General features: G+C 43.1%; 1 protein-coding gene across 1 annotated transcript; it reads right to left on the bottom strand.

Annotated features, from left to right (window-relative positions):
• Positions 1–15,389: 15,389 nt before the first annotated feature.
• On the bottom strand, positions 15,390–42,495 carry SLC40A1 (solute carrier family 40 member 1). Its single transcript, XM_084815775.1, has 8 exons — positions 42,103–42,495; positions 40,343–40,401; positions 32,294–32,453; positions 29,890–30,005; positions 28,167–28,293; positions 21,896–22,141; positions 20,205–20,855; positions 15,390–18,624 (listed from the first exon to the last, which is right to left on the bottom strand). Exons 1-8 carry the CDS (start codon positions 42,146–42,148, stop codon positions 18,305–18,307), a joined length of 1,725 nt encoding a protein of 574 aa, XP_084671901.1. The 5' UTR covers positions 42,149–42,495; the 3' UTR covers positions 15,390–18,304.
• Positions 42,496–72,089: the final 29,594 nt, after the last annotated feature.

The raw sequence follows: 72,089 nt of genomic DNA on the forward strand, positions 1-72,089 counted from the left end.
AGTAAAAGCTTTGTCTGGAAGCACCCTCATGTGCTTCTTCCTTTTTATTTTGTAAAATGTGCTCATGCTGCTTTTTCTTCCAAAGGTGTATAATAGCACCTCTAAATATAGTGTTCTTAAACCACTTGTGTTGGCCACTCAAATCCACTGGGGATTCCTTAGCTAATTTCTGCATTGAAATTTGATGTGCTGTGCTGTATCGGAACATTAGATTTCTCCTTCAGCTTATAGGTGGTGTCTTGTCCCAGTTTCCTTATCTGTAGAAGCAGTGATTTCCTTGTTTGCTCAGTTCAAATATCCCTAGGCAAGAAAGGTCCACTTACATACCCCACTAAAATAGAGCAATCTCCTTTCCAGATAACTCCTTTCCCAAGAGAGATGAACATTAAGATGACTTTTCAATTTCCCTCCATTTTTGCATTTTGATTAAAACTGCTCTGAGGGACTCAAACCTCCAGATAATCCATTCTTTACATCTTTGGCTTCTCAAAGGTACTTCCAGACCAGGCTTTTATTGTGCAATCACCCTGCCTCATTTACAGAATTTTGTAGGGAGCAGGCAATGTTGTCTTCCACTTGCAACCCTCACCTGTTTTTTCCATCATTTCTTCCATCTTTTCCAAGACTTGACTTATAGACCATCTCTACACCAGCCACAAACCTCGCATTTAAAATGGGGCTTTCTGCTTCTGTTTTAAATGCCGGATCATGATGGACTCCTTTACATGCACTTCCTTCCCCCCTTTCCCCCCTTATCTGAGTCTTAAATATGTTTCATTATACAGCCTGTAGATGGCGCTGTGGTCTAGCGCCTCTTATTGCGGGTTTTCCTTTTTCATGAGAGAATTCAAGCAGAACTCAAGTGTTGTAATTTGAAAGCTCATTATCTCCAATCTTTTTAAAAATGGGACAAAGGTCCTTTAGTGCAGGAGACACCCTGGAGTGATGATTGACAACATCATCTAAATGACCCGCAAACTTCCATGAGCAAGCCCGTAGTCTTCTCTTTGGCTTGTGCCAACTGGAAATCCATGCTCAAACTGGGAGCGTGTTTGTTTTTTCTCTCTCCCTAGAATATTGTAATATTTGAAACTGAGAATTTTAGAATATATTGTTATGTGTGGGGGTTTTTTGGTTTTGTTATTTTTTGTTTGCTTGCTTGCTTGTTTTGTTTTGTTAAAACTCACAATAAAAACATTGCAGGGGGGACTGGGAGTGGGACAGAAACTTGTGCAGACTGTGAAGGCTGGAACTTTTTGTGTGTCTTTTCAGGCTAAAAATTATTTAGCCATTTAAGGATAGGATGACTTTGCCAAGGGAGTCAGTAACATAGCTACAAGGTACAAGTCTCATCTTTTTTTTCTGTTGCCTTCTTGCTATGACTAGTCATCTTCATTCTGCATTTATGGGTTGATTTATATGGAGTAGAGTCATCAGGTCCTCTAGCTCTATGCTGTGGGATATATTGGGATTTGCTGAGCAGCCGCTTGGTATTAATGAGGCAAAAAAAACTATTCAGAGGTCAATTTTGCCTTGTATTTTGCCTATTCAGAGGTCAATTCTGCTTATTTGATTTTGCCTATTTTGCCTATTCAGAGGTCAATTTTGCCTATTTTGTCAGTTTTGCCTATTTTGTCAGTTTTGCCTATTCAGGGGTCAATTTTGCCTTGTATTTCTCAAGAAAACCCTACGTCAGCTGAGCTCATGTTGCTTAAAAATGCTCTTAGAAGCCTTGCTCTGTGCAAAGCCTTGGACTAACTTAGGATGCAATTATACACATGCTCAGAGAGAGAAAAAAGTCCTACAACTCCCAGCACTTCCAAGCCACCTGGTTGGGGAATGCTGGGGGTTGTAGGACTTTTTTCTGTCTGAACATGCATAGGATTGATTGCACAATTAGAGGGAAGCTGCTTCACATGTGGAAAGGTTATGGAGAGAATTAACAGCAGGGTGAGGAAATAAAAATCGCATATGGTTGAGTAAGTGCTTTGTGGTGAAGCATCATTCTGTCCAGCAAGCAGTCTAGTAGCTCAGTCTATACCTATAGTGAAAGTCCTCATTCCACAGAGCTACAAGCTTCAGTCTCTGTTTGTGTGTGACCCTAGGCGTGGAGCTTCTCTAGAGCCCCTGATACGGTATAGGAACATAGGACGTCACCTTATACTGAGACAGACCATTGGTTCATCTAGCTAAGTACTGTCAACACTGAGGGCATCTCTATGCCAGCCTAAAATCCTGCATTTAAAATGGGGCTTTCTGCTTCCATTTTAAATGCAGGATCACAACAACTCCCTTTTTCACGTGCTTCCTTTCCCCCCTGCCTTTCCCCCTCCTTCTCCCCATATCTGAGTCTTCCATTCTCTTTCATTGATCTCGTTCCTCTTCTTGCCACTTTTTCTCTTTGCATGGAGGAAACTCAAGTGGAACACAAGCAGGGTAATTTGATAGCTCATTATCTACGATCTATTTAAAAACAGAACAAAGGGCATTTAGTGCAGGAGATGCCCTGGAGGATCACAGCGTCATGTAAAGAGCCTGCAAACTTCCATGAAGGGGCAATCTCAATCGCAGGATAAAAGCTCCCTGTGGAGAAAGCCTGAGCAGCAGCAGCTCTCCAGGGTTTCACAGGCAGGCGTTTTTCCACTTGCATTAAGTTCCAGATTTAGAAAGTAATCTTCTCATGCCTACTTGGAATAATGAGAAAAGGGCCCATACCATCTGCATAAAGAACCATTGCAATAAGAAGCACTTTTGATTACCAACTGAGGGGGAGAGAAAAAAGGAGGAGGAGGAGGAGGAAAGCTTCTGAACTATATCATTTTTGTAAAGATTAAACTAAAATGGTGCCAAGATACAGCCTTGTTTTACTCCCCTTACTGGAAGTATTGAATCTGAAAGGGAGCCAGCCAATCCAGTTCAAAATTTAATATCAGCGTACAAAACTGAAAGTACTATTTCAGCCCCTTTTCAGCATGCAACTCCTTTGCTGAGGGAACTGCACTGGCTGCCTATTTGCTACTGGGCCAGGTTTAAGGTTTTGGTACTAGCGTACAAAGCCCTAAACAACTTGGGACCAGGATACCTGAGAGACCACCTTCTCCCTTAAAAACCTACCCGATCACTGAGGTCATCAGAAGGCATGCTCCAGGTAGTTCCACATGGACTTATGGCCCGACTGAAGTCCACCTGGAGAAGAGCCTTCAGTGTGGTAGCTCCTGTCCTATGGAACTCCCTGCCTCTGGAGTCAGGCAGGTGCCAACACTGGGTTGTTTTCGGTGCCTCCTGAAAACAGCTCTTTTCCAGGAAGCCTTCCTTGATTATCTACCCTCGGTTTTACTGGCACTCTGTTTTGTTAAAGAATAATTTTAATATCATGTTTCTTCTTTTTATCTTTTGTTCATTTTATCTCTTGTTGTTCACTGCTCCGGAATCTGTTTAGATGTGGAATGGTATACAAAAGTTGTAAATAACAAATGAATAAATCACTATTGGAATGATGCCACTGCATAAGAAACAGCAGTCATTTATCTAATGAAGTGACTTCTAACTTCTACCATAAACTTTGTCAGTCTATGAAGTCAAAAGCAGATGAAAGATCATCAAATGCAACATACAGCTTTTTGGGTGGACCACTAAGATGCTTTTGAATAAGACAGTTCAAATCTAAAAACTGGTCAATTGTACTTTGCTCCTTGAAAAAGCCAGCTTGCATTGGAGACAAAACCAAATGTTCTTCAACACATTATTCTAATTCGAGGTCTCAAAAGTGGTGCCATTGGGCACCAATGTGCCCCCAGACACCTCTCTTGGAATCCACCAGGCTCCCCGCCTCCATTGTAATGTTATTTCTTTAGGTGTTTTTAAATTGTTACTATTTAACTGGGAGGCTGGAATGCTGCAAAGTAAAAGGCTGCCCTCCAGCAACATCTTTATTTGAGTTCAGAAGAGTGGTTTTCTGCTTTGGAGCTCAGACCTCACACCTGCCTTCTACTTAGGTTCTTGGGCAAAGTACTTTTAGTTTCACCAGTTTGCCTTCTAGGAAATGAGTGTTTTGTGGCTATAGCAGCCATTTTATGACTAGAGCTGTGTGTCATCAGTACACTAATGGCACACAGCTCTATCTCCCTGTGACATCTGAATCAGGAGAAGCTGTGCAATTTCTGGATCAGTGCCCAAACCCAGTAATGGACTGGATGAGGGCCAATAAACTGAAACTGTCTGGGAGATAGGCTGTTCTGGATGGGGTTGCTCTCCCTCTGAAAGTAGTTTGGGGGTACGCCTAGATCCATCATTGTCACTGGACGGCGGAGGCGCAAGTGGCCATGACAGCTCGGAGTGCCTTTTACCAGCTTCGGCTAGTTTGCCAACTACAGCCTCTCCTGGACAAGGATAGCTTGGCCAAAGTGGTACAGGTGCTAGTAACCTCAAGACTGGATTGCTGCAATGCACTCTATGCAGGGCTGCCCTTAAGGCTGCTCCAGAAGCTGGAGCTAGTGCAGAACGTAGCAGCTTGGCTGTTGTCGGGAGCTGCTCCTTTTCAGCTTGCAACTCCTTTGCTGAGGGCACTGCACTGGCTGCCTATTCGCTACCAGGCCAGGTTTAAGGTTTTGGTACTAGTGTACAAAGCCCTAAAAAAACTTGGGACCAGGATACCTGAGAGAGCGCTTTCTCCCTTACCAACCTGCCCAGTCACTGAGGTCATCGGAGGGCATGCTCCAGGTGGTTCCACATGGATCTATGGCCTGAATGGAGTTCACCCAGAGAACAGCCTTAATTGTGGTGGCCCCCTTTATTTGGAACTCCCGACCCCTGGAGGTCAGGCAGGCACCAACACTGTGCTGCTTCTGGCACCTCCTGAAAACAGCTCTATTCCAGGAAGCATTCCTTAACTGACCAGCCACGGCTTTTATTGGCATTCTGTTTTTAAAAAGAATAATTTTAATATGGTGTTGTAATCTTTTTATCTTTTTACTATTTTCCCTCTTATGTTCACCACTCCAGAATCTGATTTAGATATGAGACGGTATACAAATGTTGTAAATAAATCAACAAACAAATAAAATAGGCAAGCCCCTCCAAGACAGCCATTTTGTGAGAGTGCCCATCAGATACACAAAATGCCAAATGTGCCCACCGACCCAAAAAGATTGGGGACCGCTGTTCTAAATTATCTAGAAATTATTGGCATATATTTTGGCAGGAACATCTAAAAGGCTTATTGAGTGATAATTTTGAGGACCAGCCACCCTGATCACCTTTCTTAAAGATTGGGAGTAAAATACTAGATGATGTCCAGCCAACCAGCAATATTCCAGTTTAATTAATTGCTATAAACAAAGTTTCCAAAATCAGTGCTCACCACCGTGGATCTATATGAAACATTTCTGGTGGTAGAAAATTTCAAATGTCTCTCTCTGGGGCTTTGCCTAGGGTGGGTTCCCCAATAAGACATTTTACTTTTGTTTCATTAATATGAGGCCGCATTGGCAATATCTCTAGAGTTTGTATATCTACAGATTTGTGAGCCATAGCAAGCCCTGCATGGGCCTCATCAAGAGTGCCATTATACATATTTTCAAAATGCGAGACCCATTTTGATTTTTGACATTGGAATTTGGCCTCCATCACTGGTTTCCTTTGCCTAAGTCTGTGTGCTACAAGATCCAGAAATATTTTTCATTTTTGTTAGTGGCAGCTTTCCCAAGGCCGAAGTGCGATAGGCTTATGCTGGCCAGGGCAGAAGGGTGTGTGCGTGTGGGGGGGGACATATTTAGCTCTCCCCCCACCCTCCAGAAGCTTTTTCCTCGTTTCCCTCTGATTGACACCAGCGGGAAGGAAATGAACTACTCTGTTCCTGGCCGTTGTTTGAGGTGTGTCAGGAAAATGAGGAGACATTGGACCCTGTGGATCCATGGACTCTACCAACAGGCCCCCGACACCCCGCAGAATGTACCATTCCTGCCCCCACTGCTGTTGGAGCAGCAACAGCACAGCAGCAATGGTGGAGTTTTTCCCCACTGCACCAGAACTTTTACATTTAACTATGCTTTAAAGATGCATTTTAACCTAATTTCTCTCAAAATATGCAATTCCAATCATATTATCTCTCAAAATAACCACTTCAAAATGTATTTTCTTTCAAAATACAAATTTCTAAATGTATCTTCTCTCAAAATAGGCATTTGTATGTGTTTTGGGTTTTGATACATTTCTTTTTTGAGCCAAAAAATTGTACTGAAACATTCAGGAAATACCAAAGCCAGCAGATGACTCAGTTCTGACCCACACATTAGTGCAGGCGGGACAGTTGCAATCAGTATCCTTAACTGAAAAATCATCACCATTTATTATGTTTATTTTATAGTATATGTATTATATTTTGGAATTCTCATTATGGGCATGAAAGGTTGAACGGATATCTTTTGTATGTGAGTTGTGCTTGTATTTATTTAATTTAAAAAGTGTAAGTAAAGGAAAAAGGAGAGAGGAGCCACAACAAATCCTGATACTACAGGCAGGATAGACTAGAGCAGCCTTCCTGCAATCTGGTGCTCTCCAGATGTTTTGGACTACACCTCCCAGCATTCCTGACCATGGGGCATGCTGGCTGGGATTGATGGAAGGTGAAGTGCAAAACACCTGATTGGACAAAACTGGTCTAGCTTATGGGTTTCCTGTTCTCTGTGTGAAAGGGGAGTTTGTGTGGGACACCCCGGCCCCCAACACCTATGTATTCTGTTCTAGCAAAGTCATTCCATTCCACAAATTGCTTTAAGTTTCTGCTTTGCTTCTGACACAAAGACTGAGAGTTGTGTAACATGAGCACAGATAAGATAAAAGGGGCACCATATGCCAGTAATTATGCAGCAATAAATCATGTTAGTCTGAGGATAATACCTTCGCTCTTCAAACTTGTGCTGACTAGAAGACTACTATGAATTGCTGCGTCACATTTTGAGTTGTGTAAGAAACTTAGGCAAATTGCAATATATATTGTAGTCTAATTATTAACAGAAGGAAACAGAACATGGTTCAAAGCTATGCTGCAGATGCTATACAGGTAGTTCAACATTTTTCTGTTTTTGGTTTCTCTTTTGTTTGCATTGCCTTAAACCTTCCTTGCATTGGATTTGTATTGCATTTTGTAGTTTGTCATCAGCAACACTTTAATTTTAAAAATATAACAGGTTCGCAGGATTGAATAGCATTTTAGGTCTGAAAAAGGCCATCTCAGATTATGGGTACAGGTATAAAATCAGAAAACCTGGAGAGACTTTCTTGTGAATGTTCCTTAAATGGAGAGGTTTTGGAGATAAACTAGTTTCCTGTGTCTTTCCTCTCCACTTTTTCCTATGTCAACGGTGGGGAGTGGCCCTCCAGATGTTGTTTGACTCCAACTCCCATCACCCTGACTGTTAACCATGGTGTCTAGGGCTGATGGGAGTTGGAGTCCAACAGCATCTGGAGGGCCACAGGTTCCCTACCTCTCTATATAATCTGAGAGTATTAAGAACACAAGATAAAACATGCTGGATCCAACCAAAGACCTATCTAATCCAACATCCTCTTTCCTATATTGGCCAGGCAGATGCTCTGAGGAAAACTAGAAGCAGGGAATAGCTCAGGGATGGGGAACCTCATGTCTAAGGGCCAAATCTGGCCCTCCTAGGGTCCCAATCTGACCTTCTGGGGTTCCCCAGATGGCCCCAATCATTTGGTGGTTTCCTGACTTTTGCAGCTGTTCCCCCTGTCCCATTCTAAAAGGTTGGAGTGCCTCTCCTAAGGCTTAGTTACTGGCCATTAGAGCATTACGCCACAATATACTGATATTTCTGCCCCCACCCCCTCTGCCTTTGGTCCTGCCAACCACTGGAATGCCGCCCCCAGTGCTTCTCCAAAATCGAACTTGGCCCTCGAGCTGAAAGAGGTTCCCCATGCACTTACCTGAGAGTCAGCCCCACTGAACTCAACAGGACCTACTCCTGAACAGACAGGTATAGGACTGCACTGTAACTAAGTCACCATTGATAACCTTCTCCTCCATATATTTGTCTAAAACCCTTGTGAAGCCATTTAAGCAACTGGCCAATATTCTATCAGAAGAGAATGCTGGAGCTTTTATGGGACAGAAGGAATAAAAAGGGAACAAACAGCCTATCTTCTTGGCATGACAAATGCATTTAAGGCAGTGGTTTTTAAATGTCTTACTCTCAGGAATCCTTCCCACATTGACCTGCCTGCCAGGAATACGTCTTGCAGAGGACTCTGGGGTATGCTGAGCACAGTCAGACAAACGTAAGAAGATCAAACCAAAGGCCTATATAGTCCAACATCCCATTTCCTACAGTGGCCAACCAGCTGCCTGTGGGAAACCCATGTTCCTCAGCAACTGGTACATCGTCATACTGCTCTGATACTGGAGGTTGCATATAGCCATCAGGACTAGTAGCCACTTATAACCTTATCCTCTATGAATTTGTCTAATCCCCTTTTAAAGCCATCCAAATTTGTGGCCATCATTACATCTTGTGGTAGCAAAGTCCATAGTTTAACTATGTGCTATCTGGAGAAGTGCTTTCTTTTGTCTGTCCTGAATCGTCAAGCGTTCTGCTTCATTGAATGACCCCAGTTTCTAGTTTTATGGGGGAGAGAAAAAAGCTTCTTCCTATCCACTTTCTTCACGCCACACATATTTTTATACACCATTATCATGACCTGGGCCAGGCAGTGTCAAGGGTAAGCATTTTCCTTCATGAATGAAGAATGCACCCTCTAACATATCCCTAGATTCCTGCAGCTGCACATAGCAGGAGAACATTGACTTTGGTCAAGGCCGACGTCAAAGGTAAGCATGGTCAGGCACCTGCCGAGGGCCCGCACCCCAGCAGGGGCCCACTAATAAAAGCTCCCTGGAGTTGCTCTTCCCTTCACCATTGCAACCTGTTTGTTCCCCTGCCTCTTGCTCTGGCCCAGACAACAGTGGCAGTGAGCAGGAGGCACAGAAGATGCCACTGCCGACTTTCTCACTGGTTCTCTGCTTGTCAAGTAAGCAAGGGGTAGCAATGGTGAGAAAGAAGATGAGGAGCAGTAGAAGCTGGTGACAATGGGGGTGAGAAGGCAGACTCAGTGAGATGGGGGCCCATTAAGGGTGGCTTGCCTAAGGGCCTGCAATAGCCTGGAGCCAGCCCTGGCTCTGGTGAACAAGTTGTCCTTTGACCATCAAGGGAGATTTTCTGCCCTTACTTATCTTCTCTTCGAGAAATGCAAACTTCCACCCTAGGGTTCCCTGAAATCCAGTTCGGAAACCACATTTCCAAGATTAAAACAATGGCATCTGACAGATTTCAAAGGCATGCATTTCTTCTGCCACTTGATCTTTTGTCCAAATCCTGCCCAAACAGTGACTGTTGTCTCTTGCTATTGCTTCAGACTTCTGCAGGTAATGTGAGTCCAGGGCATTTTACGCTATAAATACTAACTGATTGGCTTCTCTCAGGACAACACAGCTGAGCAAACATTGCAAGCATTCGCTGTTTACCTCGCTCCTGCTTCTCAGCTGGAAGGACCAGCAGAGTTTTTCAGTCGCTTTGCATGCATACCTATGGTCGATGTATGTATTACTTAGTTCCTAGAAATGAACTAAGGGGAGGGGGTTGGGGGGGTGTTTTAAAGTCAAGGTTAAAATTTCACAAAACCAACTCAAAATTTTTAATTTCTTTAAAACCATGTTGCTTTAAAACTCACAAAAACTCTTTTTCTGACTGGATGTTGGACAAAGCCAGTGAGGTACAGTGGGTAGGGTGTTGGACTGGGGAGGCACGGGTTCATGTCCTCACTTGGCCATGAAGCTCACTGGGTGACTTTGAGCCAGTCACTGACGCTCAGCCTAACCTACCTCACTGGGTTGTTGCGAGGAAAAAATGGGGAGGAGGAGGCTCACATATGCCACCTTGGACTCCTTGGAGGAAATGGCAGGATAGAAATGTATCAAATAAATAAATCGAAAAAGCACAGAAGGGTGGGGAAGATATGTTTCTAAGCAAGATGTAAATGCCAGAGAGACACATGAGCAATAGTGGATCCCCTTTTGAAAATATAAATGCCAGCAGTTATTTGTCAGCATGCCATTACAATGAACTTGTCTGGTCCTACGAGTTTGAAACACAGATCTGAACCACCGCTTTTATATAACTTTTTATATTTCCAAAGGGAGTGTAGCCATTGTTTCTTGGTTTCTGTACAATTTGGTGCGATCAAATCTTCATTGCACCTGGTCCTGACACAGCATAACCTAATTAAGGCTGCAATCCTACACTCTTTACTTGGGAGTTCTGAGTAAGCATGCATAGGATTGTTCCTGTAACATATCCTCTACTCCATTTCAAGACTATTACAAATTGCAAATTCTGGGGCTTTCTGTCATACCCTGAAACAGTTTTCTGTCTATACCCTTCCCCTACAACAGTGATGGGCAACCTGTGGCCCTCCAGATATTTTGGCCTACAACTCCCAGTGGCTATGCTGGGTAGGGCTGATGGTGGTTATAGGCCAAAACATCTGGGGGGCCACAAGCCGCCCACCCCTGCCCTACTTTGTTGCTTCTTTTGTGTATGTGTGTGCTTACTATCTGGTTTTCAGTTGTCATATTTATTTATTCAATATATTAGCCTGTAGCTCTCAGGATGACATACATAAATACAAATAAAACCCAAATAAAATCCAGATACATAGGATAAAAAGCAAAAGCAACACAATGACCCGGTTCACATGTAGTGGCAAATTATGGGTTAATTAACCATGGGTTAATTGCTGGGTTGTTTAGCTCCTAAACAACCCAGTGCTTCTGGTTCGCATGACATGCTCAACAGCCTTTGACCCAGCAGAATGTAGGGGTTGATTAAAAGCAAAAGTGAGAAGTGTGCGGGAGGCAGTGCGCTCGCCCACTCCCACTCGTGCACAGAAAATCTTGGGTTAATTAACCCACGATTTGCCATTATGTGCGAACCAGCTTATATATATATCAGTCAGTTTAAAGCTGGGAGGGGATTAAATTTAGCAGGCAACAAACACTGAAAGATCTTTAAAAGGGTAGGTTCCAGGCGGACCTCTCTGGGAAGAGCATTCCATAACTTTAAAAATTCACGGGGGTAAACCCACTTCAAAATACAACCTGGCAGCAAGGATATACAGCAGTATTCAAAGGATATGTGAATATAAAGTTTTTTGCCTGATGCCAGCTGAACATGCTTAGGATCTTTCATGTGACTGGGAACCACAGTAAAGCCCCCTTCAGACCTCTGTGCTCTCCACACAAAGCTCTGGGGTTGCAGCTGGCAGGAAAGGGCACACTGGGGACAGGGACAGTGTGCACGGTTCCATTCCTTCTTCCATGCAGCCTGGCATAGGGTGGCCATGTGTCCTCTTTTACAAAAGGCAGTTCTCTATTTGAAGAGCTATTAGAGATCTATCCTCTATTTTGAAGACGTATTCTGTTTGGAGGGCTGCTCAATTCTAGTCCGATTTAAAGATCAAGAACCATAAAGAGGAAGAGCTGGTCCTTCAGGTTGCCCACCAGCAGCACCAGGACAGCAGACGAGCAAGGCAGGTCACCTGGTCACAGCGTTCCACATTATAGTGAGATATAAGGAGCGCCTCCAGCAGCACCAGACAGGCCGCTTAACAAGATCAGCCTCGGATGGCCTTCTCTCTGTCCCATCAGCCAGGACAGCTAGACTGGTGGGGACGAGGGAGAGGGCCTTTTCTATGGTGGCCCCCACTCTGTGGAACTCCCTCCCTAGGGAACTCCGTCATGCCCCCTCTTTAATGAGCTTCCGTCGTGCATTAAAAACGTTCTTGTTCAGGCAGGCATTTGGGGTGGGTTAGAGTATTTTAGAAAATGTTTTTATTGTAGAATTTTATTGTTTTAAACTGTTTTTATTGTATGTTGTACATCGCCCAGAGTGGCTGGGTGACCAGCCAGATGGGCGATTAATAAATTTAATAATAAATAAAAATAAATAAATATACTGTATTGCCATTTAAATGATAACAATGTCTATATTTGCATCTATGCATATAATTAACATGGGCAAATTTTATGCAAATCTGTGTCCTCTTCTGTCCTCTTTTTTGGTGATGCATTTCCTCCTTTGAGCAATTTGTAAGTGGACACCATGTTCCAACAATGTGTGAGGTGAATTATTGAAAAGGGCTCCTGTTGCCATATCCAGTATGTGTGGGAGTATCCTGCACCTGGGCAGTTCCAGATGTTTTGTCCTCCAACTCTCATCATCCTTCACCATTGGCTAGGAATAATGATAGTTGTGGGCCAAAACATCTGGAGGGCCACAAGTTGCCTACTCCTAGTCCACTTAAGCTACAGTCATATGTATTGCTGGAGCATGCATAATTCTGTTAGATTGTGAGCTTTGAGCCTATTGTGTTAATTTTATGTATTTGTTGATATCTTATTTATGGCTCCATATAGATGCAATTCCTGTTTTGTTTCCCTCGCTTCCCCACTCCTCCCTTACATCTAAACTATTTTTCCTGCTTACCCACTAAACTGAATGAAGTTCTATATAGTTTGGTGGATATTTTTTACACCCCAAAATAGGCTTGTATTTCAAGCTGCGTTGAATCTGTTACTCACATTTTGAAATAAATATTCCCTACACTCACCAGAGCTGTGGCTAGTTGTTTTTTGTACTGGAGGAAGGCCTTCTTGCAAATTATCTAGATATTTAAAAAGTTTATTTGAATTTTACTGAAAAGAATAAGTTGATCTACTTTAATGTGGAGTCATCTGTGCTTTTTCTGTTGCATCGTAACATTCCCTCTAAGAGCAAACAAATAGTTGAGTAGTTACCAGTCTGGAAGTGAAACAGAGCCACCTAAAAATTAGGTAGTGGTTTCTACAAAGTTGGGGTACTCTGTAGCATAAAAGTTTGCAGAGGGAAAAAAATATAAACCCCCCCAAATGGGCCATCAAGACCCTGTGAGCTTCCAAGACTTATGGTTCCTTGATGGGGCTTGAATATATAGAGATAGGAAATTTAGAGTTATTCCATTGTGTGGAGATGTAACTTCAGGTTCACACTGAAAGCTGTGAGGTTACAAAGAAAAAAATCCCTCCCCAACCTGCACTGTATGTGGAAGGAAGGAAGGAAGGAAGGAAGGAAGGAAGGAAGGAAGGAAGGGACAACTATTCTCTTTCCAGACCCAAACCTGAGCCCCTTAGCAGTATATAGCACAGCAGGGGAATACTGGGGGTGGGGGATATTTCATTGTTACCTTCCCTGCTCCTGAACCTCCCAAAATCCAGAGACGTGAACAACAAATACTACCATGTTCCTTTTCTAAACTGGCGATAGCCCTGAATAGGGGAATTCCTTTCGGAGCAGGGGGTATATATAGCAACATTTCATTTCAAGTCCCACTTGTTTATTCAGAGATGATTCTGTCAAGACCGCTGCCAGCTTCACTTCAGTCACTAAATGTAGTGGATTCCCTCTTCCTCTATCTTGTTTGTTTGTTAATTGGATTAATTATTGGGATTCTATAGTGCTGGATCACTTCTCTTAGTGCCCACCAGACTCTCTGCCCCTCCTGACTTTTATTTTTAAATATTTTTTTAAATTTAAAAACATTAACTGGGAGGTTTGCATGCCGCAAAGCAGAGTGTTAGCCTCTAGTGGCATCTTGATTTCCAGGAATGCCCTGGGTCCCACATCTCTGCATCTCAACTGTTTGCCTTCTATGAAGAGCAGAAAACTGGGTTCAAGAGTGGTTGTGTTTCGGAGTTCAGACAACATCTCTGCCTTGTACATAGGCTTTGGGCAAGCTATTTTACTTTTAGTCTCACCAGGTCCTGTCAGGGAAATGGGTGTTTTATGGCCAGCCATGGCAGCCATATTGGGAGAGTGCCCACAACACTTAATATTCCACATGTGCCCACTGCTTCAAAAAGGTTGGGTGATCCGATACAGTGCAACAGTATAGCTGTTATAGCTGTTATTAAGTTAGGACTCTTTCTGTCACAGGAAGCAAAACTTTAGATCTTATCTACTTTTATGGGGTGACGTGATCTGCATACTTCTCCCAGACTTCAGTACAATTACAGCTAGGGCCTTTTAACTCCTTTCCATTTAAAATTCCAGGTCAACGTGTCTCTGAGATACGGTTATGCACTTTATATCTGCATTTGGCATTGGATTGCTCTATGCACTTTGCTGTGTACTTTTCTTCTTGCAAAACGCAATAAAGGAAAATTTTAACTAGGAAGAAATATTGACTTATGCTAGGACAGCTTGAAGTATTTGGATAAAATAGCACCATACAGCCTGCACTTTGTCCCCATGCTTTGCTGGTCTTTCAGTAAACACACTTGTTCAGGTTCCTCAGTCCCATTCACATGAAAGACAAAGTCTGCTTAACATCCAAGAAAAAGAGGAGTAAATGTAAAGGAAACTGGTAAAAAAAAAAAAAAAAGTTGGGGGAGAAATGTAGGGGGGAAAGCAAATCTTGTAAAACATTTGATGGAGAAGCCTCTTTGTGAGTGGATACACGTGTCTGAAGCCAAATATATATATACACACACACACACACACACACACACACACACACATATATATATATATATATATATATATATATTAAAAAATACATAAAAATAATTTGGCAGTTTGGTTGCAGTTGGGGGGGATGTGGGAAAAGGCCTGCAGAATATTGGTAGTATTTTCAGGGGGTTAAAGTGTTTATTTTCAGAGGCTTAACCTTAGGATATGAGGCTGCAGAGGGCTTTCTTTTCCACGCTTTCTTTATACAGAAAAGTTTTGCCACAGCTTCAAGCAGTGGCAGAACTGCATGAGCAGCCTGTCAGTATCCTGTCCCTTACAGTGGACCAACAGGAATGGCCCTACATCATGGCATAGCATGGGTCCCAGGGGCATCCTTGTGTGCATGCGTGGGGAAGGGAAGTTGTCTGCTGCCCCAGTGCTACCTTTTGTATCTTTTAAGATTAGTTGTCATTCCTTTGAAGGTGGCCAGGAAGAACACTGAAGCAGGTGGAGAGGGAGATGTGCCTGAAAAATACAGACACCTTGGCCATGCACAGCTCCCCGAACAAGTATTTTTAGACACCTGTTTTCCTCCACACATTACAGTGATCACTGGAAATATGTGGTAAACAAACTAGAATCCGTCTTAGCGTTATAGCCAATGGTGCTACTCCACTGACGGAAGCAGCGGAACTGGGAGGGGGATTGATTGCCCCATACCCTTGGAAACTGTTCAAGCGGGCTGGGAAACCCTCAGGAGCAGATTTTCAGGTGGCACAGAGGACTGCAGCAGGGAGGAGAAAGACTGTCCCATTGCACTTGCTGACTTCCGCTAGCATGATGTTGGATTTAACCTTGTATACATGAAGCATTATGCATTCAGTACATATTCCAGAGCAGTACACAAATTGCTCAATATAAGGATACCTTCACAGAGCATCAGACTGCACACAAGGATCTAGTCTCTTTCTCTATTCCCATTTAACAGATACATACATATTGGGTCATCGAGGGGCTCTCCACCCCGCTCTGCAGCCACTGCCCAAATCTACAGAACTGGTCATACATTTGATAGGGTGTACATCCTGGGTTGATAGATAAGAGGCTCCCGTCCCTAGTCAGCACTGATTTTCACATAAATGAAGAAATCCAGAAGAGTGTTCATATGAACATATGGAGCTGCCCTATAATGGGTCAGACCATTTGTCAATCTACTGTCTGCTATCCACAGTGTCAGGCAGGTTTTTTCCCACCTGCTACTTGATCCTTTTTACTGGAGATGCCAGTGGTTGAACCGGTTACCTTCTGCAAACAAAGAAAGCATGTGTTCTACAACTGAGCTATGGTCCCTCCCCTAATATTTAGATGGGGGGGCGGAGGAGGGAGGAGGGGGAAAGAGAGGACTCTTTAGTGCATTTCTAACAGTGCAATCCTATGCACAGCTACTCAGCAGTAAATAACCCCCATTCAATGGGACTTACTCCCAGGTAATCTGTCTAGGACTGTAGCCTAAATATATTTTGGTCATGAAATTAACAACAGCTATGCATCATGTGGAATTTTTTTTAGTACGATAAAAAAAAACCCAGTGAAGAATAGCTCTGAATAGCCAACAAGAAAATTCAGTATAAGGAAAATCCTTGGTTTTGAGACATCTCATTTAATCCTGTTACATCATTCTATGACCCTTCCATAATTAATCATGCCAGGAATAATTCATAGTTCTGAGGAAAAGGCTAGAAGTAGCTCTACTATGTTGCCTGTTAAATTCAGGACTGGGATATTTGCTTACATCGGTGTGAGATGTTGGCCACATGTATGAGAAGCACACTGCTGCCACCACTGCCCCCCACTACCACAAAAATCAAGATCAAAATTTTGAAAAATAGTTTATATTTACGCAAATATTTTACAAATATGCATCAGAGATTTAAAATCACACCGTTATATCTTAAGAAAACTCCGGAGTACAGTAAAGAGGATTCAACTCTACCAGAAAGCAAAGTGCTTGTCGCGACGTTACTGAAATTTCCACAAAAGTGCACAAAACTGTTACTGTAAAAGCACTGCACCCATTCCTGTACAGAGTAAAAAGGACTAAAAAAGCATTTTAACACATTTTAACTGACATATATTGTCAGTCGCTACTGATCAAATGTTGCTTTTACAGGATCATACAATAACACTTTTTTAAAAATCAGATTTTAAAAATACAATTTTTTAGCAAGTTAAGATGTAAAAGATACTCAAAATACAAAACAAAATAGAGTGCATAAGGATATCAGCTTTATAGAACATTTAAAGCTGTCCAGATATGCCGCAACCCAGGAAATCTGTGAGCTGAAGCAGGCTTCTGTAGGCAAATATCTTTCTGAGTGCTATCCACAGGGCTGAAATGTGCTGCAGAAAGCAAAACTCCATGCTGAATGTGGAGATGTTCATGTGGTACTACTGCATCACATGTGTGCCACTGACAGATAGTAGGCACAGTCAGTTTTCACCAGAGTCCTGCCCCAACTTGAAATTGGTATTGTGAACACCAGCTTAGATTATGAATTTGTTATGTTCAGCATGTCTGATTTCCCCAAAGTATTGCCATCACTTTAAAAAACCTACAGAGACACAGACTCACTTTCGCTCACCCACCCACTCAAACAGAACCACAATCCACTCAGAATGACTCCTATGTAAGCCTAATGAAATGAATTCTCATTCATTTCAAGGGGAGAGGTGTTGTATAGAGAAGTTCCTGGTGGATTATTCCTTGGCTACAATTCCTAAATATTTTATTTCAGAGGAGTCTTCTTGACATCAGTGGGGCTACCCTAAAGTAAGTGGTTGAGACTGTCATCTTAAATATTTGTTAATATTTTGAACCATTTTGAAAAAAGGCTAATGTATCTCTGTCTCTCAGAGACAGACACACACACACACACACACACACACACACAGCCTAGTTCCCCCAATTCACATATCTGGCCTTTAACACTATGAATCCAAAGCTTAGTAAATATGGTCTTAACATGTTTACAGCACTATGCTTTACAAGGCTATATTATATTTATAGTCTGTGTGTATACCAGGCTATTATCAGTTCCTAGGAAGTGCTACATATATATTCTACAATATTGTGCACTATTTCTTATTCAAAGAATATACTAAAGCAACCAAGGTGTTTCTCTAAAGTTAAACCAGGAGAAACATAACAGAAAGGAGAGTTAGTTTCCCCTCAACCCAGGCATATAATAGAGTTCTGCTGACTGATGAAGCGCATAACCTTTTTTGTTCATTTGTGTAACGTTGTGGTCATGTTTCCAAACAATCAATTTCTTTTAAAAGGCAAAACATAGTACATCTATGTTACATAAAAAGCCAAACCACTAGTCATATTACACATAAAGCAATACTTTGTTTAGTTATTTTAATCACCCTCCCCAATCAACATGAAATTCTATGTCTGAAAAAGAATCAGAGCTCAGCTGTCATTTGTAGTTAATTTTTAACTCTTCAGGAGATCTCCCCTTAAATAAATAAGCTATGTCACTTCTAACTGGAGAAAACCCACACCTGGTCACCTGCCCAAGGGCAGAGGGAGCAGGAAGGCAAGACAGGTTGAGGACTTGCATGAGTGGGCAGAGCTTTGAGCCTTACCTCTTAAGGGGCACCATCTGCTTCTGACCCATAATAAAGCACGTCATACTACATGGACTGGAAAAATAGGAGTTGGCAGCAATAACCAAAACTCTCTAGGCATTTGATCCATCACAAGGTGCTGAGCTGTCAGGAACTGATTTTAGCTCAGGAGTACAGCAAAGAAAGGCCCTCCTCCCCATGGTTTTATGGGCATACCGGAAGTACATGATGTGACCCATTGCAACAAAAGAAACAGAAATGAGCACCAGCAGTCCAAAAGCTTCAGGGTTAGGAGCTAGGATGACCATGATAAAATGCAGCAGATCTAGAAGGTAGTTCATAGAGTTTTGGACACCATTTATAATACCTCTTTCTGACTCTATCACATTTTCCTGGATTAACTGCGTGACTGTCAGGTCAAAAGACCACAGGCCTGTAAAAACAAATCAAAGGAAAAACAGTTTAATTCCTGTTGGGGAAAGACATCAGAGATCTCACACTTTTAAAAAGGTGCAACACTAAAAGAAAATGGGTCTCTAAAAGGTAGAACTACCTTTTTTCTCTGCTGTTGACAGAGAGACTCACCCTCCCATTTTGCAAATATCCATTTGGGACAATCTCCATGTCTTAATGAAATTAACCAAAGAAAGAACTAATCTTAAATGTTAGCCTTTAATTGGAAGTTTTCCTTCCACATCTAAGTAAAGATCCCTAACTCATTCACCTCTTGAAAAATATGTAGATTACCTATTATTTGACAGCTCAATGCTATTCATGTTTACTTGGAAGTAAGATCCATTGTGTCAAGTGTGTTTAGGATTGCAGCCTTAAGTCTTCAAGCTCAGGATAATTATGAAGGAATGTGAACTATCAACATCTAAAATGGTTTGTGATATGTCCATTCTCTTAACAAGGGTTCTACATTTTAATAATATACAATTTTGCTTCATTGTCAATGGATCTTTCAGAGGGGATGGCAGCTTGCTAGGAAGTTATTTTTTGCTTCATATATTGCGCAAAGACCATGGGCTGGATCCAGAGTTTTTATTCCACCAGCAGGACCATCCCCACGCAGAGCTGTGCTCAGAACTCCCCTCCCTTTACAGCCTCCAACACCACCTCCCCTGCTGTTCCAGAGCTCTCCCAATCCTCCAGAACACATTTGCAAGAGACATAGGAAGCTGGGGGGGGGGGGGGTGTTAACAAAGATCACCTCCTCCCCTGTTCAGCCAGTGGAAAAGCTATGCCAGATCAGAAGCCTCCTGCTGATGGAATGAGCCCTTTCAACCATAAAAGACTTTTGCTGGATCCAACCCCAGATAGATAGATAGATAGATAGATAGATAGATAGATAGATAGATGGATGGATGGATAGATGGATAGATGCAACGAACATGAACCAGCAATTTCTGCATAAGTGATTCTACATCCAGATGAAGCTTGAAAGTTTTTTTGTACATTCCATTAATCTTGGAAAAGTTGATGAGAACAAGAACCAAATTTAAGCTACAATCCTATGAAAATTTGGTCTTACTTCCTAGTAAACATGAATAGGATTGTGCTGTTCGAGGCTTGCTATTAATATCTGATTTAAGCATAGGTATCAACAGCTACTGGAGATGTTGAACGTCAGGGTGTTGCATGGTTGTTGAACCTTAGGCCTGCGGGCCAAATCCGGCCCGCCTGCGGGCCAAATCCGGCCCGCCTGCGGGCCAAATCCGGCCCTCTGGTGTTCCCAAAGGCCACACACACTTTCCCCCAGACTGTCATTGGTGGTTTCCCCTGCATTTGCACAATTCCCCCTCCCCATTCTGAAAGGTTGAAATTCCTCTTTTAGGACTTAGTTATTGGCAGTATGAGCTTTAAGCTAAAATATGCTGGTCTTTTGGCCCCACCCCTCAAATGTGGCCCCCAAGAGCTTCTGAAACTGAATTTGGCCCTCAGGCTGAAAGAGGTTCAATACCCCTGATTGAAAGCAACAGGACGTTTTAGAGACAGGAAGCACCAACTTACCAACTCGTGCAGCAATGACTCCAGCAAACAGAAGGCTAACGGAGATGAGAGGCACATAGTCGGGAGCCAACCCCGGATCAGAAGAAGACCCATTGACCAAGGGAGGCATTCCAGTTGTAAAGGGCATTTCAAGATTGCCTTCAGGTGCCATAGTAGGCAATGGATTACTTTCAAACAACCTAGCACTGATATCAGCAAATGGAGAAACAGTCAGATCCAAAGGACTTCCAGGCATGAATACTGAGAACACACACAAAACCAGAGAGGCCAGCTGTGCTATTCCAGAGATGATGCCTGTGCGAACCAGCCCACACTTGCGACGCAGCTGGGTGAAGGCTACTGTACCCATGATTCCAGTTATGGCAGAAGCCCCCATTAGGACGCTTAGTGTGGAACCGCTCAGTCCCTGAGTGTATGCATAGCCAGTAGTAATGCAATCAAAACCCAGGACCGTCATGTAAAGGAATGCAAGGGCCATGCCTGCAAGAAACACTGGTTGGTTGTAGTAGGCAACCCATCCATCACGGAATGTACTGAAGGGCTCAGCCATCCGAGAAACACAGCTGACATCTTCCTCCTGTTTGGGCTCAAGAACTTTTACATCTTTCTCGCCAATTAATTGGGCTCCTTCAGTGGGCTTCAATTCACCATCTGTGGATAGAGAGAGGAGCTAAGTATTGCCAGTCAAAAAACACTACACAAATTTAGGTTAAAATTACACTGGAATGTGTACTTTATTTCAGGGTGGCTTCTAAACCCACTAATGACAGATAGATGTCCAGTTAGAAAATAAACCTTAGAACTCAGCGGAGCATACTTTGTCATATACTTTCTTTCACTCAGTGGCTAATTCAATTACACCCAAGTCCTAAACATCTGGCTTAAATCAGAGAATGGAGCATGCCTGACTCTAAAATATTTATATGTGAAAATAAATTTGACTGATTTTAAATGCAGCAGCTTTATAAGTAATATATTTGTGATTAGCATATTGGTTACAAAACAATGATTTGCTTTGAATTAGAGGGGTGTTACTGCAAGATGTTTGAGAACCCTAGTTAGCTTTATTACCAGGGCTCTAATATATGGCTTGGATCCAATGCAGTTCATCCATGAACAGTTCTTCCATTTGTGGAAGGACTCTTTCTGTTTGCAGATGTTGCTTTGCTCAAGCAGAGGCTTCTGCAAATGGGGGGGGGGGTATTTTTGCCAATTCACCCTTCCCCTGGCAGCCTCCTGCACTACCTCCCAGGTTGTTCCAGGAGGTCCCCCAATTCTCTGGAGCAGATCTTGGGAGGGAGCAAGGAGCTGTACCTTTTCTGTTTACTGAAGCCAAGAGCGCCCTGTTCCATGACCATAACTCCACTCATGGATTGCTTGATACACTCTTATGTTGTTGGGACATGAAATATATAGTTAGCCTCTGAAGTACCCAAAATTTATAAAGCTTCAGTTTTTTAACTGGCAACTGGAAGAGGACGTGATGGTTAAGCCCAAACCAACTCACAGACCTTGAAAAATATTACTATACTGCAATACATTTTGGAGGAATTGTATGAAAAAGAATGAATACAGAAGCAATACTATACACACTTATCTAGGAGTAAGTCCTACTGAACTCAACAGACTTACTAAGATTACTCTACAGGTCATTTTTATTAGGTCAAAGCCACTCTTACAAATCTTGGTACCTTTCTGTACGTTCAGTTGTTTCAGTTCTGACTCTTCAGCCTTTGAACTGGCCTTGTGAGCCAAGGCAGGGGTTTTCTGGTAAACTCTCCAGAGCAGCATATATTCTACACCCATGGAAATCAAGTTCCAGCCAGAAATGAATCCACAGCCAATCACTGGTGATCCAAAGGTCATTATTTGTCCAACAGCTATTGGGGCCAAGATATTGGTCAGCTGATCAATTCTTCGTATTGTAGCATTCATATCTATAAAGGGACATTTGAAAACACAAAATTAGTACTTGATCCTATGTTAACTGGCAACCTCGTTTTTAAAAGGGCCTTTTCAATGGGAGAGTCCATGTTATGGAATGCCCTCCCCAGAGAGACTTTTTCTGGCACCTACGTGGTGGACTTTTCAGTGCCAAGTGAAGATTTTTATTATTTTCCCAGGCTTTTCAGTACATGTTTTTAGTGCATTTTTAGATCTTGGCACTAATTATTGTTCCTGTATGCTGGTTTTTAGACTAATTTTATGTGCTGTGCTGGCTTCATGTTGGTTGTATTAATACTGTTTTTAATACAAGTTTTCATGTTATGATTATGTTTGTATTTTATTGAATCATAACTCTTGTAAACCACCTACAGGACTTCACTGAAGGATGTTATAAAAATTTCATAAATAAACAGATGTCATAAATGAAAGCATTTACTTGTACATATTGATTTCTAAAAGTTTTCAATGGAATTTACTCCAAATGAGTATATTTCTTGATTGAGTTATGCCTTGCCTTTCTACCCAAAAATGGCACTCACGACAGCTTACAGGCACAATTAAAATTAATTAAAAAAGTAAACAATACATTAAAATACAATAAAAACATAACAATTACAGAATTAAAAAATAAAAAACAGCACCCAACCCAACAGACGCATTAACAAAGGCCTTCTTGAATAAAGCAGTCTTTGCCTGCCAGCAGAAGGACAAGAGAAAGGTCTTCTCTTCCCACAGCAGGGAGTTCCAGAGCCTGGGAGCGCCTTCTGAGAAGGCCTTGTTTCACATCACCACTAACTAAACATGCCTCTGAAAGTGGCAGTCTCAAAAGACCGGCCTCTCCAGAAGACCTTAAGAACCGAGCAGGCTTGTATGGGAGACTTTTATGACTGTATAACCAGCACTTTGAATTCTTCCTGGAAACAGACTCGTAGCCAGTGAAGCTGCTGCAACAGGGAGTTGCATGCTCCCTGTAACCAGCCCCAGTCAACGCTCAGGCTGCACCATTCTAGACCAACTGAAGGGTCTGAACAATTTTCAAAGGGAGCTCCATGCAGAGTGTGTTACAGTAGTCCAAACGTGATGTAACTAAGGCATGCCTGACTGTGGTCAGATCAGACCTCTGCTGAATATGCTTAGGCTTGCAGGCTAACCCCCAGACATGATGAGGTATCCACCTGCTCTATCTGCTCCTGTGTGTAAAATGTGCCCTTCCTTCATAAGGACAAAAGTCAAAAAGCTTCCATGGGAACTAACACTGACACACTATTGCACAAAAGGCAAGCACTTTAAGTTCCACTGCTTATATAGATGGATTCAGCATATACAAGCAATTAAAATCAATAAAACGTGATCCAGATTCTTAAGCAGCTTAAGAGACAATTAATTCCTTTCATGAAATAGCACTGTACTCCCTTGAACTGGCTCTGTGGTTACACTATGTGCAACCATCTGCTGAAATTAATGGGAGTGTCACCTGGGAAGACTCACTAGCTCACACTCCCTAAATATATTTTATGATGTACTGTAATAATTGCCTTAAAATGCTATGTATACAAAAGTGAATCATACATGACTGGAGGAGGGCTAATGTTATCCCTATCTTCAAAAAGGGTAAAAAGGAGGAACCTGGGAACTACAGACAAGTCAGTCTGACATCAATCCCTGGGAAAATTCTAGAGCAGATGATAAAGCAATCCATCTGGAAGCACCTTGAAAACAATGCAGTGATTACTCAAGGCCAACATGGATTTGTCAAGAACAAATCCTGCCAGATGAATCTGATCTCATTTTTTGATCAGGTCACCTCCCTTGTGGACTGTGGGAATGCTGTGGACATAGTACACCTCGACTTCTGCAAAGCTTTCGACAAACATGATATCCTGCTTAGCAAACTAGCTCAAAGTGGGCTAGATGAAACAATCAGGTGGATCCACAGTTGGCTACAGAATCGGACTCAAAGAGTGCTTCTCAATAGGATCTTCTCAAACTGGAGAGAGGTAACGAGCCGGGTACTGCAGGGCTCAGTCCTGGGCCCAGTGCTCTTCAACATTTTTATTAATGACCTGGAGGAGGTGGTTCAGGGAGTGCTGATCAAATCTGCAGATGTCACAAAATTGGGCAGGATAGCTAATACTTTGGAAGACAGAAACAAAATTCAAAGTGATCTTGACAGGCTGGAGCTCTGGGCAGAAAACAGAATGACATTTCATAGGGATAAATGCCAAGTTCTGCACCTAGGAAAAAGAAACCAAATGCACAGTTACAAGATGGGGGATACGTGGCTCAACAACACTACAAGCGAGAAGGATCTTGGAATTGTTGTCGATCACAAGCTCAATATGAGCCAACAATGTGATATGGCTGCAAAAAAGGCCAATGCTCTTTTGGGCTGCATAGAAGCATAGCTTCCAAATCCCGGGAAGTACTAGTTCCCCTCTACTCAGCACTGGTTAGGCCTCTTCTGGGGTACTGTGTCCAGTTCTGGGCACCACACTTTAAGAAGGATGCAGGCAAGCTGGAGTGGGTTCAGAGGAGGGTAACAAGGATGATCAGGGGACTGGAAACAAAGCCCTATGAAGAGAGACTGAAAGAACTGGGCATGTTCAGCCTTGAGAAGAGAAGACTGAGGGGAGATATGATAACGCTCTTCAAGTACTTGAAAGGTTGTCACAGAAAGGAAGGCCAGGATCTCTTCTTGATCATCCCAGAGTGCAGGACACGGAATAATGGGCTCAAGTTACAGGAAGCCAAATTCCAGCTGAACATCAGAAAAAACGTCCTGTTAGAGCAATACGGCAATGGAACCAATTACCTAGGGAGGTGGTGGGCTCTCCCACACTGGAGGCGTTCAAGACGAGGCTGGACAGCCACCTGTCAGGGATGCTCTGACTTGGATTCCTGCATTGAGCAGGGGGTTGGACTCGATGGTCTTGCAGGCCCCTTCCAACCCTACTATTCTATGATTCTATGTCTTGCTCTTCTCCCTATTCCACAAATCCTTCTAGTTCTAATTATTTGGAGCCTTATGAAACTCTAATGACCGTATCAATCCTCTGAACATGTTGTGCTTAAAAGTCTACTGCATTCATTGATCTATATTCTCTCAAAGTTCCTGATGGGCAAACTCCTCTTTGCTTCCTGCTGTAAACTCATACCTCTAATCCGAAGAAGGATGCAGACAAACTGGAGAGGGTTCAGAGGAGGGCAACAAAGATGATCAGGGGACTGGCAACAAAGCCCTATGAGGAGAGACTGAAAGAACCGGGCATTTTTAGCCTTGACAAGAGAAAACTGAGGGCAGGTATGATAGCACTCTTTGAGTACTTGAAAGTAGGGCTGTGCAGGGACCCACCCGATCCAACTCAGAAGCCGCTTCACGGCTTCCAAGGCAGGCCCAATCCAGCTCGGGCAGATGGGGGGGGCACCCACCTCGGCCCCGAAATGGGGTTCGGATGGTTCACCCCATTTTGGGTCCACCCCCGACTTCCCCACACAACCCCCCAGCTCCTTACCTGGGCCACCTCCTCCTCTGCTGCCACAGCAGCCGCCACCTCCTCCGCCGCCACCTTCACCCCTGCAAAGTTCCAGGAGGTTGCCATTTTAAAAATGGCGACTCCCTGGAGGAGTCGCCGCACATCCAGGCCTCAGGAGATAGCGGTGAAGGCGGCGGTGGAGGCACAGCGGCAGAGGAGGCAGTGGCAGCGCAGTGGTTGAGAAGGTGGCGGGGCGGCGGCAGCGAGGAGAAGGTAGCTCAGGTAAGGACCTGGAGCCGCCAGGCGGGGGGGGGGCTGGGCCAGGGGCTGAAGCTCCAAAGCTCACCGAGCACTTTGGTGAGCCCCCGACCTAGGTCACTTCATGCTCCTTCCACTTAACCTCGGAAGGGGCACAAGGTGACCCGAAGCAGCCCACGTTGACTTGGGGTTCGGGCCTCAGACTAAAGCAGTGCACAGCCCTACTTGAAAGGCTGTCACAGAGAGGATGATTCTAATATTTGAATCCAGGAGCCAACACTTCCTAGACTGGATATATTCTTACAATTCCACTATAAACATAAAAGGGTTTACATTTTAAATGTTACTTTGTCTACTCTAATCATTAGACCTTATTAGAAAGGAATTGGTACTATTAGGGCACAATCCTATGGCCGCTAGACAGTAGCTAGACAGCCATAGGATTGTTTGGTTTTTAGGAACTGACCTCAGAGACCACACTCAGAGGTTGGTTCCCAGAAAACCGACTCCTCACCCGCCACCTCGTAGGTGGTGCGGATCGTCCCCGGGGGCTCTGCGGGGCAAAAGGGGGCATTCCCGAGGGCAGGGGGAGGTAGCATAGAAGTGCCGATACGCTTCCTATGTGTTGGCTGGCCTCCCCACTCCAAAGTTCCATGGCCAGACAGCCAAAATTGGCCATCTAGCTGCAGATGTAGAGCAGCCAGAGCGTGGAAGAGACGATCCCCTCCGTGCTCCACTGGATAGGCGGTCACCGCAATGTTTGGAGGCAAACGTCTATCCCCATAGGATTGCTCCTTTAGTCTGGGAAAGTAACAAAAGCAATTCACCCACTTAAGTATCTATGAGCTGAAACACATGGTCAGCACATTCATGTGGCTGGACTGTACATAAATTGCGTTCTAACCAAGCCTTCTCCCATTCATGTACGTACAGGGAATATTTTTATTATGGGGGAGCAGGCAAACACTCAGTCCTCCACCAGCAGCCTGAAATGATGCAATTCTTAACAGATATTGCACAATCCTGTTAACCATGTAGCTCAGCTCTAAACAAACAGTAAAATTTAAGCCCCCTCAAAAAAAAAAAAAGTTGATTCTTCGGAAACCAAATAGTTGGAAGATGAATACAGCACAGTGTTCTTGATTCTATAAACCGCTTCTCCACACAAGCTGGTACTTTATTATTATCATAATGATTGTTGACTATGTCATTCTGGCTTTGGACCTCTCTCCACAGAGAGGATTGCCTGGCACTGAATTGGCTGCCTTTTCTGGACCAGGTGAACAGTTTTGTTTTTTAACTATGTTTTTCCATAAATAATAATTTGGATTATTTTATCTGGTCAGGCTGCTGCTGCGTCTTGTTTATTATTGTTGTGATTTTAAAACTGTATGGTTTTAATGTGCATTGGAAGCTGCTATGAGAATATTTATCTGGATACTCTACACCTGAATAAATACGTTCCTTAAAAAAAAAGATATCTGGAGATGAGAATGAAAATATTATGGAGAATTAAGCTCTCATGAAAAACGTAGAAGAGCTTTAAGAAGTCTGAATTATATTAGACATAAACAAGCTGCAACCCAGTGCAAGTTTGAGAGCATTGGGTTAGACTTCTTATCTTTTTAGCCATTTAGACTTTTATCTTCAGATGCAAAAAATGTCTAAGGCTGCAGTCCTAAGCATATCATTCTTGACAGTTCCCACTACAGCTTACTTCAGTAAAGATACTTAGGATTGGAGCTTAAGACTGGCAGGAGTTAAATTCTGGCAGTATGGCACTACAGTCTGCTCCTCTCATTGCAGATGATATTGGCATGAACTCATCTTACTGGTGAAGTAGCATGAACCTTAACCACTCTTTACACTGCAAATAATATTGTCATAGCAAAAAAGTGACAAAGTATTGGCTCTAAGCACATATGGCTAAAAAGGTCTATTTGTTTAACCTTGACAATGTGATTGCTGAACCATAACAAGGACCGAAGAGTACAATGATTATATGACCCCCTCGTAATCCACATTTTATATTTCACTATTCCTTCGCGCTCTCTAAACAGAGGCAAAAAAAGTGAGAAAGGAATATAAGCTGTCCTTTATAACCCAATGTTGACTCATAGAATAGTAGGGTTGGAAGGGGCCTACAAGGCCATCGAGTCCAACCCCCATTTTTGTCATTTTTCATGACTTCTGCAACCCAGAAAAATGTGCTGATTTCAGTTTGTTTCAACCCAAGGACACACTGAGAAGTAGGTTAGGATAACCCAAAGCCATTATACATCACCTGCCAATTTGTTTCTGTTTTCACCCGCAACGACAACAACCCAGTCTCTCTGTATGGTAATTGCTGTGGCAGTGCTGGCTAAATTTGCGATGTTCGCTATTGTGATGACTAGAATATAGCACAAAGTCTGTGGAAATGAAAATAAATTTTTACACATAAGGAAAGCAAAGACTAAAGGAGGGGGTAAACCACCAACCAATAATTCTACCTCGAACTACAAAATTGCAATTTTACACTGGGTTGGATCCAGATATCCACCCATGCTCAGAGGAAGGCGGAAGCTGACTTTCCCACTCCCTCCTCTCCGATCAGTCTCCAGAGCACTCCAAAAATGCTCCCCCAAAGGGTCAGGAGACCATGCTGAGCTTCTGCCTGATTTTCTGCAAATTCCCCCTTCTTCCTCAGCAAGGGCCCTGAACCCTGGGAGCATTGGGAGGGGGGACGCCCTCTGGGGACTGGCAGGGAGAGGCGGGGATGGAAAATTCACCTTCTGTTCACCTCCTTCTGCAGGCAGAAATATGGATCCAGCCCAATATAATTATTTTTAGACTGAACTTGGTGGAGGTGCTCTACCTAGACCAATACTGAGCATTGGCTCTTGGCGGGGAAGTTCAACTCTTGCTGAGCTAAGAACCACTGCCCTCTGACTGATGCATCTTGGGTATCTCAAAAGGTGTTCTATGTCTTCCCTGCCCTCTATGCAGACATGAAACTAGCACTGGCAAAAGTCATTAAGGTAAAAGGAAATGAAACAGCACATGTTCTGCTTGGCATGCATAGCAGCATTTGCTCAGTTGAGATGATCCAACAAACCATGGTTTATAGCAGCCTTCCCGACCTGGTGCCCTCCTGATGTTCTGAACTAAAATTCCCGCCAGCACAGCCAATAGCCAGAGATGATGTGAATGGTAATACGGAATATCTGGAAGGAACCAGGTTGGGGAAAGGTGGCATGGAGGATCATGAATGTGGTTTGAAGTGGGTCTCCGATTCTGGTTTGGAGGGCAAGTGCTCATCATAGCTTGCCAATTCAAATGTCATGGCAAGCTATGGTTAGCATTAAACAGGAAACGGAGGGAAGCTGTGTGTGATATGGGTGGAGAGTTCATAAGTTCATCTGAACTGAGCCAGGGAGATGCCATTCAAGGTAAGTCCCTAGTTACATCTCACTTCGTCCTGTGAACAGAGAACTCTGAGACCTCCTGTCCTATCTCTTGCTTACATTTCACTTTCTCAACTATTAGGAGTATTTCCTGACACACCCCTGGATAATGCAACCCCCTTCATCCCCCCAAAAGATGCTATGAGCAACCACAAAGACTGCTGACACTAAAGACTAACAGTGAAATCCTATGTATGTCTACTTGGAAGAAAATCTTGTTTTTAGTGGAAATTACTCCCGAGTGTGCATAGGATTATAGCCCAAGGATCTTTACTACTGTTATTCAAACTGATCTAATATAGAGCTGCAAGGCAAATGGGTCCAGCTTTATTGGCATAGCAAAAGGAAGTGTGTTGTGTAAATACTGACAATAGATTATTAGATTAAATCCAGTGTCTGTTATGACCCAGGAAAGCTTAAAACTGACTGAAAAGATTATGGTGATATACAAATTGAGAGAGAGAGAAAGAGAGAGAGAGAGAGAGAGAGAGAGAGAGAGAGATTTAAAAAAACTTAAGCCTTTACAAATGATTTTGAAAGTTTCAAGGTTTGTGCACTTACAAGAAGCCACCCTTGATATAAGGTCACAAGCTGAGTTTTATACAGGAAGACAATCATCAGGAGGATGCCACACACAACGACAGATGCATTCTGCACAATTAAGGATGTCTGAGCCACTGTTTAGGATAAAGGGGGTGCGATTACAATTTAGATCATGTCAACATTGACCGCAGGAAATACACAGACATTCTAAAGATGCTCCAACCTCTTATTCAACTTTATCTTTAAATACGGAATTTATAAAGCAAAACCAGTTTCATGTGTCCAATCTCCAGGCTTGCAACTGTTTTAGGTCCCTCTGTATTGGTTTAATACAGTTTTATTTCACATCACATCCCTATCCCAAAAACATATATATGGAAGTAAAATCGGGGTGCTTCCAGACAAGGCTTTTTATCATGCAATCGCTCTGCCTCATTTAGGGAATTTAATGGTGGGGTCCAGATGATGAAGTTTTTCACTTGTAACCCTCCCGTTTTCCCCCCCATCACTTCTTCCGTCTTTTTTCTTTCCCAAAAAAATCTGTTAAGAGGGAAAAGACGGAATAGCTGCCCAATGCCTTTTGATTGGTAGTGCTAGGAGCCCTCAGTCTTGGAAGTAGCCTTTGATATCGGACAACATTTATATAACTATATTAATTACAGAACATATTGGCACCAGTCCAGAGGGTCTACTATCATGAGCACAGAACACCATACACATGCATTCAGTAGTCTTGAAATTTCCACTTGAAGAGCTCCTACTGCTATTTCAAGACTACAAGGGTGCAATCCTGCTCTGAATTGAGCCAATGGCAAAGTTTCCACTGGTGATATCCAGCAAAAACAGATGTCAGTCTAGCACTAGGAGTAACTAGGAGTTACTGCAGCAAAAGCAAAGGGGGTCAGAACTTGAATGCATGGGAACTGAGACCATTATTTGGAAGTTAAGTTGCACTTATTTTGGTGGGACTCATTTTCACATTAATTTATGAATGTCATAGCCTAAGCACATTTATTACAAAATGGGTTCCATCTAAAGTAATGGAATTTATAATCAATTTCTAACACACATTAATTGTTAACAAGTTCCACTGATTTCTTGGAACTAAAACGCAATCCTCAGAAGTAAGTCCCACTGAGTTTGAAGGGGTTTACTCCCAGGTAAATGTGTATAGGATTGCAGCCTAAGTTTCATGTGGCCAGCTCAACCATTACATAGTTGAATACAATGTCATGTTCCCCTCTCTCATCTTCCCCACTGTGAAAATAAATTTAGAAACAAACTGGATTGTGCTGCATTTTTGTAACCATAATATCTCCCTGGCCATCTAGTGTTAAACCCTCATCCATTCTAGGGACAAATTCAGAAATATGGTACAGCCCAATTCATCTATTATTTGCTCCCAGCATTTGGGGTGGGGGTGGGAGAGATGTGCAGGAAACTAACTTTTCTCTCCAGAACATAATATCTGAATGCCCAGAGTATTCGTAAAAGAAATTTGGTAAAGATTTGGACAAAATGCTAAAGGTAAGTTGAATCTGTCTGGTGTTCTCCATCAGCTAAAATATATTAATTCTTCCTAAGTGACCCCTTTGGGCTTGTGTTCAAACAACACCAAAGAAAGGGTGTCCACCCATTGGTTCTGTCTTCAGAACAAAGCCATTAAAAAAAAAATGCTAATGCAACAGCCAAGGAGGAAACACCCAGCTTTAGTAGCTGAAGTTTACTCGTAATAGCATAATTATTTAAAATTAGCTTTAAGCAGATCATATAGTTACATTACTTGTAAAGTGCTTGGTCCAACTGGCAAGGGAAATGCATTTTGAAAACTTACTGAGATGTGATGTAGCATCCTTGTTGTGCGCATTGTATAAACAGTTCAAATTACTATTCTAATGCTGTAGTCCAATGCACACCTTTGTCCCACTGAGTTGAGTAGTACTTACTTTTGGGTAAACTTAGATAGGATTGGGCAGCCTGTTGCAATTGTTTTTGTATCAACTCTGAATGAGACACGAGCCGTCAAATCCTCTAAATATCTACTCAGAAGTAATCCCCATTGAGTTCAATGGAATTTACTTCCAGACATGTGTGTGCAGGATTGCATTCTAAATTAATCCTTAAGGCAGGGGTGGGGATGTTGTTGGACTCCAATTCCCATCAGCCCCACACAGCATGGCTAATGGACAGGAATGCTGGGAAAAAGCACATCATTTTCAGATTTGGCACCAAATGAGTGTTAATAGTACAACCCATGTTTCTTGAAAAACTGAAAGGTTGCAATTAAAGCATCATCATCATCTAGTTAGACACCTGGCAGTGACACCAGTTGTTTCAGCACCTTCCTTTTTGTTTACTATGATTGAGATTCCCCTTAATACATGCAGATGTCCTGCAGTAAAATCATTACAACATTACTAACCTTTCAGCCTTGGGTTCTTGTCTACCCAGTCTCCAATAATGGCTCCCAGAAGAAGAACTGACCCTGCCACAACCAACCCATAAACAGCAGTCAAGAGTAAACTGTTTCCATACAGTTCAACCAGGAAGACAGACACTGCAAAATGCCACATACGATCTCCCTAAAATAAAATATATTTAGTTGAACATTAATTATATATCACAGAATTAATTATATATCATAGCAGTATAGAAATATAATAAACAATATGCTAAATACAGCAATTTAGGATGTTCATATAGCAAAAAATATGCTATATTTTTATATATAAAATAATATAAGTGTCTCCACAACCTTGAGTGGGCCTCTGCTGACAGTCACCCCTGCCCATTTTCTTGTCCTTTTCCTCTGGGCCCAATCCACACCACTAGCCAGAAGGAAAGAGCAAGGCAAGTGGAGGCTGCTGCTTTCTTTTCCTTGAGGTTGTCACTCGAGATGTAAAATTTTCAGAAATTTTGAAGCCATGGGAAAATAAAAAAATTCTGTTTTTTCGGGGGAGAAAAAGAAATTTTGGGAAAAATTGAAAAATAAGAAATACTTATCTTTTTTACCATTCTCTATAGTTCCAAAGTCACTGTTGCTTTAGGACAGCCTTCCCCAATCTGGTGCCCTCCAGATATTTTGGACTTCAGCTCCTGTACATCTCAGGCAGGATGACCAATGGTCAGAAATGCTGGCCATTGTAGTCCAAAACATCTGTAGGGCACCAGGTTGAGGAAGGTTCATTTAGGAACGTAAAGCAGCCTTTATGTTCCTAAAGTTCTACTATGTATAACTTGGTTTGCTCATACAATTATTATAGTTGAAAACTTTAAAAAGTGAACTCGGTTAGTAAATTTGTAATTAATGTCTGAATAAACGATACGTTTAAAATTTAATATACCGAACATGATAACTTTACAAGCAAACCAAGTTATACGTAAAGTATTTCAGGTTCCTAATTTATGTCTGACCAGAGGGAACTTCAGCAAATAGTCCCTGAAACAACTGAATCATCCTAGAAGCCAGAAGAAGCAGGAAGAACGTGAGGCAGAGGAAGAGAAGTCCAGAAACACAGGACTCTGTAGAACAAAACCCAAACTGTCAAGAATGTACATTTCCTTCCGTATTATTATATGGTGACTCTGCTCATATGTTGGGAAACTAAGCACGTTGGGAAACTGAGCATCCCAAAGTGTCTATCAGTAAAAGATCAATAATTTTAATAAGAAATGGAAGAAATAAGTATGCTAAGAATCTTATAGAGAGGATTAAAAATATTTTTCCCCATGGCTTCATTATTTCCAGATATTTTACATCTCCAGTCTTTCCATAAAATTTTTTTCCATAGTTTTTAGAAATCATTTGAGGAGAGTACAGGCTGGGTAACAATATATAAACACCTTGCCCTAATTCTAAAAGAAAATGTTTTATAATCCAAAGCTGTTCAATTTTTTTTTTTAAAAAAAAACTAAAATAGTCGGGGGGGGATTGTTTTTCAAGTTCTTCCAGGCCTTCACATCTCTAGTTGTTACTCTTCACAGCCTTGCAGAGGGGAGGTGAACTGTCAACTACAGGGGGAGGAGGAGCAGGACCACGGGGCCCTCTGCAGTGGTATACGCCAACTCTGATCCCCAAACCTTATCCTATCCAGTTGGTGCATTCTGCCACTACAGCACATGGGTCAAAAAGGCTGAGAGTTCATATCACAAACAACCTACAGGGTCAGTCTATATCCCACTGATACTCATAAGCAAATCCACATTAACATGAATAGCTCTGGATCGCATCCTAAGGCTGCAATCCTATACATTCTTACTAGGCAGGCAGCCCTTTTGAATGCAGTAGGACTTGTTCCAGAGTAAACACATTTAAGATTGTACTGCATGACTGCAACTGTAAGCATGCTTATTACAGAGCAAGTTCTACTAAAGCCAGTGGAGCTTTTTTTGGAGTACACATGCATAAGACTGCACTTCACGTGTAGCAACTTAATGTTATGTCCTGCCATCACATAGTCTTTGTGGATGAGTTAGTGTCACTGTCAAACACTCACTGTTATTTCCAGTCAGAACTAACAAGGCTAAAGAAAGGACTGACTTCCAAATGTTCTTCAATCATTACCAATATAGATTCAGATTGATAAACGTTTCTCATCCAGTGTCATTTTGAGGAAAACTCTTTGTTCCATCCCTGAAGCTTTAAGGACCTGACTCACAGACATAAGAATATAGCTATGATGATCACCGACAAGAGCACGGAGTCTTGCGTTTATCAAGCTGACTGAGGGCCAAACTAATCAGTGGGGATGTTTTTAAATGCCCCCACCCCCCACTAATGGCCGGGCTGAATTCTGGGACAAAAACAGGCAGAGGGGAAGCTTAAATCCCCCCGCCCTAATTGCCAGGGTCCCAATCTGGACTTAAACATTGGAAGTGTTGATATTCTCCTAGCAACTCTGATAGCACAGGAACTCCAATTAGGGAAAGTGCTGAGAGATCAAATGTGACTAGAATTATTTTACTGATGCTCAAAGTAAGTATACAGAACTACAGCTTGCTACTATCAGGATAGTATTAATAAGCTTGCCATTGAACATGTATATAAACACAGGTGTTTGCTCATCTGTCAGGCAGCAGTAGCTCAACACATTTTGGCTGTGCATCACAAACATATTTCAGACAGGTCACTCCTGGAGTAATCCATAATTTACTCTAGACAAGTTATATTACAGACAGAGACTATTCCACCGTAAGTGGTTATTGACTGCAACCCCATTATCCAAGTCGCTGGCCAAATCATTTAATGAATCATTTAAATACAATTTGCCATATGAGAGAGCTTCGGCTATTGGGCGGTATAGAAATGAAATTAAATAAATAAATAAATAAATATGAGCCTAGCTAATGGGTGTCTCCAATGTTCTTTTATTTTGCAATGTTCATATTTCATCTACCTTTACTCAAAGAGTCCTGCATGTGTTCACACCTGCATGTCTAGCCAACATTTCTTCTTTTTAATAAGCAGCAGAAAAGGAGTAGCTACTGATAATACAGAACATTCCAATTGTTAAATGCCCCCAAACAGCCAAGGTTACACAGAAAAACAACGCGATAACAATTAAACCTAAGAAAGGCTATAAAAATCCTTGGAGAACGTACATAAGACTTAGTTAAAGCATATAAAGATAACTTCACACATTACATTTTTAGGTGCACACCTAAAGGTGCTTTATGTGTAAATTGGAACATATAAGTTGTGAATGCAAAAAATAAGTGTATGATACAGGTACTCTCATCAGGGAGCTACAACTGGCATCAGCTACCCTTGAGTGGACACTTACGGAGGCTTCCATCTAACAAAGGTGCAACCCACAGGATTGTACCCTCAGTGATCCTTCTGGGTTTACCTTTTCATAAAGTATGAAATGGCCCTGGCTTAATGAACTTACTAGAAGTCTGGTGAAGAAGCAGCATTGTTCAGTACACACATTACTTTGGCTCTGAAAATGTATGTCAACCAGGGAAGTTTTGTTTTTTCCATGAAGGTAGTAACTTAACCACAAGTTTAATTTAAGATTAAATGGTCACTAATAGTTTGTGACAAATTTTCCAACATAGAAAGAATTCCTTGCCTTCCAATTAATAACCAAAGTCAAAAATAGATATATTTGTCTGCAGTGTTTAAGCACCCATTAATTCAAGCTAAAGTATAACCTTGTCCTTGATCCTTCAGTTAGCTATTTTAAGAATATGTTTCTTTCCCCCCTCCCCAAAAAAGTTTAAACTTTATTTTGTTAATTCATAACATAATAATACATGAACAAAACACCAAGAATAGAACATCCTTCTTTGCCTGTTTATTTTCCAATTAAAAAGAGAAAAGCCATGAGTCAGACACATAAAGCTGTTGTGGATGGCACAAGCCACTATTAGCAAATTAAACCAGGGAATGATAGCATATTTTGCCTTGATACAAACTCCATAACCATTTCACAGTTCTATGTTTTACTTCAGAAGCAAGCCCCAGTGAAATCAATGGGACTTAAAATCCTTATTTGCCTGAAATAATTATGCTAGACCTCTTCTTCATCAGATCAAGAGACGGCCCAATAAGAGACATTGGGCCTGATCAGCAATCCTCACAAGCTGGAGCAGGCCGTACATATACCTCCTGCTGAGTGCAAGTATCCCCACCCACTGCCAAGCGTATTGAACTACCACTGTCCCCACCAAGAAAACGATCACCTGTTGGAGCAGGGCCGAGGAACCTGAGACCTTCCAGATGTTGTTGGACACCAGTTCCTCTCAGCCCCAGCCAGCCTGGCCAATGGCGAAGGATGATAGGAGTAGTAGTTCATCAACATCTGGAAGGCCACAGGTTCCCCAGTCCTGTGTTAGAGAAAGGAGGGGACGTGGGAATACTTGTGATACAACCTTCCCCTCTCCATCCACTCCCCCAAAATGTGATCAGATAACACAGAGGCACAATAGTACAGCACTTTCTTCGCATGCAGAAGGTTCCCAGTTCAATCCCTGACATCACATCAGGAGGTTCTGATAGCAGGAGATCTGCCTAAGCCCACTGCCAATCAAAGTAAATAGCATTACGCTAGATGCACAAACTGCCTCAAGCTGGTGTAAGGCCACTTCCTAGGCTCCCAATGTATTTGTTACTGGGGAGGAGAATTCTCACATGCAGCAACATGCACGAAGGCTGCTACTCCACATAAGGATTTCTGGATCTGAGCTGGTGTAAGGCCACCTCTCCCTCTCTCCCTTCCAGGTGCTGGATGTAAGTGTTTTTCCCACCTGTGTATGCACAGGACCTGATCCCAATGGACAACTGGCATGCAGAAGTCTGTTTCTAAGTATAGGTTACCTTTGTTAGATCAAGGCATTTGGCTGCAAGTTAGCAAAACTTGAAGTGAATAAACACAAAGTGTTTCTCTGAGTATTAAATGTGCCTAAACTTTCTCTGGATGAGGCCCAGACACTGTGGTCCAAACAAGCACGCCACCTCCATGAACACAGTTTGATGTTCCCTCTGCACCCCAGTGCAAGTTGCAACAGCAGGGAAGTCACGGAAGTTCAAAGGCAGTTTGCAATGGAGTGTGATGAGCTACTTTGATAGGAAAGCAGACCCACTCCACACAATCACACTGCCTGAATGGTCACCATCCTCCTATGACTTTTAGTCATTTTTCCACAAAAAGAAACAGTTCCATTTCTTAATAACAACTGAAGTGACTGTCTTAAGTATGCTAAACCCCTGCCTTGCTTCCTCTGCCTTGTGAAACGCATTCCACATTTTGTTTATTTTTCCTCCAACTTATAGTCAGTTCAGAGTCCAGAGATGTATTTTTATGGCTATATGATAGAGACCTTTTAAAGGTGAATGTATTTTAAGGAGCAAGCACCATGATCGATCTGAAATTGAGCCACAATTCCAGAGAGAGATACACGCAGGCAGAGCAAAAGCGTGTGCACAGCCAGAGGGTGTTTTAAAAAGTTTTTACTGTAACGGATCACCTGGTGTAAAAAAACAAATCAGATTTAAATGGAGAAGCAGGCTGTCAGTTCCATCAGGTGAACAGCTACAGTGAACCCATTCAAAACATTTTCAGCTGCACGTGTGCCTCGCCCATAACATGACAGCCTAGAATTGCAGCCAAACCCTTTGATTTCAATGTGACATATGTAAGCTCATGTTTTAATTGCCATACTGATGCCCATGGGCGTTACAGTACTTAACTCTAGCTGCATCGTGCCCCAAGTATTTTATATGAGTTTGAGAGCTGCCTTGAGAGCCCTTCAGTGGAAAGAAAGTCGGGATATAAGCTTTTCAAATGAGTAAAACAAAAAAAGATGCTTCACTGAAACTCCAATCCTAAACATTTGTGCCTTTCCACCTCTATGCAATATCATGCTAAGCAGCTTGGCTATGCCAGTTTAAAGCCACGTTTGGTGACACTCTGCAGATGGACATTGTGCTATATGCTTCAGAGGTAGTATGCCTCTGTATATCAGCTGCTAGGGAACACTAGAAGAGGGCTATTGCCCTGCTTGTGGGCATCTGGTTGGATGCTGTGGGAAGAGGAGGCTAGACTAGACAGGACTTTGGCCTGATCCAGCAGAACCCTTCTTATGTTCTGATAGATGCACCATCATTTACATTCATTTGCTACTGCAGTGGAAAAACCAATATAGAAATGTGGTTGAAATACTCCAGAAAAAAAAATCCTTAAAATAGGACTCCCTGCTTCAGTAAGATAACTGGAGCAATCAAATCAAGTTAAGTATCTTGCATAGTGTCTAGACATACATTGGCATCGTATACAGTCCCACAAGATGTTATTGCTGGTGCATTTTAGTATTAAAGGATATAATCACATGCAAGCACACAAGCATAAATCCGACATCATGCTAGAAGAAATCTGCTAGTGTGATGGGACTCTCTCCTCCCTACAAAAGCTCCCTGCATCACCCAAAAATCTACCCAGAAGAGTTTCCCAGCCCTCTGGAGCAGATTTTGAGCAAGTATGGGGGTTGCAGGGGAATCACACACACCCTCCCAGTAATACTGATGGAACTGCTTCCATTAGCAGAACACCACAATTAGATTCAGCCCACAAAGCTCATGATATGACCTTGGATCAATCACTATCTCTTAAGCTAACCTACCGCACAGGGTTGTTGTGAAAATAAAAGGACAGACTATGTATATTCCCTGAGCTCCCTGGAGGAAAGGCAGGATAAAATGTAGTGTAACGTAATTAATTAAGGGTGCAATCTTATGAATGTTTATACAGAAAAAAATCCTTCAATGCTAGGAGTTGACATTTTTCTGTCTAAATATGCATAGCATTGTGCCTTAAATGTGTTTATAGTTTTGGTGGAGCTTCATAAATACAGAACATTACAGGTGGAGATAAGGCAAATGAGTATCTGAATCCACCCTAAAACAGATACTCTTCTAAAATTTCACACAGATATTCACTTTGATAACAGTTACTTTGGTAAAGACCAGAACATATAACGATCAATTTGACTTTTAAAACAGCAAAGACAAAAAGGTAAGGCTTTTATCTGAATAAGGACAAAGGTTCCCAAAAGCAAGTTTTTTATTATTGCTTAGACATGCTAACTACCCTATCCACCTCCCACTTGCTAAGGAAAATGCTTCCTCAAACCACTGACTGAAAACTGCTTGAGCAATTAGTTTCCAGAAGTAGTTTCTACATAATTCATAATGCAGAACCTTGAACTTCTTAGACACAGAACATGAAAAGGATATTGAAAGAGAGCTAGCCTAACTCTTCAGTTAATGCCCCCCCCCAAAACAAGTATAAAATATGTCTTATTTTGGACTCATTACTCACTTTATTTATCAGGACTTCAAGCACTTTTATTCTACACATGCTTAGACTTTCCAGTGCAATCAAACTAAATAACCTTAGGATTGTACCTTATGATATTACAAAATGGAGATTGGAATACCAGTATTTAAGAAATTCTTTTATTTAAAGAATTCTTTAAATACCATTAAACAATGGTACTACACCATTAATTAATGGCGCAATCCTATGCACGTTTAGACAGAAAGAAGTCCTACAACTCCCAGAATTCCCCAGACTTTTTTCTGTCTAAACATGCATAGGATCACACCCTAAACAACTCGTGCTGCAATCTTATAGACACTTAGCCAGGAGTACGTCCCACTGAACTCAATGGGACTTAGTTCTGAGTAGACATGCATAGGATTGCACTGCCAGGCTCTGATCCCAATTGTGGTACCACTGAAATCGATGGGACTTGCTAAAGAATTTCAGATCAGTGTGCAAGAGCATGATTTCACATATATATTGTTGCATATTTTACAATAATTATGATGTCTTTTGTGGCATGATTTTTCACCTCGCTGCTCTATTAAACCTCTCTTGATGAAATATATAATAAGAATGTAATTGTACACAAGTTATCATAATACAGGTCAGCCAAAGGTAGATTAAAATATAACAAAGGTACTTACCCACGTGGACAGGGAATGTCCAAGATACAGGAGATATTTTGAAGATGGGTCACAGGATCCTAAGATGGAAACAACAGAGAATTACTACAGATAATAGTAGTGTGTTTCATGAGTTATTGGCCAATTTGTTTGGCATCTGCACACTAGCCAAGCTTTTATTACCACTATTATGAAATATTCTTTAAAGTAATCAATTTGAGTAGAATAAGTAGGTATTTATTTTACTATTGGTAGTGAAGTCACTTGACAACAACCCATTGATTTAAGTTTTTATTCTAAGCAGCACCTACCTCCTTTAGCACTGAGTTTTATTAGCTGTCATAATATACAGAACAGCCTTCACCAACTTGGTGCCCTTCAGATGTACGGGATTAATCCTCACACACACACACCCCAGCCAGCACAGCCAAGGGCCATGCTGGCTGGGGACGATGGAGTTGTAGTCCAGCACATCTAGAAAGCCACAGGTTGGGGAAGTCTGAAAGAGTTTCAGTCTAGTTACGTTTTGACACATATTGTGCGCCACAAAGCTCGCTGTGCACTGCCTTTGGGCACAGTCCTACACATATTTAGACAGAAAGAAGTCCTGCAACTCCTAGCATTCCCCAGACAGCATGGCTGGCTGAAGGATGCTGGGAGTTTGAGAACTTCTTCGTATCTGAACATGCATAGGGCTGCACCCTCCGTCCCACTTCCATGCTCACGTATTCTCTGCCAAAGGTATTTTCATGTGCATAGAAGTACTGCTGCCCATATCACATGCAGCTGGGATGGGAGTGATATCAGGATGGCCGAGGCCCGAGTTTCATCCTATGCAGAAAGTTAAACTAGATGCCAACCATAGTCCTACCCACATAAAAGTCTAGCTCTCAGCAACTATCACCACACAGGCAATTGTCTGGCATACATATACACCCCTTCCAACTATGGTAAAACAAGAAAAATGCAAGAAGCCATACAGCACGCAAATAGCACAATCTACCTGCAGTTCTGTACATGCAGATGCCTCTCTTCCCGCATAGCGTAGGAGACAACATGCAAGGTTTCATATGTCATTCCACACACCCATTTCCTGTCTCACACAGCACACCTGTGGGCGCTTTGAAATGCACCATTTGTCTCTTCCTATGGAAGGAGGCATTTAGACCATACACAACAGGTGGCTGTCTGTCTCACCACTCCAGAATGCATATATTAACTCCACACAATTTCTTAGAGAAAACCTGCCGGGTTCTGTCCGATATACCCCTTGAAGCCCATCTCCCGGATGCACGGAGAAGCTGACAGCAGTTGGTTAAGGGTCATAGTGAAAGCAAGGCACGCTCTGCACAAGAGTAAGAGCACTCTCTTCTTCACTATCATTGCTCACCATCATGTATTGCCTGGGACTAAACCCTGGTTTGTATCCCCTTCCGTCGTGGGGTCACTGGGCGCTTGCGCAGCGCGCGCACACACGCACACACAGGACAACGGTTCCCTCCATCAGACTCCCGCCGTGAGCACACAACTCCCCGCACGCGCGTAATGCAGCGCGCCGCACGCGCTCGGCCCGGATTCCTCGCTGCCTGCCACAGGCCGCCCCCAGCCTCGTCCGCGCGCCCCCTTCCCGCCCCGCGCGGCGCGTCAACGAGGCGGCTTCGTCTGACAAGCAAGCCGCCCTCGAAGCAGAGCCTCACCCGCCCCGTCTTCCTTAGACGCCGTGGCGCATATCCCCTCCCGCCTGCCCCGCGTCCGCTTCCTTCTCCCAGCCCACCACTCACCGCAGCATCCTTGGCCGTTTTGTTGCTCTGCCGCTGAGCGAGTCATGGCTGTCAGCTTGCACCTTTAGTTCACCCTCGGGGTCTTTGCACTCAGCGCCTGTTGCTATCAAGCCCCTCCAGTCAGACAGAGAGAGAGAGAGAGAGAGAGAGAAGCACGCACACAAAAACAACAACAGCAGCAGCAGCCTCGGTGGCCAGGAGAGGAGTGGAGAAGAAGAGCAGGCGGACGCAACGGCTCACTTCTGTTTTGGTCTTTCCAAACTTAGCTAGCACTGTAGCTGAAGTTGGAAAGCGATGGCCTTATGCGCAGGTGCTTGCGAGGGGGCCCAGCGAGGCGCCCACCGCCACCCTCCTCCGGCCGCTCCGCCTGCCAGCGCTGACCCTCTCGGCTCTGCCCTCGCTCGCCGGCGAGTCGGCTCTTTATGCAAAGGCTGAGGCGAGAGGCCGAGCGGAGGTGGAGGAGATCCCAGGAGTGGCCTATCCGCGGCTGGCTGATCTGCATATCCCCTCCCGTCCTACTTGGTCCCGGCTGCGCGAGGGAAGGCTTGGCTGAAAGGAGAAGACGAAGCGAGGGCGCTGTGTGCCCTTTGGGGAGGCTCGGACTGACAGGAGGGGAAGGGGGGCCCTTTTATAGGGCTAGGGAGGCTGGCCGGAATCTCCACCCTAGAGAAGGCTATCTGCTCCCAGCAGGGCTCTGCCAACAGCACAACACCCTGAAAAATGCGGGGCCGCCTCCTTGGCCGGCCTCCGCCTTTCTGCTCACCACAAAACCCCAGTGGCCAGATTGGAAACGGTTTCTGGGGGCTGGGGACCCTTCTCTGTTGTGGAAACGGTTTCTGGGGGCTGGGGACCCTTCTCTGTTGTCCTTTATGGGTGCTGAAGGCCTTTTTATTTGTTGTTGCCCTGCAAGTTGTTTTTTTTTTAACAGTGTTTTAATTTGATCTAGTTAAGGTTTTTATTGCTTTTATTTTGGCTATGAATGCTCTTTTTAATTGTATCGGTGTTTTATTGTTGTAAAGCACCCTGCGGCCTCTTTTTAGACCCAAAAAGTTTGTATCCAAATGTTTTATTAAAAAAAAAAAGGTGAGAGGAAAATGGCCACCACTGAAAAGAATCCAAAACGAGGAAATCTTCCATCAGTGAGCTAAAAGCTAGGAGTCCTAAGCATTATTTGGATGTTTTTGAAGAAATTAATTGCCCTTGATAAAGAGAAGAATCTTGAAATGTATCTGGAATTATAACATTGGTGCAGCTGTCTTTTCTTTTGTTCCACCACTGAAAAGTCAGTCATTCCACAATGTTTCTCACACAAAGAACATAATTTCTGCTGATTTCTCACATGTGCCCCCTAGTTTTACCTAGAATCCCACTCAGGATCTCATCTCTGCACTTATTTCCGATTCTAGAAATTCCGATTTTCAACTTTCCCAACCAGAACCCTGCTGCAATACTACCTTCCTCAGTATGGACTGTGTCACCCCACAGATTTTCTAATCCGGACCCTATGCCAGTGAACATTCCGCTGTCATCATCGTTCCTTCTAATAGTGAGTTCAGGTGGTTGAGTGCTTATCCATTTGGAAGCACAATGGGGCCACCCAAAAATAAGAGAATTGTTTCAACACATTTGAGTATGCAGAATCCTAGGGTATCCTAGGTATGCAGAAGCATACAACTTCGTAAATTAAAAGAAAAATAACAATTTCGCGCACACACCCCAGTGGCCCAACAAGCACCTCTGAGGTCCCAGGACTTACAGAATGCTGGTAGCATAAGAATCCTCGTGATTAAGCGGCAGTAGTGGATATAAATATTGCAAATAAAACACATAGGGCAAGGCTTTTTAACCAAATTGTCCAAAAAGTAGAAACATATACTTTGTTTGTGGGACTGATCACACAAGTACAGAAGAAAACCACAAAAAAAAGGGTCTTCCATGGAGTCTTTTCTAAGAAGCTCTGTGGCATTTTGGTCTTCTGAAGGATGAACAACCGTTTTAATGAAAGAGGATCTACTTTTACTCACATAATTGCCATACTCAAAAGATATAATACCCAAAAGATAACATGAAAGGTTCCTGGGGCTTAATTTGTGCCACATCTCACCAAAACGTAGTTTTGGAGGCTGTTTTCAACACCGTGGGAAGAAATAATAAAGAAAAGCATTCCTTTTGAGAGAGTACCACCCTTAAAGGCAGCATAGAAATAATTTAGAAAACTACCTCTGAGCATGTGCAAAATGGCTCTCTGTCATCACTAAATAACAACAGCCTTTCAAAAGGTTTCCAGATCAGACATAAACACTCTCTCTCTCTCTCTCTGAAATTAAGCAGTGCCAATACCTTCCAATTTCAGTCAGAATGTATGGCCTCCCAAGATGGGGTAGAGTTCTGTTTTGAGAGTTCACAATAGTTCATTTCCTGTCCAACCAAGTACATTCCTAATCAAATGGAAAGTCACAAAGATAAGATAAGCAGAAGTACTTATTCACATTACACATTGTTAAATTGTGGAGTTCGCTACCCCAAGTTGTAGTGATGGCCACCAACTTGGATGGCTTTAAGAGGGGGGTTGACAAATTCATGGACGATAAAGCCATCAATGGCTACCAGTCATAATGGCCATGTATTAGCTCCAGCATCAGAAGCAATATGCCTCTTATCTGCCAGTTGCAAGGGAACACGAGTGAGAGAGGGTACTGTTGCATTCATGTCCTGTTGCAGTCTTCCCCTAGGCATCTGATTCACCTCTGTGCAAACAGAATGCTGGACTAGATAAGTCTTTGGTCTAATCCAGCAGAACACTTCTTATAGTCTTAAAGTAGAGCAATGCCATCTCTGCTGACTTTTGCCTTTCTACACTGTAGACATGGTGTGCTGGGTGCATGTATGATCTACCAGTGCCCACAAGCAAAAAGATGCCTCAGAGAAGTCATTTCCCCAGACATCTGGAGTAAGTGAGTAGATCAGGTAGGTAGTCTAGTAGCAAAGCAAGGAAGGAGAAGCGAATTTCAAAGTGGACCAACAAGAAAATGGTGATATTGGAATTATTTTTGCTTGGGTTGTGCTGCTCCTAGAATTAGCCCCTGCCAATTTGAAGAAGTGTGTGAAGTCGGGAGAGGAAGCAAATTGTCTTATGTTCATTTCCTATAGCATACAATCTTGATTTATTTTATAAGACAGTATTTTCTTCACCCACAATATATTACCTTGAGTATTCTGAGAGATTTTATGAATTCTTTATCTTTATGAATTCTTAATTTACATTATCGACGTTCAGTCATAACAAGTGGGACCTGCAAAATGATGTTCCAGTATATTCCTGTCCCTTAAGAGGAGTCCTATTGGTAGGAACGATGAAGAAAACAATCTCCAGTTAATAAGAGTATATATTAGGGTGGCCTCTTACATATCACCTGAAAAGAGGAAATGCATCACCAAAAAAAGAGGACACCAATCTGCGTAGAATTTTCATGTGCTAATTTGTATGTATTGATGCACATTTAGAAATAATTGCTATAATTTAAACAGAAATACAATGCTTCTCACAGTATTATGGAAGACTTTGACAGCTCAGTCTGCTCTCCAGGTGCTAACCACAGATAAGCAACTTCAAGGCCCTTGCTGTCCTTCCTTATTTACCCTGGACTTTGACTGGACAACCTTCAGCAGAGGGTGCCTTCAAATAGAGGACTGACCTTTGTAAAACAGAACACATGGCCACCCTAGTATATACACTAGAGCCATTATAGGAAGGAAACAGATATGCATTGTGTCAGGTCTATTGATATGGGAGTTTGAAACGATTGTGTGACACAGCAGCCATGTGCTTGTATTGAAAATACAAGCCAGAAGGAGTTGGCGGAGCAGTGGGGTGGGGAGAGGAGGGTACAACTTTATTCAGTATATGAAGATGGCCATGATAGAGTCGCTACTTGAAGCAGAAGGTAGCTTAGGGCCCAGGGTTGTAGGGTACACTCCCCCATTCTGAACCAATGATTCACCCCCCCAAAAAAAACCCCAATTATTTAAAAACAGGCTTTCACATTTGTGACTTAACAGCTCCTATTGAAGAACGAGATCTTGAATTTAGAGTAAGAACATTTCTTGTTTTAAGAAATCTGTGGCAGGGGCTGGCTCTATCATTAGACCATGTGAGGCAACTGCTTCAGGCAGCTGATTTGAGGTGTCATGAAAGGGCAGCAATTTGTTAGGTATTTAATTTTTGCTACTAGGGAGGGAGAGTGGAATTTGGGGGCTTTTCTGCCTCAGGTGCCAAAAACCTGTGACCAACTTTGGTTATATTCACCTTGACTTGAGTGGGGAACATTTGCTGCTGCACCTCACAAACCATGGTTTGAAGTTGCTTTCTTTCAAACAAATTATAGTTAAGATTAGGCACAGCTTGTTGGGTTCGGGCAACATGACAAGCCACAATTAATTTTTAAAAAATGGAAGCAAAACCTTCCTAACTCCTCTTTGTGACTTTGCTGGAAGAGGGGGAAGTCTGACCAACACATAAGCAAGGTTGTCACAGCAGTCACAGTACTTTCTAGAGCACAAAAACAGGATTTGGTCAGAACAGTATTCTACAGTATCACTTTTCAGTATTCTAGCAAATAACTCTTAATAAGGGTGGGGATTATATTTTATTTCCTTTGTATGATATTGCTAAGCTGGCATCATTTGTGGTAGAGCATTTGCTGCTCAATTAGGTATGTAGGCCATTGCTAGAGGCATGGCTACCAAGCGTATGGACCAGTAATTTGTTTTGCAACGGAAGCTCTTATTTAAATTATTTCTGGCATTAATTGCATCACACAAGGCATCTGTCCCAAGGGAAGAACGTTTTTTTGGTAAAGGGCTTAAGCTTCAGTAAAAAAAAGTAGGTTAAAAAGCGCCTCTATTAATAGTGAAGGCTAAATATTGTAACATGAATTTAGGAACATATTTGAATAGAACATACACGGGCTTGCAAAACGTTTTTTTCTGAGAATGGGATCAAATGCAGAATACCTTCAGGATACCTTCAGAATACCTTCAGGAGCATTCACATTCCACCGTCTGGATCATTACCAAAAGATAAACATGTCCCCTACTTTCAGTTTTATTCGTAGAGCCACAATCCTGATATAAAGGTTGTTCTATGTTTGTGTAAGGCTTTTTAAGGCCAGAATGATAACAAATAATATTTAATAGTCTCTAATTTGATTAATGAATGATTCTTCCAGCCTTTCAGTGAATAAGGTTTTATGAGGTTTTCTGTGCATTTCATTGTGATCCACAACAGTTGGGCTGCACTGACACTTCCCTACCCCCTCTCCCTCCAGAACCACTGCAGGTAGCCCAGCTCAGGCAAGCCCCGGCAGTTCCTGGGTGTTGGGATCCTGCTCCACCTGACAGCAGAGCAGCACCTGCCACTCAGGCTGTTTGTAAATGGCCAGAGCAGACATAACAGCTTTTGGTCAGATATCGTAAGCCTGGAATGGTGACTACCCTGTTTCTGTATGTCTAGGCCAAGAGTGGAGAACCTCAAGTCTGGGGGCCAAATCTGGCCCTCTTGGGGTCCCAGTCCAGCCCTCTGAGTTTTCCCAGAAGGCCACACCCACTTCCCCTAGCCCTAGACCTGTTCCCCCAATCATTGATCACTGGGTGGCTTCCTGGCTTTTGTGCAGTTTTCCCCCTGCATTCCAAAGGTTGAAATGCCTCTCCCGACTCAAGGCGTGATTACTGGCAGTGAGAGATTTAAGCTACTATATGCTGGTATTATATTTGGGGTGGGGGTGCCCTGCCCCTTTGGCCTCACCCACCACTGGAATCTCCACCCCACCCCCTGCCCTAAGAGTTTCTCCGAAATGAGTTTCAGCCTCTGGGCTGAAAGAGGTTCTGCACCTGTAGTCTAGGTATTCTGGATTTGCAATGTCTGGCCAGGAGCTGCTGTGGGCTGTCTAATCAGCCACAACAGCCTTGACAATGTGTACACAGTCGGATGGGCTATGTAGTGTCTGGGAGCCCAGTTATGCATCGGGTTTGCTTGCATTGGTATTGGGTTTGTGTATGGGGGGCGGGGGAGAACATCGGCCCAGTGCAGGTATTAGTGGGTCTTTCCTTACATTCTTTTTAATTCCATTTATCTTAATGTGCAAGTCACCTTATTCAGAAGTAAATCCCATTGAAATCTGTGGGAAAAACACAGAAAACAAACATATTTAGGAGCAGGGTGTTAGTAACCAAGACTAACAAAATTAACATGCCAAATAGTTCCAAAGTAGCATATTCACAGGCTACATCAGATAACAATCTTACAGTGCAATCCCGTGTTTGTTTGTTTGTTTATTACATTTCTAGCCTGCCTTTCCTCCAAAGAGCCTACGGCGACGTACATGAACCTCCTCCTCTTCATGTTATCCTCACAACCCTGTGAGGTGGGTTAGGCTGAGAGTCAGTGAGTGGCCGAAAGTCACTCAGTGAGCTTCATGGCCAAGTAGGGACTAGAATCCGGATCTCCCCGGTCCCAGTACAGCACACTCTCATCACTATACCACATTGGCTCCCTTTACTTGGAAGTAAGTTCCCCCAAGTCAAATGGGAATTGCTCCTATGTCACTATGCATCGGATTGCAGCCTATCCATTGGAGAGATCAGAAAAACTCCGAAGTTAGGTAAGATTATTTCCATAAGTTTTTAATGACATGTGTTACACTGTGAAACCAAAAGCTATTGTGGTGCTGGCTTCTTCCAGCATCCATCTGATTATCTTTAGTGTAGAGATCATCTATAGTAATAATAATCTCAGTTCTCTGAGTCCTGGTAACCACAACTGTGCCATCCATGCACAAAAGGGAAGTGTTGGTTGGTAGGCCTGGGAGAACTCCAAGATTTGCAGAAGTACACCCAGCTAAGTCCCCACCCCATTGCCCAATGAGGACTGAGTATGCTCAGGGGCACAAAATCCTTGCTATTGTTGGGGGGAAACTAGAAAATCAGAATGGGGGAAGATGGAATGGAGGAGTTGAAATGCTTAACAGGAAACGCTCCGCACTGCAACATTTTATTGCAGTCCCCGCTTGTACTCCTCCTCTTATGCGTTAAATGAGCAAAAGAGACATGCATTAAGGAAGGCTGAATTCTGTTCCTCTTTTGCCACTGACAGTTTTGTTGTTAATGCATGACCCCGAGGAACCTAATGATTAAACAAAGTTGTTTCTTCGTTCCTGACTGCCTTCAAAAATAGTGTGTGGGGGGGCAGATTTTGTGGGGCAACGTGTGTTTGCTTCCTGTGCACTATATATTCTCAATCTGTACATAAAAAGGCAAGCGCACACATTCAAATGTCTGTGTATTGTACTCTCCTAAATAACAACATACAGCTGGGAATTATGAAATTACAAATGAATAGAGAAGCTACCACTCATCCTGTACAATGAATGAGCTTTCCCTACATTATTTAACAGTTGTCATCATTAGTACACTAAAGTAAGGCTGGCATCCTGGTGACCTTGCAGACCAGGTCTTGTATGTTCTCCACAGTACTATTCTGGGGGTTATTGTCTAATTAATCTTTCATAACAGCTAACAACACACTCCCTTTTTAAGGTGACGCATATAAAAAGGGACCAGTCCATTATGCTTTACTGACCTATTTCTAATAGGACTAGAAACAAAGTGCTGAATGGCTCCTGTCATTAATCCCCACACTCAAGTACTTCCTACACATAGTATACATTTAAATTGCCCATTAGTACCGTGGTTCTCAAACTGGTCCTTAGAGCTTTGGCTGCAGATGTGTAGGTCAGGGGTGGGCTTAAGGTTTTGGACTTCAGCTCCCAGAAGCTCCTCCCAGCATGGCCAACGGTTGAGAATGCTGGGAGCTGAAGTCCCAAACATATGGAGATTTACTTTTTGCCCACTCCAGGTGTAGATTGTTCTGATTGCAGACCCATCCCCTTTTCCTATACCATCAAGCAAATTCCTCCCCATTGACTTGGATAGAGAAGGGAAGAGGAACTTCACTTCAAGCAAACCTTTTAATGATAGACTAACATGCATGAAGGAGAGGGACTTTTCAGCAGTGGCCCCAGATTTCTGAAACTCGGTTTCAGTGATGGTATGTCAGATCCCATAACTGCAGGCCTTTAAATAGACCCTCAAAACCTATTTGTTTACGACTCCCTTCATTTAAATAAGGTTTTATTTTTCAGACTGCTGTATATATGATGTGGTTTTACCTGTAATTGTTTATTGATTTTATGTTTTTTACTAGGTTGTTAGTTGTTTTAGTTTTATTGCTGGCTCTTATTAGTTCTTAATATTATTGCTACTGTGTTTCATGGTTTTAAAGTTTATTGTTGTTTTTAATTTGTAAAATTATATGTTGGAAGCTGCATTGGGAGAGTTTTACCATAAAACACAATCTACAAACAAACAAACAAATAAATAAATAAGTGGCTTAATAATCCCCCCTTCTTTACCCAAGTGGAACCCTGGAGACAGAAGAGAATGCATGTGCCGGTCCCATTAATGAGTGTTCCCTTTTGCTTTGTAAAAGTCAAGGGAGTACATTTCCAATGACTTGTTTGGAGAAAGTGGAAGAGTCTGCAAGCAACCATGGAAACCAAGGACTTGCGCCAGCCAATTTGCAATCACAGAAACTTAAACTTGCCCCCAGAGTTTGTTCCAGTCCAGGGCAAGGAGTAAGTGTGGCTCTTACATCAGTGGTTCTTACTTCTTCTCCATTTTATTCCTGCTGCTTTCACTTTCTATCATTCCTGCTTCCTCACTGCTTCTCCCCACTTTTCTCTGTCTCTTTTCTTTGAACATAGCCCTCACTTTAGTCCCCAAGCCTCAGTCAGCAGCCACATCCAAAGTCCATCCATACTGCATAGTCCACCAGGACTGGTCTCTCAACATTTTTCACAGAGAAGGAAGTTTCCATTCTCAGAGTCAGCAGGGAGGTCTCATTTTCTTATTCTGCGTTATAAATCTGGCAGACAATGTTATATGATGACTCTACATCTAATACTCCAAGAGAATTGCCATGTCAACATTTCTTGTCTCTTGAACCACTGTGACCGCAAGCAAATAGTTTTAAGGATGCCGGTCCTGCTGCGTGGAATCATTAGTTCATCTCACTCTTTGCAGCCAAACGTTTGCAATGTGGAGTGCATCTGCGAAGGAGACTGAATAGCTGGAAGTTAGATGAGCTTGAACTTCCTGTTTTGCGTAGCACTGGAGAGAAAATGAGCAATCTTGCAATAATAATTTGCACAATATTAGGATGCCGCAACAGCATGTGATGACAGGGTGGACCCTCCTTGGATGAGAATCCTCCAGGCTTCCAATCTGTATCTGTTCCAACCTCAGTCATTCACAGGAAACAAAGGAGGAATCCCAGTGTCTGCAAATTAGGGAAACCTCCCGGGACACACCCCTTGTTTGTGACATTACTAAAAAGCCTCACATGATCAATTATGGACCTGCTGCCACATGGGTGTTCCTTGTTTTTATTAATGAGTACAGAGACAGGGCAGACAATCGGCACAATCTCCAAGAAGGACATTCTAACAAACAAAGTAGTCCATTTGTTTTTTCATTTTTTTTAGTTGTGGACCTAGGAGAGTGGAGTGCATCTCCCAGCTATGACATACTCTTGGAGATCTTAGGTAAACCAGGCTCAGCTTCCTTCCCTTAAATGAAGAAAGACAAAAATTCTAACTCAGGGTATCTCTACAGCAGCTTAAAATTCTGCATTGAAAATGGGGCTTTCTGCTTCTGTTTTAAATGCAGGATCACAACAACTCCCTTTAAATGCAGGATCACAACAACTTCTGCAGGATCACAACAACAATTCACGTGCTTCCTTTCCTCCCTCCCCTTTCCCCCTCCTTTTCCCCGTATCTGAGTCTTCCATTGTCTTTCATTGATCTTGCTCTTCTTCTTGCCACTTTTCCTCGTTTCACAGAGGAAACTCAAGCGGAATACAATCTGGTAATTTGATAGCTCATTATCTGCAATCTATTTAAAAACCGAACAAAAGACATTTAGTGCAGGAGACGCCCTGGAGGGACACGACATCATGTAAAGAGCCTGCAAACTTAGTGATTGAGCGATCTCAATCACAGGATAAAAGCTCCATGTGAAGAAGGCCTCAGTGGTATGTTATGAAGAGAAATGAGACAAAGAAATGCTGTTACTGTGTTGTATAGCTCCCCTATGAGGGAAGATTACAACAGCTGGGATTGTTTAGCAAAAGAAGCATAAGGGGAGACATGATAGAGGTGTACAAAATCATGCATGGTGTGGAGAATGTGGATGAGGAGACGTTTTTCTCCCTCTCTCAAAATACTAGAACCCAATGGGGTCATCCCATGAAACTGATTGGTGGGAGATTCAGGACAGATAAAAGGAAGGACTTCTTCACACAGCGCATAGTTAAACTATGGAATTCGCTACCAAAAGATGTCGTGATGGCCACCAGTTTGGCTTTAAAAGAGGGTTAAGATAAATTCCTGGAGGAGAAGGCTATCAATGGCTACTAGTCCTGATGGCTATGTGCTACCTCCAGTACCAGAGGCAGTGAGGCTATGTACACCAGTTGCTGGGGAACATGGGTGGGAGAGTGCCGTAGTGCTAATGTCCTGCTTATGGGTTCCTAGTCAACAGCTGGTTGGCCACTGTGTGAACAGAATGCTGGACTGGATGGACCCTTGGTCTGATCCAGCATGGCTGTTCTTATGTTCTTATATTCTCATATCCAATGGTGGCTTGGTCACAGGGGGAAGTGCTTCTGCACACACTAGTCAGGGCATCTGATTTTTGGCGATCCCCTCTATCCACTTGAGTCTCCCCCATCCTCCCCCAAATGCTGATCCTGAGGGTTGGAGAATGCTCTGGAACAGAATGGGATATGGTATTGACAGCTGCAGTAGGTAGGGATAGGGGGCCACTTATGCATCACCAAAAATAGAGGGCAAAAGAGGACACAGATTTTGCATGTGCTGATTTATATGTATGGATTCAAATTTAGAAATAATTAGTAGAATTTAAATAGAACTGCAATGCTTCTCACCATACTGGGGAAGACTATAGCCATAAGACGTGTGTGCTTGCTTAGTCAGTTATCCAGGAAATAACTGTTGATAGGCAACCTCAAGGGCCCTGATCTCTCTTCTTATGTTTATGTTTATTAAACTGGATTTGGACTGGACAGTCTGTCAAATAGAGGACACCTTCAAACAGAGAACTGTCCCCTGGCAGCCCTTCAAATACAGGACAGTGCTCTGTAAAGTAGGACACATGGCCACCTGAGGTAGGGAGGGGATCAGCAAAAACTTGTTACCCTGACTTGTGCAACCTGAAATGCTTTCCCCTAAGGCAAGCCACCATTGGATACAACCCACTGGGTTTAAGGCCAAGGTGAGGTATCAAGATCACCTCTTTTATTATGTACTTAAGACATATGTATCTCAGCCTTTCTCCAAGGAACTCAGGATGGCGTAGCATTTCCTCCATTTTGTCCTCACAGACACTACCATGAGGTACGTTAGGCTGAGCAAGCATGACCAGCCCACGGACATCCAATAAGCTTTGTGACTTAGCGGGCCTTTAAAAGCCAGGTCTCCCCAGTACTACTCCAACACTCTGAACACCACATCACAAACGAATTCTCAAAGAAATGTCCCCATTCATATTCACGTTGTTTTGTTTTTGTTATTCTTGCAGTGCCTGGTGAAAGATTTCAGTGCAGTTTTTAAACAGCTGTCTTTAGCGTAATTAACGATAGCGTTGTTACTTGTTTTGTGACACAAACACACACAAAAACAAAACAGATGTATCAAATAATATCAGTCCTGACACATTTTATGAGTGCAGCTCAGGTCTCTAGGAAAGTAACTCCCATCTGCTAACAAAATACTAGGAAGGTATTATCTCTTTTTGTCCCCATCCTATGATTTTTCAGCTAAGCAGGGCTAATTATGTTCCCTGTTGTTTCCTTATTTATGTTAGTAAAGCTATGCACCAGGATGTAAAGCAAGTTCCTTACATCATGCACAATCCCTTTGAATCCTTTTAAATTCTTGCACCTGCTTTGGTCAGGGTTAATTTTAAAATAAACCCTTGTCCTTCAAGTCTCTGAATTTCACAAAGCTGCATCATAACAACCATGGCAGTAAACACATAGGAAATGCTGCTAAACAATTGTCTCTTAAATAGACCAATTTGCTGGATCAACGCAGAAGTCACTGTAACCTCAGGCTTTATCCATCTTAAGTTGTTTTTTCCAAAGAAGGATTCACTCTCAGGATTCAAACCTTATTACCCTACCGTATCATCAGGGATCTTATCTGCATTGCTGCTGCCCATAATTTGCTTAGTACAATTTGGGCACTCTCATAAACAATCATCCATGTTGCAATACTGCATCTTCTCTCCCCAAGTATCTTTATGTGTGATGCCATAATAGATTCTGATTCTGATTATTATTATTATTATTTTTGTAGTCTGCAGAAGAAATCAGAAAAAAGACTAAATCAGCCTTCCTCAACCTGGTGCCCTCCAGATGTTTTCGACCACAACTCCCAGCATTCCTGAGCATTGGCTATGGTGGCTGGGACTGATGGGAGTTGAAGTCCCAGGTATCTGGAGGGCACCAGGTTGGGAAAGACTGAAATAAAATGGTACTGCATGATAACACTCAATTCCATTTTTCATCAAACCCATGTCTTACAGTTTTGCATGAAAAAAAAAATTGTTATGCCAAATCTGCAGAAAAGCATATTAGCTAAAGTAATGGTTCCAAGTGCTTTTTCTTAACATAATCCATTTAGGCATGGTGATGGTTCCAAGGAACTCGTGTGTGTTTCCAGAATCACATATATAAATATGCAGAAAGCATGTCCTGTAATAGAGTAAGTAATAGAGTAAGCTAGGCGAGGCAGTAGTATTTCTCAAGCTGTGCTTGCCAACAAATCTCTGCTTTGCAGTGTTATAATAATTAAAAAGTGATTTGGATCTGAATCACAACTACTATTTGTATTTCCAAAGGAAGAATGGTCATTTTTTCTCTGTCCCTATAGCCTTTGGCGCAATTTGTTTGTACTTTACAGTAGTTTATGTAATTAAGTCTGCATAACATGTCCCACTCCATCTTAAGTCCACTGCAAACTGCAGCAGCAGACATCATAAGAATATAAGAACATAAGATCCTTTTGGAGCTCCTCACAATCCCATTTTGTTTTAACCACCCTAAATAATTTGATGTCATCAGCAAAACATAGCCATGTTGCTGCTTGCTTCTAATTCCAGATCATTTATGAACAAGTTGAAAAGCATTGGTCCCAGTCAGATCCCTGTAGGACCCCACTGTTTACATCCCTCCATTGGGAAAATTTACCCTTTATTCCTACTCTCTGCTTTCTGTTCTTTACCCAGTTACTGATCCATAAGAGGACCTCTATTCTTAATCCATGACAGCTAACTTGCTCAGGAGTCCTTGGTGAAGGACTTTATCAAATGCCTTTTGGAAGTCCAAGTAAACAGTGTCTACCGGATCACCCCTATCCACCTGTTTATTGATACTCTCAAAGAACTTGAAAAGGTTAGTGAGACAGGACTTACCTTTGCAAAAGCCATATTGATTCTTTTTCCACATGGCTTGTCCCTCTATATGCTTACCAATTTTAACTTTAATAATGCTGTCAACGAATTTGCTGGTGACCTCTTTGACTTGGTGCTACCTTTCCTAACCTGTGGTATACATTCTAGCGAGATTCTATTATTGTGGTTTTGAGTAACCACCAAGCATTTTGAAGAGATTTAACCTTCTTGGTGCCCCCTTTCAACTTCCTTTTTATCAGTTCCCTCATTTTAGTGAAGTTTCCTTTTTTTGAAGGCAAATGTGACTGTGATGGACTTCCTTGGCAATTTTCCACTTAAATATAAATTAAAACTGATAGCACTGTGGTCACTGTTTCCAACTGGTTTGACAACACTCACATCTTGTATTAGGTCCTGGGTGGCACCACTTAGGATTAAATCCAGGGTTACCTCCCCTCTGATCGGTTCCATGACCAACTGGTCTAGGCCACAGTAGTTTAGGGCACTGAGAAATGTAAACTCTTTGTTGTGACTGGAACATGCATTTATCCAGTCATTGTGGAGTAATTGAAGTCACTCATTACAACACTTCCTCATTTGGATGCCTCCTTGATTTCGTTTTCCATCTCAAGATCACGCCGAGCATTCTGATCTGGAGGACAATACCATGTTCCTAGTACTAAATTACTTTTGCAGCCCAGTATTGTCACCAACATTGCTTCAGTGGAGGAATCTGCTCCTTTTAGGTTTTCTAGTCTGCTTGGCACTATGCCTGACACTACATCAGGATTTTCCCTGAAACATCTTTGTCTTTCCCATCCACTGCTCTTTGTTCGTTTCATTTACTTAATATCTGTTTACTTAATTTCCATCATCCCTCATCATTGGCTCTGCTAGCTAGGGCAGATGGGAGTTGCAGTCCAACCACGTTTGAAGGTCTAGATGTTGCTCACCCCTGAATTCTAGCCTAAAGAAGAATTCTGGAGAACATGGAAGCTTGCTCACTACTTTACGATGTTTTAGTTGCTCCTAATAAAAGACATTATACTACCACCATCCTCCTTCCATGCCCAGTCAAGCAGTAATTTCCCTTGCTAAATATGTAGTGCTCTGTTTTATGCAGGAAGGAGGTAACACAAGGCTGATTTCATGCACAGTCAAGAAGGAAGAAATCTAAAGACTAGGACTGTTCAGAAACAACAATACTAGCAACCAGAAAGGGAGAAGGAAAGAGGAAAGGAGGAGAGGAAGAGAAGGAAGGAGATGAGAAACAAAGGGAAAGGAGGTGGAAAAAGAAAAGAAGAAAAAGAAAAAGAAGGGAGAAAGGAATGATTAAGACAGGTATTCAGCATCTTTCATGACTTTGAGGAGAGGGAACATACTCATACAATCCCTCTTGTTGAGTACTCTGGGCATCTCCCAGAGCAAGATTTGAGAGCAGGGGACTGGCTGTCACCTAGCTCCAGTGCAACAGGGAAGTTATTCTGTCTGATTATCACACCCTTACACATTTCAAATGCTTAAAGTGACAACATGGAATATCAGAGGTCTGGGTTCCCCTCATAAACATAAACAGGTGTTGTTAAGGTTAAGGAAGCTCCATGCAGACATAGTGTTTCTACAGGAAACCCACCTGCTCCCCTCAGATGCACATAGGCTCCAGTCCATCTTGGTGGGGGAATTGTATGCAGCTGACTCCTCAAAAAAGGGCAAGAGGGGTGGCAATACTGATCCAAAAAAGATGAACGTACAAATCAATCAAATTGTAGCAGACCCAATGGACCAATATTTATTGCTAGATGCAAGTATAGAGGGGCAATCCTTAATTCTGGCAAATGTATATGGTTCACACGTTGATTTGGTACAGATGTTGAGGGAATGTGTTAATAAAGTAGTTGCTATGTCCCTCCAAAATATTCTATGGGGCAGGGATTTTAATGAAATTCGAAACCCTTTATTACATAGAAATACCCCCCTGCCAACTAAACCACACACAGGCATGAGAGCAGCTCTATTGGATTATATGCGTGATCTGAAACTAATTAACTCTTAGAGACTTATCCATTATTGTAGGTGGAGGATGCCTCAGTGTCCTTTTCCAACACTCCAGAGTCCCTACCTAAGCTGATTACCACACTAAACTAATATAGCAAAGCCTCAGGTTACAGGGTGAACTGGGAGAAATCGGACGTTCTGCCTGAGGAACCCCACACGGCAAGACAGTTTGTTGAGAATGGGGATGTAAACTTAGTGAAGATTCTTTCAAGTATTTAGGTTTCTCCATCCCTAAACTATTAAATAACTTAATCCTATATAATTTAGATCCCCTAATAGGGCACATAAAACTGGGCATTGAATGATGGAAGGGACTCAGATTAAGTTTGTGGGCCAAAGTGAATGCCATTAAAATGAGTATCGTCCCCGGGTTGATTTACTTGCTATGGGGAATCCCCTTTAAAATATCTAAAACTTATTTCAATCTTGTGGATAAACTATTTAGAACGTTCTTATGGGAAGGAAAGACGGCCAGATTCTCTATTGCAAAAATGAGACTCTCAGTGCAGGAGGGAGGCTTCAGTCTGCCAGACCCGGGCACCTACCACACTGCCTATATTTTAACACAGGCATTGCACTGGTCTGAACCAAAAGGATCAGGAACCCCTGTCTCAGTGGTGGTGGAGGGGCAGGCTTTGGAACCCATGCCTGTGCTACAGGCATTGGGCTCCTTCATTGTGCACCCTGGTCATCGCCAACTCTGCACCATCACAGAGGCAAGAAAGATTTGTGTGCAACTGGGACTGACACTGAAATTTGACCCTCACTCTCATGCAGGCCTCATGCTTTGGAACAATCCCAACATAGCTGTAATGGGTAGACAAATATGCTGGAGACGTTGGCATACAGCAGTCATTTTTTCGTTAAATCAGTTGATAGATGAGCACGAAAACTTCATAAATTTTGAGAATCTACCGATGACGGCTCCGCTCCCACCCATAGCTAGGTGGCAGCTACTGCAGTTGCAACATGCTTTCAGAACAAGATTTGGTCCTGCTGCCTTCTCAGTGTCAGAATTCCCGTCACCACGGACAGTCCTCCCTCCCTAAGCAAACACTAGTGGTATTTACCCAATGAAAAAAACTCCAGAGGTTTAATCTTTCTCATATTAGGGAAGTGTGGAACACCGAACTTGGCCAAGAGTGCCAACTTTCAGACTCAGTTTGGTGGGCCCTAAAAGCACAATTTTTTTTAAAAAAGCACCCTAGATCTGAAATTAAGATGAATCCAACAACAACAACAACAACAAATCATCAGAGCCTACTGGACACCTGAATGACTGTACCAGAAGAATTTAAGTGACTCTCCCCTCTGCTGGAGATGTCAGAAAGGGAAAGAGACTCTAATGCACATGCTCTGGAGTTGTCCATTGCTGGAACCGTTCTGGAGGAATGTGATTGAAAGGATCAAATTCACTCTTCAATTAGATGTTGACATACTAGGCTATACAGTGGTGTTTGGACTCAGGCCATCAATATGGAAGAGTGACACACCACTAATGGACTGGTTGTTGAGGGTGACTCCAGTGGGTAAAAGATTGGTGCTCTAGGCGTAGAAGGCAAAACACCCACCCAGGATTGAAGCATAGTGTGAGGTCATGTCATCTTTGGCCTCCCATGAATTAATGTTCTTTAAACACCTGATGAAAGAGGACAGAGGCCTCCTGATTTGGCAGCCATATGTGGAACTGCTTAATTAACTAATCTTATTAAGTTATTTTCCCCTTTTGCATTCTTTGAATATTATTTGGTGTTGTTTTTTCCTGAGTTGGTCCTGAGGTGGGATCATTCAGGTATTGAGGGTTATTGGGGGGGGGGGGGTTGGTAGGGGAAAAGGACTGTAAGGAAAAGAAATGGAAATTCATGCAACAATGTCCAGGATTTGAGAATGTTTGTTCATGCTTAATCACTACAAAGACACGGACCAGCAGTCACTGTTGATTTCTTTATATATTGTTCTTTGTGATATGAAACTAAAACTAATAAAGAATTATTAAGAAAAAAATTGTTTAGGGGGGGTGTGTGTGTGTGTGCGCGCGCGCGCGCTGTCTGTGTATGTGCTATCTGTGTATGTGTCTGTATGTAAACAGTTTTTATATTATGTACAATATTGTATTTTTAAGGGTTTAATCTTTGTAAACTGCCCAGAGCGCTTTGACTATTGGGCGGTATAGAAATGTAATAAATGAAATGAAAAGAACCTGTAGTTTGTTGTTGGATTATGAACTCTCGGTTGTTGTTATGTGTGAATCAAGTCATACTCATTCAATGGGGAGATAGCCAAAGCTTTGGAAAACCAAAGCAAGGCTCTTCCTTGAGTCTAAAGTGACAGGGACCTTGCCTGAAACAGACTGAAGTGAAGTGGCCCCCTGTCCAAAGTGGATTCTGAAGCCATTTTTTTCTGTGCACACACTTAATATTTATTTATTTATTACATTTATATCCCACCTTTCTTCCATCATAGAACCCAAGGTGGCTACATGTGGTTCCCAGGTGGTTTCCTGTCCAAGCACTAACCAGACCCAGACCTGCTTAGCTTCCACAAGGTGACTGCCTCACATGCCTTCAGACTGTGCTCTGGCAATACAGACAGACCCCAATCTGTAGAATTATTTGATAACCATTGCACTGGCAGAAGCATTTAGATTGGGAAATGTGTGTCATGAATGTACACACCACCACCACATCTGTTATCTAGAAATTATTTCAGTTGTGTTTAGATTCCCTTACACATGAATAAGAGACCCTAAACCACCTGCAGGTGGATGCAGGGACAAGTTCGCATGTTTTGAAAGTCTTCTGGGAAACATGTCAGTTCCTGGAAGAAGGCTGCATTTTGATGTCATTTAAAATGGCATAGAAACGGCTTTCTTTCACTTACCATTCATACTTGTGCAATCTCACTTTGATGACTTCAGTGGGAGACTAGACAGGAAGCATTAACCATACTCACAGGCCACATTACACGTTTAGGGCTCCATCTAGTCAAGATTAGATCAGTCTGCCTTGCAGCAGAATGAGGTGGTAGAATCCTGAGATGGTAGAGTAGATGCAGGGGAACATTAGAAAAATATGATCCCCCACCAGCAGTCTAAATGGGCCCAGACCATTCTGCTACAATATCATCTCTGTTACATTCTCCTGTGTGTGCATATCAGTTCAGGATTGAAGGTGGGACGGTGTTCTGCTCTCACTGGAATCCAAGCCTCAACCATCACTTCAATGGAGAGAGACGCATTTCTGGAGCAGGCCTGGGACTCGCTGTTGGCTTGCCTCACTTCTGAAGTAAAGTGTAGTAATATACGTTACCATCTAAAGACCCATAAAATCATTCGGTCTAGTATCTATAATTGCCTATGTGTGCCACTGTACACTCTGCTGCCTGGTTTGGGCCTCATGGTAAGTCAGGATTCTGGAGAAACCTGGCTTATCAGCTTGAGCAAGGGTGCTCGTTCTGTACACACTGCCTGATTGTTCCTGCTCGGATCCTCTGGCAAGCAGGAGCAGCTAAACAAACCACAGACCCTCTGCCCTTTGTTTGTTGATCATGACATCCAAACCTGAGATTCTGGCTTGTCTCTCCCCAAGCGGGCCACGGTCGCAAGCCATAGTTTGTTGTTGGTTTAGGACTCTGGCTTGTTTGGAGAGAGTCAAACCAGAACCTCCAGTTGGGATATCACAATAAACAAACTATGGACACAGGATCTGTGGTTTGTTTAGCCACTCCCAGTTACAGGGGAAACCAAGTGTGAGTGATCAGTAGGGGTGTACGAACCCCACTCACTCATCCGGTCGGGGTGTCCACTGGGGGGGGGGAAACGATCCGTCCCTCCCCCCGGAATCCTTCCCGGCCGGCTCTGCTCCACGGTGAGTCCGCCGAGCCGCTGGCAGGGCCCATCTACAGCCGGACTTCTGTCTGCTGCCTCGCAAATGACATCCAGAGTCGCCATTTGCATCCCTGCTCTTTGCCATGATAGGCTACATAAATATTTATGTAGCCTATCACGGCCAAGGGTAGGGACGCAAATGGCGTCCGCTACACCGGATACCATTTGCATCCGCAGCCCGGCAGCGGATAGCTGCGGACAGCAGCGGATGGACCCGGACCGGCTGGTGCCAGGTAGGGTTCGTCCCTACCGGACTTTGCGGGGTGGCGGGGGGAGCAGTCCATTCTGCCACGGACTCCAGGGGGGCGGATTCTAAAGGCCTCCCTGGAGTCCGTGGCAGATTTCTCCACCATCCCTAGTGATCAGGCAGTGTACACAAGAGTACACCAATAAGCCAGGGTTCTCTGGAATCCTGGCTTATCATGATGTCCGAACTGGCTGTTGCACTCATGTCCTGCTTGTGGTTTCCTGGTCAACAGCTGGTTGGCCACTGTGTGAACAGAATGCTGGACTAGATGGACCCTTGGTCTGATCCAGCAGGGCTCTTCCTATGTTCTTATAGCCCTGCATGAATGCTAAAAGAAAAAAGGCACCATGCATAATTGAGAAACAGTCAATGGATCTACTGCTAAATGTAAAGGGGGGGAAACATAATCTTCGGTTAACACTTCCTGAAAGAGGTGCAAAGGCAAGTGGGTGGTGATGTTGGCAAGGGGGTGGGGCAACCGAGGGAAGCTCTGCAGGCCAGATTGGGATCCCTCCAGGCCAGATTAAGCCCATGAGCTGGAGGTTCCCCTCCAATGATGAATAATAGCCTTCCCCAACCTGCTGCCCTCCAAACGTTTTGGATTACAGCTCCCAGCATTCTTTTTTTTTAGTATTTATTTATTATTTTTAAACAGATCACTTTACAAAACATTGCGAACACTAAGACATTACCATTTTTTAGACATTGGACACACTAAAACCTATTACAAAAAAAAGCAATGAAACCCACCAAATTCCCTACAACAATAAAACATCTAGACATAACTAACTTTTAAATTTACAATAAAGGAAATGGATTACCATGTATCATACCTTGCTTATCATTCCAAAAGCTCCTAAATAGCTTCCATTCCTGTTCAAATTGATTTATCCTGTATCTCCCCTGCTTAACCCAAAGAACCCATGTAATTTTGCTTAGGGTTGCCAAATTTTAATATACGACTCTTTTAGTCTAGGTATTTCCTTTCTTTTCCAATATTTGGCATAAAAAGATGTGCTGCTAAGATCATATAAAAGGGGAGCTTTTCTTTGTTCTTTGGTACATCTTTCAGGTAAGGTAATAAACAAATTCTAGGATCAAAAGGTATAGTATATTAAAGAATATTACTAATATTAAAAATAATTTCTTTCCAGAATCTCCTTGCCTCAGAATAATCCCACCAACAATGTATAAAAGCTGCTTTTTACTTTCCATACTTCCAGTTCAGATATCTTTGCAATATTCATAGGCCTTAGATAACCATATAGGAGTGATGCATCACTGAGTCAAAACTCCCAGCATTCTTGACCACAAGTCATGCTGCCTGGGGCTGATGGGAGCTGAAGTCCAGAATATCTGGAGGGCACCAAGTTGGGGAAGGCTGAGGAAAAGGAACTGTAAAAAAAAAACTGTTAAAAAGACATCCCATGTTGCTAACAGAAATTAGTAGATGTTCTTACCACAAATAACATCTATAATACTTTTGAAAATGGACTTTTCTCTCAAGACAGCCTAAAAACAATAACATGAATGACAACACTATATCCTTGGGAAGCCACTAATTTCACTTTTGAATACCAAAGGGAGTCCAGGTGCCATTCATTTTTATTTTGTTTATTCCTCTTGAATAAAACTTGTTGCAATGTGTTGCCTTCAGGGCATACATGATTCATAGCCCTAAGCAATGCAAAACAAGTTTTTTTTAGAAAGGCCCAATGTTGTTAAAGCCTTTGAACTGATGAAAACGCCTCTCTCAGGTGATGGAAATATCTTCAAGTCAAATTTTGAGTGAACTGAAATAGCTGACTATATTTGAACATGCATTGTAAAAACAGGGAGACTTGTCATCCATTCTTGTCTTTTCAAAAAAGACAATTTTCTACTTAATTGTTCAAGGAACTTAGTTCTGATCAGAATTTTGTTAGATAAATTTCTGGAGAGTCTGTCAATGGCTTCTAGGCTTGAGGGCTAAGTGCTGCCTCCAGTACCAGAGGTGGTATGCCTATGTACACCAGTTGCTGGGGAACATGGGTGGGAGGGTGCTGTTGTGCTCATGCCCTGCTTGTGGGTGCCCGGTCAACAGCTGGTTGGCCACTGTGTGAACAGAATGCTGGACTAGATGGACCCTTGGTCTGATCCAACATGGCTCTTCTTATGTTCTTATACCCACATAAAGACAGTACCTCTTTTGTCAACATCAGAGGGGAAGCTAAATGCCCAGATGGCAAGTGCTATTATTGTCTCTCTCCTGAAGTGGAGACCAAGGCTGGCCAACCTATTGGACAAGGTAGACATGAAGTTATAGGAGATGCCATGTGTCCTACTGCTATATTCCTTTGAATCACTAACATGCTACTGACACTATCTGGGTGGTTGCTCCCACACCACTCCAACTAACATCTCTGCCATCTGAGGTTAGGTGCATGGCAACTGCAGAGAAGGTCTTTTCAGTGGTGGTACCCAAATTATGGAATTCCTTCCTTAAGTATCCCCTTTGGTATTGTCATTATTATTTTTTAGGCACCAAGTGAAGTCCCTCCTGTTCTCTTGGGCTTTTAATGGCATTTGATCTGCTTTGGGGTAGGGATGTACGAAAGTCACTTACCTTTTCACGGATTCTGTTCGTGGAGGGGGGAGGCGATCCGGTCCTCCCCCGCGGAATCCTCAACGGCCGGCTCTGCTCTGCAGTGGCTCCGCGAAGCAGCCGGCCAGGCCAGGGCTGTCCGCAGCCGGATTTCCGGCCGCAGACTGACTGGTGCGGATGCAAATGGCAGCTGCCCTAGCGGCCACCATTTGCATCCAGCCAGGGAGCCATGATAGGCTACGTAAGTCTTTACATAGCCCATCACGTCTCGTTAAAAAAAATGGCGTATGCAAATGGCGGCGGCTACAGCCGCCGCCATTTGCATTCCTTATTTTTCACCGTTTTAGTCTACGTAAATATTTACGTAGACTATTACGGCAAAAAAAAGGGGGAATGCAAATAGCGTAGTGGGTGCTATTTGCGTTCCTTTTTTATTCGCCGTTTTAGCCTACGTAAATATTTACATAGACTAAAACGGCGAAAAATAAGGAACGCAAATGGCGGCCGCCGTAGCTGCCGCCATTTGTGTATGTCGTTCTTTTTGTTTTTTGTTTTACCCAGACGTGATAGGCTACGTAAAGACTTACGTAGCCTATCACGGCAAAGACCAGACTGCAAATGGCGGCTGCGGCAGCCAGTCAAAGGACCAGCCGCCGCTGCCAAAGCCGCCGCTGGAGCCGCCGCCGTTCGGAACATCCGCCCCAGGTAAGTCTCGTCCTGGGGGGGATCTGTGGGGGCCGCGGGGGTGGCAGGCCATTCCGTCACGGATTTTGGGGGGCCAAATGCCAGTGCATTCGGCCTCACTGAAATCCATGGCGAAATTCTCTGCCATCCCTACTTTGGGGGTTATTTTGCTCCCCTGCTTATGTTTGGTGAGTGAGTTTTTACTGGCTTGTGCTGTGATATGTTTTATTGGTTTTGCTACCTACTCCAGCTTATGGTATATACAGCTAAATCCAAGATTGGGAGTAGCTTGTCTTTGCATGTGTTTGGAACTCATGAGCGGTTTCGACTGAACCCACCTAACATAAAGCGACTTCATACGTTCACTTCTAGCAAGAAAAGAAAAGCCTACACAAGGGAAGCCTCAAAGAACAGGCCTCTGACCTGGAGCCTAGCCCTCCCCTGTCTGTGCAAGAGCTCATGTTTGACATGCTGCTGGCACTGCCACATCGGCTCCATGGAATGTGGGCTCTTGGAGAAGAGGATGCTAGCCCAGTGCTGGAGCTAGGCTTGGAAGTCTCTGGCAGCATGGCCTCAAGGGTCTCTGGCAGCTCAGGCTCAGGGTCTCGGGCTATGCAGTGGTGCTTGGGCCTGGAGTTCCCTCTGCACCACTGGTTCTTCGGCCTCCGAGTCCATGTCCAGGTCACTGCTGGACTTTGGGGTCATTACAAGGGGTAGGCAGCCTGGCAGGCACCAAATGAGATGTCCATGGGCACCATGATGAAGACACCCAGGTAGAGTCTAAGCATTCCAGTGGGGTTAATGAATGTTCATAGACTGGGCAGCATGTTCCACCTCCTCCCCAACCTCCCCAATTCATTAGAATGTGAAGAGCACTCTCGGTGCTTGGGCATGTCTCTTATCGAAGCCTTCAATGTATGGACATGTTTCTGAAGATCTTGTTATCGCATAAAGAGACCTTTGCCTACGACTTGGGCCAAGGAATCTGAATTTTGTTAATCCTACGCATAGACCCGCCTGTATGTGCTTCACCTGATAGTCTGATGACCTCCAATGCATAACCTTGATCTTATTACTTCCTTTAATTGTACCCCTTCCTACTCTCCCCTTTCATTTGGTCATTGGTGTATTTATGTTAGTAAGCATGGTGAAAGTTGTTATAAAACTCTGAAAGTTATTCAGTAAAAAGTATACATAGAAAAAGCAAGAAGGCATGAAGAGAGCCCCTGTGTTTACAGCTGTACTCGCTGGAGCTCTCTTCAGACATCGTAATGAAGACATGGAGTTTGGGGTGAAGCTTGTGCCACCGTCATACAGCACCCTCCCACACATCTTCATGGTCTGCACTTGAATTCATGAAGGCAGACCCCCAAAAAGAGAGGACTGGGATTACTCAAAATAACAACAATGAATTGACTATGATGATGCTGATGCTGTTGATGAACTGAATAAACATATAAGCATGCTCCTGGTGGTTCCACATGGACCTATGGCCTGATTGGAATCCACCAGGAGAAGAGCCTTCAGTGTGGCAGCCCCCTTTCTTTGGAACACCCTGCCCCTGGAGGTCAGGCAGGCGCCAACACTGTGTTGCTTCTGGCGTCTTCTGAAAACAGTTCTGTTCCAGGAAGCATTCCTTAAACGACCAGCCACGATTTTTATTGGCATTCAGTTTTTAATAATTTTAATATGGTGCTTTAATCTTTAATCTTTTTATTATTTTACTTCTTGGGTTCACCGTTCCAGAATCTGTTTGGATGGGGAGCGGTATACAAATGTTGTAAATAAATAAATAAACAAACTGAGCAGGGAGCTTAATCCCCACCCCAAGGCTGTTCCTGTTTCAAGGTATGTCTCTATGTAACCTTAATCTCCCTGAGAGCAAGAGCCTTCATCACTGATCATTCTGTTAGTCTCAGCTGTGCTAATATAGTTCAGAATCTTTACAAATCTGCTGATGTGATGTGGCTGCACTTTGCGGTGAGAATATCCAAAAATTGTAGCCAAAAGCGATCAGGAACCTTGCCACTGAGATCAAGCAAGTGTGCCAGCTGGAAACTGTACAAGTCTCTCCTGTCATCATCTACAGTCGAGGGTTGTTCTTTCTTATTAAAATGGGAACTTATTTTAATTAAAACTATGAACAAGCAATAAGTATCAATAGAGATGGCCTACAAAATATAACCCACTGCCTTCCCTGCCCTAATCCATAGAGAACTTATTTTTTTTAAGTTGCAGGCTACCAGAAGGAGCTATTTTAGTGCAGTCTGAATATATTATCCAAATTTGTATAGACTTATTTTTCATGATTTTTTTTCTGCTGTTGCTAGTCATGACAAATAAATATTAGGGATAGGTGGACACCTGCTTGCTCGACCCAAAATTCACTTGGGCCATATGAGTGTTCACATCGCACACTTAGGGGAAAAAATGTGAGGGATGTTTTGAGCATTTGACTTGAGCACTCGAGCAGCCAAATTATTTCCCTGTCTTTCTACCTCACAACAGAATCCTTACTTTGGAGAAGGGGCCAGGAGGCAGGTGGCAATGGCGCAAGGAAGGTGGTGAAACACAGGAGAATGGGCTAGGAGAGGCCCTGCAAGGCCTCTCCTTGGCAGGAAATGACATGTCATTTCTCACTGGGGATCGTGGGGCTTGTAGTCGAGCCCCAGGATTCGGCATGGGTAGGGCATCCTGTGAGCATTGGGCGGCGGGGGGGGGGGACTTGTGCATCGCCCAAACAGAGGAATTGTATCACCCAAAAAAGGAGACGGATTTGCATAAAATATGCATGTGCTGAATTAAAGAGAGAGAGATGCAAATTTAGAAAGAGTTGCTATAATTTAAACAGTAATATAAGCCATTTCACCACAGTAGGGAAGGCTGTGAGCAGACAAGCTGTGTGCCTCCTTCTCAGTCTGCTGAGGGGCTAAATATTGACGGGCAGCTTCAAGGCCCCTGCTGTCCCTCCTTATGGTTCTTTGTCGTGAAACCGGACTTGGACTGGACGACCCTTCCAATAGAGGATGCCTTCAGAAAAAAGGGACTCATGGACACATGCCATTTGCTGCCATGAAGAGGGTCCACAGGACTTCTCCTGACCCATCCTCCTGCCTTCTGCTACTGCCCCACTCTTCTGCCCTCTGCCTCCTAGCACCCTCTCCCCCTTCCCCAAGATATAGATTTTTTCCCCCTTGGGGAAGGAGGGTTTGGCAGGGTGGCTGGAATAGCAGGTGAGGGGGGGCCTGAGCCCATTCTCAGTGTGGGCCAGCTCAAAAAGGGGCTGGGCAAAACTCAAGATGGGGGGCAATCAATCCGGGGGGGGAAGGCTCACATTATTTAGCTCCCGTTTTAAATTCTCACCCCATTCCTCTCCACATTTCCTCAACCCATGGAACAGAATTCATTCTTTAAATAATATCCATTTTTACAGGGAGCGCTAAAGTCAGACATGCTAATATTTATGCTTAGGTTTCTTGTATGATGCATTTCACACTTGATTATGATGTCCGCTCCATATCCACAATGATATACAATGTTCCACAGGCAAAGGTGTCTGAGACAAGTTCTTCCGCAGACATTAAGGTTTGCAGGCACACAGTAATTTGACCTGCTATTAGGCAGTTAGTTGTTGTCATTTTGAAATTACCGATAGCAATGCAAGCAGACAACAAACACCATATCCGTCAGTCAGGCGGATTATTACAGGGTTGGTCCTAAAAGGGAAGGGACCGTTCCAGAGTGGTTAGGAGGATAGGGAGGAAATTAATGACTGATGCAACTTGGCTCTTCAGGATGGATTTGCATCTGCAGCAAGTCAGAATTAGTGGGGTGGTTCGTAGAGAAAATATTTTCTCTTTTAATTATATGTTGCGTTTAGCTTCATGTTTGCTTGAGGTTAAATGCATCACAGTGTGCCGGCTCTTGTCTGACATGCTGGTTATAGCATTACCTGATAAACATCCTCTGTTTGTGTTTAGCTGGGATCGTTTCACACCCTTCCAGACTTCCCCACATGTGCTTAGACTCAAGATAGGCTCCTGTCCAGCAAAAACAAAAACAAAAACCCCAACTTGTGCAGAAAAACAAGACATGTGTCTTCCCCATTGAGCAAAATGATGCAGGAACCAAACCACAGCATGTTCAACACCCCCAGACTTTTAAGAGAGGCACCTTTGGTTTAGGGTGGCCACTTGTGAGCTGCCAAAAAAGAGGATAAAAGAGGGTGCACATTTGCATAAGACATGCATGTGCTAATTGATATGTACAGATGCACATTTAGAAATGATAACTATAATCAGTGCGGCGGTGAATCCACTCTGGGTTTCAGTCAGAACTCTAAAGGAGCTATCCGAGGTTTGGGAGATATGGTTCAGCACCTTGGATAGCTCCTTTAGACTTCTGACAGGTTCTGACTGAAACCCAGAGCAGATTCACCACCCCATAACATCAGAGCCACCAGGTTCCACTGACTATAATTTAAACAGAAATACAGTTCATCTCACCATAGTGGGGAAGACTGACCAGGTGACCTGTGTCCTTTGCTCAGTCTGCAACGTCAAGACCCATCTCATCCTTCTAATGGTTATTTGTCTTTATACTAGATTTGGACTGGATAGCCCTCCTAACAGAGGACGCCTTCGAAATAGAGGATAGTCTTCTGAGAGACTTTCAAATATAGGACTGTCTTTTGTAAAAGAACACACATGGCCATGCTCCTGTGGTTTCAGACAGGCAATCAGGACAACAGCCATGCTCTAACTGCCAAGGACTTAAAGCAAAATAAATCATTTACTTTAATAGAGGATATTTTTGGCCTTATCAGCATAAAACTATCCTGACCAAACTCCACCTTAAGTGTAAGTCCTAACGTGTCAGAGTGCCGAGATGCCAGGAATCCTTCAGAGAAACTTGGAAGTATTTCCATGATAACCAGTCAGGAGGCCACAGCAAAAATGCAAACAGTCAGCTGAACCTATAATGCAGCAGTTGAAGCCATTCATAGCAGGAGGTGCCCAAAAAGGGCTCAGAATAAGAGGCAGGAGCAAGAGCGGTGAACGTGGCCTCCTTCCTGCCCCCCGCCATTCAAATAGATAGGCTGTTACCTGGTTGTGCTTATTATAAGCTGTACTACTAGCAATTGTATTACTAGCTGCGGCAAGGGTTAAACTCATTGGCCTCGATCCAAAGTACTGTGCAGCTACTTCTGTGTGCTTATCAGAGCTTTGAACTTGCATTTCTGGAATTGCAGCTACACGGCCTAGCCCTTTCTGGAAACTGAGGGGGACTTCAAAGGCGTTTTGTGATACGACATGGTGGGGTGCGGGTGGGGGTCTGTGATTCAAAGGAAAAATGTCAAAAGTCTCACGGGGTATGCCCAAGCCCTTAGGCGTGCCTAAAGCAGTTTGGGTTTTGGTTTTATCCTGGTCCCTGTTCCCACCAGTATTGCGTGACACCTGACCTTTCCTTTCCCTCACAGAAGCTGCAGCCTTTTGTGTGCATCCTATTTGCAGGACCTGCAGCCGGAGCAGTTAGAATGTATGTGAACATTACAGCGGCTCAGCCAGTTGCCACAGGGGCTACAAGTTTTACCCTATGACCCATATATTTAGAGAGTATATCAATTAGTCTTTTATTCTCAAAATTGCAATAGCAAACAACACAAACGCTTACAAGAACGTGCAGTTTAAACAGAGCCTTTGAACAATCAAGTGAATGGTAACAAATGCATTTGCATTGCCTCACCATTTACAAGAATCATATTTACATGAGATACGGAGGAAATGTCGAAAGGATGGTCAAAAAGGTCAGAGTGACAAGTGGTCCATAAAGATCAGTCTCAGCAAGAAATATACAGTTAACATTTCTTAATATAGATGCTTATTGGATGTACTAGGAACCCCCTGTCTGGAAGCACCCTGAATGAGAGACTCCCAGTATGGGACAAGTATTTGTTGTTGTTCAGTCGTTCAGTCGTGTCCGACTCTTCGTGACCCCATGGACCATAGCACACCAGGCCTTCCTGTCCTGCGCTCTCTCCCGGAGCGTGCTCAAGTTCATATAAAAAGGAAACTTGGTGATGAGCCCATGAAACAAGAAGGAATAGTACATTATTAAACCAGTGGAGCAAAGGCAAAAGCTAGTCTGAAGAAGCATGGAGGGGGTGGGAAAGGGAAGGTCCTGGGAACATTGAAAGAGAGGAAGAGGGAGGTTTGGCCTAATGACAGACCAAAGGATGCAGAGCCAGGCACTCCCTAAAGTATAATTCTGGATCTGACTATGATTCATTGTGCTTGGCTTGGGAGACTCACTTAACCTCTCTCCTTCTATTAAATCATGTAAACAAAGTTAATATTTACCTACCAATGTTACATCAATTAAAGTTTATAATGGCCTGCTTGTAAGGCTTCCTAAAGATGAGAGTTGAAATTCACCAACAATTATTAGCAGAAGGTGGGTGTGCTTGCTCTCGGCACAAGAAGTATGCCAGGAAGTCAGTAAATCCTGAGCACTGCATTACTACTAACACAGAGTATTTCACTTCTGCCATACACATACACCTAGATCTTGCTTTACTCTTCTCATGGTCTTCTTACAGTATCACATCTTTTGGCTTGCTCCCCAAAACCCTATAAGTGATCTCCCTGCACAGGGCTAAATGAATCATTGTGCTCAATGCATGACAGGTTTAGAGAGCAATCCTATGGTCCCTACACAGCATCCCACAGGCCATAGGAATGTGCAGGGGAAACTGCTCTGAGGCTGTAGACAGAGCTCCAACCTCAGAAGTTGGAAGTTGGCTGACATTTTCCTGATGTCAGAGCCTTCATTTCGGCTCTGCCCAGCCACCATGGGGTTTCACGTGGTGATTCCCTCTATGAGGTCAGAACTCTGACCTCATAGAAGGGAGAAATGGCTGTTTGGGGGAGGGGTTCAGG

This window comes from Heloderma suspectum, chromosome 1 (genome assembly GCF_057233095.1).
Source record: "Heloderma suspectum isolate Gila_16-S chromosome 1, 16-S_ref, whole genome shotgun sequence".
NCBI classification, from domain to species: Eukaryota; Metazoa; Chordata; class Lepidosauria; order Squamata; family Helodermatidae; genus Heloderma; species Heloderma suspectum.

Coding starts and splice junctions, on each gene's coding strand:
- SLC40A1 (XM_084815775.1), bottom strand. CDS start 42,148: ATGACTCGCTCAGCGGCAGAGCAACAAAACGGCCAAGGATGCTGCG. Junction 30,006..32,293: donor CAAGAACCCAAGGCTGAAAG/GTTAGTAATGTT, acceptor TATCCTAAACAG/TGGCTCAGACATCCTTAATT. Junction 20,856..21,895: donor ACAACTGAACGTACAGAAAG/GTACCAAGATTT, acceptor CTCTATCCACAG/ATGGTGAATTGAAGCCCACT.